This window comes from Drosophila biarmipes, unplaced genomic scaffold, assembly GCF_025231255.1.
Source record: "Drosophila biarmipes strain raj3 unplaced genomic scaffold, RU_DBia_V1.1 ptg000004l, whole genome shotgun sequence".
Lineage (NCBI taxonomy): Eukaryota > Metazoa > Arthropoda > Insecta > Diptera > Drosophilidae > Drosophila > Drosophila biarmipes.
This window is the reverse complement of record NW_026114526.1, coordinates 60795-132883: the sequence shown is the minus strand read 5'-3', so window position 1 is coordinate 132883 and position 72089 is coordinate 60795. Positions and strand designations below refer to the sequence as shown.

The 72089-nt window shown below is 37.0% G+C and overlaps 2 protein-coding genes and 4 long non-coding RNA genes across 20 annotated transcripts in view; 4 read left to right on the top strand and 2 right to left on the bottom strand.

The window, feature by feature from the left end:
* The window catches only part of LOC108035284 (uncharacterized), an 11722-nt gene extending 4747 nt beyond the window's left edge, over nt 1-6975 (top strand). The window contains exons 2-4 of one of the 6 annotated variants that reach the window (XR_007764810.1): nt 5444-5742; nt 5793-5958; nt 6038-6975. This is a non-coding gene — a long non-coding RNA (uncharacterized LOC108035284). Of the gene's footprint in view, nt 1-5220; nt 5326-5391; nt 5959-6037 lie in introns of those variants that run through there. The other 5 variants (XR_001768807.3, XR_007764808.1, XR_007764809.1 and 2 more) reach the window with 5 other exon arrangements.
* An 11448-nt stretch (nt 6976-18423) lies between these two features.
* LOC108035983 (presequence protease, mitochondrial) lies at nt 18424-21954 on the bottom strand. Of its 2 annotated transcripts, none has more exons than XM_017111963.3 (3): nt 21796-21954; nt 21092-21644; nt 18424-21031 (listed from the first exon to the last, which is right to left on the bottom strand). In XM_017111963.3, exons 2-3 carry the CDS (start codon nt 21619-21621, stop codon nt 18505-18507), a joined length of 3057 nt encoding a protein of 1018 aa, XP_016967452.1. In that variant the 5' UTR covers nt 21622-21644; nt 21796-21954; the 3' UTR covers nt 18424-18504. The 2 variants fall into 2 exon arrangements, with proteins under 2 accessions (XP_016967452.1, XP_016967358.1); XM_017111869.2 differs by having other exon boundaries at nt 21092-21717; nt 21796-21942.
* A 43-nt stretch (nt 21955-21997) lies between these two features.
* On the top strand, nt 21998-26725 carry LOC108036091 (uncharacterized). Of its 6 annotated transcripts, none has more exons than XR_007764814.1 (4): nt 21998-22057; nt 23759-23940; nt 24681-24747; nt 25265-26725. It is a non-coding gene; the product is annotated as an uncharacterized LOC108036091 (long non-coding RNA). The 6 variants fall into 6 exon arrangements; XR_007764812.1 differs by having other exon boundaries at nt 21998-22125; XR_007764815.1 differs by lacking the exon at nt 21998-22057 and adding an exon at nt 23204-23246.
* Nucleotides 26726-35595: 8870 nt separating this feature from the next.
* On the bottom strand, nt 35596-68500 carry LOC127011645 (uncharacterized). Its single transcript, XR_007764818.1, has 3 exons — nt 68468-68500; nt 65046-65182; nt 35596-35865 (listed from the first exon to the last, which is right to left on the bottom strand). It is a non-coding gene; the product is annotated as an uncharacterized LOC127011645 (long non-coding RNA).
* On the top strand, nt 37346-54037 carry LOC127011642 (uncharacterized). Of its 4 annotated transcripts, none has more exons than XR_007764805.1 (3): nt 37346-37596; nt 37652-38007; nt 53471-54037. XR_007764805.1 is itself a non-coding variant. In XM_050889568.1 (3 exons), exons 1-3 carry the CDS (start codon nt 37956-37958, stop codon nt 53779-53781), a joined length of 363 nt encoding a protein of 120 aa, XP_050745525.1. In that variant the 5' UTR covers nt 37625-37955; the 3' UTR covers nt 53782-54037. The 4 variants fall into 4 exon arrangements, 1 of the variants encoding a protein (XP_050745525.1); XR_007764806.1 differs by lacking the exon at nt 53471-54037 and adding an exon at nt 38067-38660; XM_050889568.1 differs by lacking the exon at nt 37346-37596 and adding an exon at nt 41796-42034 and having other exon boundaries at nt 37625-38007; nt 53710-54037.
* On the top strand, nt 54561-65548 carry LOC127011643 (uncharacterized). Its single transcript, XR_007764816.1, has 3 exons — nt 54561-54807; nt 54863-55218; nt 65379-65548. It is a non-coding gene; the product is annotated as an uncharacterized LOC127011643 (long non-coding RNA).
* Nucleotides 68501-72089: the final 3589 nt, after the last annotated feature.

The following is a 72089-nucleotide window of genomic DNA, read 5'->3' as shown; positions in this document are numbered from 1 at the left end:
AAAAAATTTCGCCCCACAATTCAAATCACAACTCTCAAACTTTTGTAAAAAATATAATGACATATTCGCATTAGAAACAAAACCAATTAGCACGAATAATTTCTACATACAAAAACTAACATTAAAAGATGATGAACCCGTATACATAAAAAACTATAGAAGCAGAACAAGTCCGAATTAATCACCGACGGGATTGTCGAACCCCCTGTATCTGAATACAATAGTCCATTATTACTTGTCCCAAAAAACCAACTCCAGATTCCGAAGAAAATAAGTAATTGACTATCGTCAGATTAATAAAAATTTCTGTCCGATAAATTTCCACTCCCTAGAATTGAAGAATGATTCAGATCAACTAGGTAGAGCAAAATACTTTTCATATCTTGATTTAATGTCAGGATTTCACCAAATAGAACTTGAAAAAAGCTTAAGAGATATAACTTCCTTCTCAAAGAGCAATGGCTCGTATCGCTTCACGCCATTACTTTTCGGTTTAAAAATAGCGCCATTGAATTCTCCGGACATGAACCTTCACAAGCTTTCCTTTATATGGATGACTTAATAGTTTTAGGCTCCGAAAAACATATGCTTAAAAACTTACCAGAAGTTTTTGAGAAAGTTAGGAAATACAACCTGAAGTTACATCCAGAAAAATGTTAATTCTTTATGCATGAGGTGACTATTCTAGGTCATAAGTGCACGAATAAAGAAATTCTACCTTCCAACGGGGCGGCCAAATAATTCTTCCCTCTTCACGGAAGGAAGTAACTTAATATTAAAAAAAAAAAAGAAATACTACCAGAGGGCAAGCAATATGACGTCACACTGAATTATCCAGCCCCACACGATGCAGACAGCGCAAGACTTTTTGTAACATTTTGCAATTACTACAGACGATTCATAAAAAATTTCGCCGATTATTCACGGCACATAACACGATAATGTAAAAAGAAATTTCTTTTTGAATGGACAGCTGAATGCCAAAACTCATTCGAATATTTAAAAACAAAACTTATGGAACCTACCTTGCTACAATATCCCGATTTCCGTAAAGAATTTTGCATAATTACTGATGCAATTAACCAAGCATGTGGAGCGGTTTTAACTCAAGACCATAACGGACTCCAATTCCCCATTGCATCTGCATCAAGAGCCTTTACTAAGGGAGAAAGTAATAAGTGTACTACCGAGCAGGAACTAGCGACCATACATTTATGTCAAACATTTCAATATCAAAACAGATCACAGACCTTTAACATACTTTCTCTCAATGACTAACCCAAGTTCCAAACTGACACGTATGAGGCTAGAATTAGAAGAATACAACTTCACAGTTGAATATTTGAAGGGGAAAGACAAACTTAACCAGAAACAGAAATAAAGTCACTACAAAATACCAAAGTAGACAGAAATCCTGCGCAGCAGCAAATGAAATAGACTTGCCCAGGCAATCTATAGAAAAAGCTTAAAAGCCCAAGGTATACGGAGTCATAAACAATGACAAAGTAAGTAGTGATCTTGCACGTAAAACATGGACAAAAAATTATTGCAAGATATAATGTTAGCGATTTATAACGAATGGAGTCCTTGACTTAGGTCAGTTTTTCCAAAGGCTTGAGACACAAGCCGGTATACATTTCAATTTTTAAGAAAATGGGCAATAAAACATTAAAAGCATTGAGAGTAGCGCTACTCAACCCGGTGACCCTAATAAATTCTGAATAAGAAAAATAAGCTATTTTGTCTACATACCATGATGAACCAATTCAAGGAGGTCATACTGGCATTACCAAAACCTTCGCCAAGGTCAAAAGACATAACTTTTGGAAAGGTATGACTCGATATCTTAAAGAGTACATACGAAAATGTCTAAAATGTCCATTAACCATTACTGAAACACCGCAAACAGCTTTCGTCAGGATAATCGTGGATACGGTCGTTTTACTACCTAAGTCTGAACAAGGGAATGAATACGCAGTTACTTTAATCTGTGATTTAACAAAATACCTTGTAGCAATACGAATTCCAAATAAAAGTGCAAAAACAAAGGCCAAAGCTATATTTGAAGATTTTATTCTAAAGTACGGTTCAATGAAGATGTTCGATGACATCATAAGTCAATATTAATTCTGATTTAATTATTATTATTTTTATAAAGAACTTTGTTTAAGCTGCTTAATAATTTGAATTCTTGCCAACTTATTCTACTTAATTACCCCCCACTGTAATCATATGTTTATATTTTCAATTATTTTTACGCTCTTTTATACATGCAGCTCAAACATGTACATACATACATATTTCTCTTTTGTAATCTTAAATCGAACATTAAAAATCAGTGCATATTAGAAACCGAAACAAGTCGAACGTTTTTTTCTAATAACTCTGCATTCTCCAGAGTCCGCACAAAAGACGTTCAATACGGATATGGGAACAGAATGTACGAATTCAATAATTGATGATTTATGTAAAAATTTAAATATCAAAAGCATAAATTCTACTGCACACCATCACTAGACTGTCGGAACTATGGAGCGAAGCCACAGAACACTTGGCGAGTTCACACGCTCATACATCTCAGTTGATAAAACAGATTGGAATGTATGGCTACAATACTTCGTATACTGTTTTAACACACTTCCCTCTATGGCTCATGATTATTCACTATATTAACTACAAAAAAAATTATTAATATTTTCTATTTTTCCAATTTTTATAAACATACATATATGTATTACACATACAACATAATAATTAACAAAATATCTCCATAGATTACATTAAAGGGACGGAGATGTAGTGTGCTCACATATCGGGTACACACTGTACCCTTTATATCACTGCAACATTATGGCATTTGTTTATGTCCTAACACAACGATGTTATGAGTCGTAAATGATGAGCCGGCATGTCTGCATGCGCGGCCGACCATTCGGTTACCGTGTGAGCATAACACCCTCTCTCTCTTGCGCAGCCGCTACTTGCGCCGCTTATATACACTTATGCATAAGCATTGACCGCTGCTTTGCAGCGACACGCAAACATTAATATACATATTTAGATAAATAAGCGTTAGCCGCGGCGCTGCTTGCGCAGCTATGTGAAGTGGGACGAACGATGTTGCAAAAAGACATATATCGTTATTACAATTTGAAAACTATTGCTTGTACTCACAGTGCCCAGTACTGCCATCAAACCCCTGTTTTCCAAATAATGTTAAAGCGTTCTCCGTATCATCAAGATAATTTTCAATTACAATTTTTTGGAGCTGTAAATTGTCAATAGCTGTATTGTCTAGTAGACTCTGCAGCTCCCCTTATGCATATGTTTCATCTACTGTTATGTCCTTTGGATATCTTGAAGTCTTATATCTGAGAATTTTTTCTTGGCAAGAAGCAAGAAGCTTCACTTTTTATAAATTCACGAATATGCAAGTATTGGTGTTTCTTTATTCCAGTGTCCATTAGAAGCGATAAAACCTTTTCAATATCAGCTTCGGATGACTTCAAGATTGGTGGAAAATCGGATGAGTGCAAAACAGAAACCCCAGACTCATTATGTTTTCGTCCTTTCTGATGACTCAGCAAAATCAACTTTTGGTCGTCCACGTTCAGCACTTGAAACTTTTTTTCAGAGGCTGGTGGGATGGTGTCGATAGCGTTCAGCCAATTGGATTGATATTGAACAATTGAACTTGAATTGAATTTTGATTCGACCCAATAGGCAATAATTTTTTTGCAAATGTAAATAATACAATTGTCAAGATAATGTATATGTACTTATAATGAATATTCATTTTTTTTTATACCAATCAATTCACGAGTTTTTCCTGCATTTGTCCCCTTTTGAGTCCACCAAAGATCAAAAATGTACATCGAAAATTCACAGTTACATGGAGCACCTAAAGAAAGCAATAACATAAAAATTGAAAAAATAATAAGAAAAAATTTCGGTAAACAGAAATGACAACACGAATGACGAACGCAAAAGAAACATCACAACAGGTCACAACGACGAACAGCAGTCTGCGTCGAAAAGTTAACCTTGAAAACGGTAAGAGAGCTTGAGATTATTAATAATTATAGACAAATCAGCAAATATCAGCAGCTACACTTAACATTTTTATTACCTTAAAACATTGACAAATACCCTGATAACACTTATAAAGGGGGGATCGGGGGGCAACATAACTAAAAAGCTCCTTAAACAGACAAGATGACGATTACAATACACTGAAAATTAGTATTAATTAACAATAAACAATAACAAATATTAAAATAATTAATTTCAGTAAAAGAACATATTACAGTAAATACCTTCAACTTCAAAATTCATTATAAATAAATGAAATCGGAGTTAATTTGCGTACGTTTGTCCAATTTAAAGTGCTAATTTGATGTGACGCAAAACCACTTTAACGTCACTGTGCTGTTGAGTTGAACACGTGTTAACGCATTCTATTTTATTTTTAGAAAGTCCTGTTAGAACTCCGGGAAAACCCGGTTTGCCAATGCAAAATTTTGACAATTTAGAGCTGATTTGCTTACATTTTGAATTAATATTTTTAGATCGATTTTTTCATTTTTGGCCAATGGACGCAAACACAGTGCGGCGTATGCTTGGGATCGACCCAGATTTGACGGTACATTTTTATAATTTCTGCAATGAACGCGTATTGGAAATAACGCCACTTTAAGATCTGAATGGTTAAATCAGATTGTAGGACTGGACCAGCATGAAGAACATCGGTCAAGCTTGTTCCATTTGGGCATTGCATACCACGCGAGGTTTGGTGGTGGTACTCTCAGGTTTGATTACCGCGTGGTGTGGAAGATAATAGTTTGCAGAATCGTAAGACGGGGGGACTTCTCTCATGTGACCAAGATACAAATATTCGTTTCCGCGAGTGCACCAATTTGGATCCGAAATTCTCGGATTCGCGATGCGGTAAAGTTACCACGTATCTCCCGCTTGCGTCTCTAGTGGTGGTTTGGAGAAAATTCGTCTCGCAATAGTAATCAGATTCTTTTAACCGTTAGTTGGTAGAATTTTTTTCAAGACCATGTCACTCGGTCCAGTTATCTGGACCGCTGAAAGCTGTTATCCGATTTAGACTAGATGTACTAGAAACTGGGCCGTTAAGCACCCACCCGAAAATAGTTTCCTGACCTAGGAGAGAACCAGAAATGTTTGTGCGCGTGCAACTCAGCAACACGGACGGTAAAATGTCAAGTCCGATCAGAACATATATCTGGAACTCTCTAAGAATGTTGGATCTGCCAGGGGAATAGCAGGTAAATCAAAAAGCGCATCTCGTGGAATTGGGTAAGTCGGTAGTTGCTCGTGGCATCTCGCAAAACAATTTAGGCAAAGCTGCTTTCTTTGATGTAGTTTGTTCGCGCATCCCCAGACATCTGGGTTTCATATCCTCAATCACCTCTAGCGTTCGATATCGGTCGCTAAGAAACGTGTATTTTATCCCAAGTCGGAATGAGACAGCGCTATCAAACACCTTTGGATTGTGCTCTGTAGGTCTTTCAGAGCCTGGCCAGATTAAGAACTTACGAAACCCAAATTAAACAGGAGTGTGAGTTGGCTTTTTACTAGCAGTCTCGACATTACGGACTTAGTCTGGATTTGTGGCCTTACTTTTGCCGTGAGCAGACTCAGAGACGGTCGTTTCTGATTGCTCGTAGAAACAGACGTCTCCTTGATCGCGTTTTAATTGCAGGCGGAAAAATTGTATGGAATAAATATAGTTTAATTTTAAAAACCAAACAAAAATTTTATAGTGGCTACACCGTTTTCCCGTTACGACAATTGCAAGCGGTCCGGTCAGGCTATTAGCGTTGCAGCTCCGGTCTAATTTTGGAATATGTGGAAACGGAACTGTCGCACATCAACTACTTGATGTGTGCAAGTATGGATATGTGTGTTTGTGGGAACTTGGAAAAATATGTAAGTTTTACTTTTTATATGTGAAAATTTGGAAATAATGTGGTCTGTATTGTAAATCTCCCTTTCGAAATGTTTGTAGGGTGTACCGCGAAAGAAGGTACGTGGGCTACCACGATTACTTTGCCTTACGTTACGCTACGTGACTTTCCCTTATGTACGTATGTTCAGATGGCCGGGCATATGTACATATGTACATAAGCATATGTATGGAGATGGCAAATACGAAAAACAAGCCGGAATATGACGATCGAATGCACAATGGCCGATCAAACAGATATAAGAATATTGCGTTCTTGGGAAATATCTAATTGGTCGGCCATGGAAATATGGAACATTCGTACTTATCTTGGAAGAAGAAGAACTTGTAAAACCGCTGCTGAACGCTGAAACTTGTAAACCTTGCAACTGCTGGAAATATCCGGTCGATAGGTCGTGGACCTGGAGGGTGGCAGCTTTCCTGGGCTCTGGTTGTCGTCTGGTTCCCGTATCGAAATTAGAAGTCACTTTTTAAACGTTTAAAGAAAACTAATATATTCCCTGTAAAGAATTATTTAGTTAGATTATAGATTCATAACCTTTACTACTCAAATGGCAAGCAATTTGGTTGATCAATGCACGACACGAGTGTAGTGCTGTTCCTCGACGATGCACGCACTGTGTGTGATATAAGCCACGATAATTGAGTTGACTCTTTAGAATAAGCAGAGTCGATCTGATCGGTCCAATCCGATTGTCGCTTGCAGTACATGGCTGGGCAGCTCTTAAAGATGTGAACAAATTAATCGGAAAGATCAACAAAGAAAAATTTAATTATCAATCACAGGTGACATCGCTAATAATTTACTCACATCGAGTCGGAAAGCAGCGATCATATTAAAAACACTACAAATCACTATAAACTAGAAATACTATATTCTATAAAATACTGGAATAATAGTGCTTTAAAATACCTGTTGGACGAACACTAATAAAGTCTAAGATTTTTTGGACTCCGTTCACGACATATGTCGCAATGTATGTAAATACTTACTTACTTATACTTAACAAGAAAGCAACTTGAAATGCAGTAATTGGAGGCCACGCAAAATATTCGTGCGGCTAGCTCATTATATTGTCTATTCGTCCCACCAAATTTACATAAACGTAACTGCCCAGTAGCTCAGTAAGCACAGAATTCACGGGTTCGTAATGGGTTTATTTTTGGTATAATATTACAGAAGGCTTCGTAGCTCGGATGGATTTGATATCGCCACTTTTGGGCCTCGAGATCCTTGCTTGCTGCTCGTTCCTGACTGCTTGACGACGACTCGGACTCTAGACTAGGGTGAAAAGATTGCCGCGCTCTTGCCCTTGCTCTTTCCCGGATAAACCCCCTGGGGTTTCTGCTCAGATCGCGAGGACAGTCAGGGCGCCAGGAATCGGCCTCGCGATTCACTTCTCGGTCTAGTTTAAACGAACGTTCCACCGTAGTCTCACACTTCTGTTTACTGTCCGCGTGGCTCGATCTATCTTTAGTCGTGCTGACAATGTCCTGCGCCCTGCTCCTGGATGTGCTGGCAGCGCGGCTGGACGTAGTGCGGCTTCTGGTACTTGGGGTTTCGGGCATACGCCGATTCGGGACTTCACGAGTCGGAACCGTAGGCTCTCTTGGAAAATTCCACTCGAGACCGTACTGATCGACCGCTCTCCCTGCTGGCGCGCCAGGACCTGCTCAATTCCACTTGACGCACGGGGCTCACGACGGGACACGCCAAAGTAGTTCTTGGGCGAGGTACACTGGGTTTAGATCGAGCTCACGATTTCTTGTCGCAGGCCTTCAGAGCTCAAACTCTCAAACTCTTGGACGTTAATGCACTATGGTAAGCACAAACATGTGGCCTTAACGACACCACCATGTTTGTTACGCGCGGAGGCCACTTACCGTTTAGAGCAAATAAACGAAATCGTCCACAAAGAAAAAGACAATATAAAGATAGACAATTCAAATTGACAAAAGAAGTTAAAATACGCGTAGGCAAGATACATAAAGAACAACTAATTAGTTTACGGATAGGCAAGTAAGTCTGTAGTAGATATTCGGTGGTATAGTCTATTATCATCCATTGCATAATTGGAAATACAATTATTTAATACTAGCGGAATATAGTTTCCAGTGAATCTATTTGGCACGTTAAAATGCAGACGATCCAATAACTCGGGACTCCCAAATTACCATAAATAAGATTTCTAATAAACGTTATACCAAGCATAGTTCTACGGTTAGGTAATCATGGTAAGTTAATAAGAAGTAGTCTGCAATGGTATACACAAAGTCTTAGCGCAATATCTAAGCACAGGGACATCCGTCAGATGGTTTCACCCTTTGCAAATCTAAAAGAAGTGAGCTTTCACTTCTAAAAGGACCCGTTGTTCAAAACGTGGTTTGAAAAAACTGTGCAAAAAGATGTCTTTTATGCGCAGTTTCCAACCGAAGGCCTGCCTAATGCTGCTGTCCCGCTGGTTCCCGCGATGCGTGTGGCACGCCTGTGTACCGCTCCGCTGCCGAGATGTGGCACTTTCTCTCGTGGTCCAAAGTTCAAGGCGGAGTTATTCCCTTTTGCACACGGCACTATCTCTCTGCCCGCCAAGTCTTTACTTTCTCTTTCTTCATCTTCGGTCTCCCACCTCTCTCATTCTCCATCACCCGTCTCCAAACTCTCTTCTTCTCCACACATGGTCTCCAAACTCCCTTGTTCTCCAACTTTGTCTCAAAACTCCCTTTTTCATAAACCTTGATCTCCAAATTCTCTTCATCGTTCTTTGCCGCGCTGTTACTATGTGAATTCACCGCTTATCTGGTAAGCGGCCGGCCATATGGTGTTACTGCTGCTGCCTGTCAGACTCCTCAAAATGTTCGCTTTGCAAAAAATCAAACAAAAAACATAAAAAGGAAATATTTGTATGACGTCAATTTTTCAACGTTTTACAGTATTGATAGACAGCGGTTCACAAAGCACAATAAATTCTGGACAATAAACGCAAACAAATCTTAAATAAATATTAGTGGAGTATCTTCTATAGAAAAGCGGATTTTAGAGCAGAAAATAAATATTTTAAAAAGAAATAGTAATCCGATAAATATTAAAAGTGGAAGAACTAAAATTTTCCGAATAACTGAAAGCTCTACCAGTCAGCAAAGTAAAAAAACTACAAATTAGCGGGCCCTAACTTTTATAATTTTAATTTTGGAGCTCACTTAACCCTGACATACTACAGAATGTAGTTATTTAAATAAATAATCTCAAAGGGAAAAAATCCGATTTCGCGTGGATTTATCTGGCGCGAAGAGTCTAAAGAAGATAAGGCAATAGTAGTAAGAATTTTCGAGCTAAAAAATTTGGATCGGTAAATTTCTGTAGAGAAAGAAGACAAAAAGTTATCGAATCTGAAATATGAAAAAAAAAATCACAGAATCTATAAAAAATATTGAGACGATACATTGTGCCAATTCCTGCCACCTTTCGACTTTCTTATTGTGAATATTTAGAAAAAATATAAAAGGAATAAAAAATAAGAATAAATTCATGGAGCTTATATGGTCGAAATGCGAATTAAGTATTTTTTAGCGCACCAGGCTGTAATTAGAAATGCAAGGAGATAAGAACCAAATTAAGGGTAGTTTTGATGCTTCAGCAAAAACTACCAATAATAAAAGATTGAACGATTTAATGTGGGTTGGCCCACGATCTTTAAAATATATTTTTGCCATTATCATAAAGTGAAGAAAAAGCGAATTGGCGGTATCTGTGGATATTGAAAAAATTTATCGGCAATAAAAATCAATGACAATGACAAAAATAAATAAAATAACAAACTGACAACGGTCGCATATGGCACTGCATCAGCACTATATTTAGAAATGGATTCCGTGACTATTTCAGAGAAAGTTTTCATTTATCAACTCTGGATAAATTAGACCGAAAGGGATCAAGGAAGACAAAGATTATCGGGAAAATTACAAAAAAATTTGTTGTACTTTGAAGAAATTAGAATCCCAAGATGGTTTTCTTCCAAGACTTGTTCGATAATTCAGCTTCATAACGCTTCCTAACAGAGGAGTTTGCAGCAGTACTTTATGACAAGGAAGGGGGCTCAACAAACATAAAAAAGAACAAGGCAAAACATTATAGTCGAGTGCCTCGACTATCAGATACTCGTTACTCGGATTGAGGAAGCAAAATGAAAATCGAGATATATAAGCAATGAAATATTGTAAAGCGCCACCTAATGGCTATTTCAGTATATGCTATGTGGGCGTCAGACAGTGTTATGTTCAGCCGTTTGGGGCGTTAGAGCTAGGGGTGGCAAACATTTTTTTAGGTCAATTGAAAGGTTTTAATGAAACAAATACGTTTTAGCAAAAAGAAAATGTATAGCATAACAACTGTGGCCACCACAGTTTTGGGCGGTTTGTGGGCGTAAGAGTGGGCGTGGCACCGTTCTGAAACAAACATGCGCTGTGCAGAAAGCCCAGAAATCTGCATGCTACTGAATATTTTATCTCTTATAGTTTCCGAGATCTCAGCGTTTAAACGAACGGACGGATACGGCTACAAAGATTCGGCTAGTGATCCTCATCAAGAGTACACATACTTTATGCGTTCGGAAACGCTTATTTTACCTGTTTCATACATTCTGAGTAACTGGTATAAACCAGAGTCAATCCCATAAAAATATTAAGTTGTCAGTATTTTTGCTAGTTGTCGCCGCAGGCGCGTAGGTATAATTTTCGTCACATCCGGTCATGTTATACCGTTTTGGAATGATCTTAACACGCTTAAACGAGTTTGATTTATTGTTGTTTCTTTATAGACGTTCGTGAGTTATAGCGTCGCAAGAATGGAGCAGTACTACTACGATAAAGGCAAAATTATATTTAAAGCCGCCAATAAAATTTGTCTTCCTTATGAACCCAATACAGTTTCCATTTCCACCGCATTATTCGCTGAATTGTTCGAAAGAGATCGGCATAGTAGCATTGCTTAATAAACCATTTTAGGAAGTTTGGAGTCAGTAAAAAAAAATAATTGACCATATCAACGCATGCGATCGCTTCTGAATTGCAACAAAATAGAACAGATTTTTATGCGTACGGTGACTAGTAATGGAAACATCCACTATGAAATGGTCCCCTATGGTCAAACGATCAATTCGGACGTGTTCTGCCAAAATCTGGACCCCTGGCTTTGAGGATCCAGTGTCTTTTAGTTCTGAATAACACAGAACGTCAGATCTCAGACCTAGAAGAAAATAAGAAACTTTCTATGCCTTTGGGTAATTTAAGCACGCCGTTTGGATTCATTGCATCCGTTTATCACATTTTATTTGGAATATTGGATGAGGACGACAGGATAGAGATGGAAAATATTATAAAGCCCTTTTTTTAAATGATCATAGCCTAAGCAGTCATTTCAACGACTAATACATTGAAAAAAAAACACCTAATGGGTTAACATCAAATTCAAATGATTTATCAAAACAAGAAAGGAAGTTAACTTCGGCAAGCCGAAGTTTGTATACCCTTGCAGCTATAAAAAATAATCAATCATTTTATTAAATTGAATTCGAAATTCTTAAAAGTATAAAAATGTATATTCCCAATATACATTTACATACATAATATGTCAAAAAGCATCAAAGCTTTAATTTGTTTCACATTATTTCCCACCAATTATCCGATCGTTGCTATGACAGCTATATGATATAGTCGTCCGATTTTAATAAAATTTAATTCGAAATTCAGAGCTTATTAAAAAATGTTATATTCAAGCTTATAAGGTTATATGTTAAAAAACACGAAAGATATAATTTTTATTTCATGTTTTTCTATTAATTTTCCGATCGTTCCTATGGCAGCTATTGGATATAGTCGTGCGATTTTAATAAAATTTAATTCAAAATTCAAAGCCAAATAAAAAGTCTTATTTCCAAGCGTTATAAGTTAAAAAACACCGAAGATATAATTTTTAATATTATTTTACCACTAATTTTTCGATTGTTCCTATGGGAGCTATATGATATAATCGTCCGATTTTGATAAAATTTAATTCGCAATTCAGAACTAATTTAAAAATGTTATATCCAATCTTAGATCTTTATGGGGTTGGAAACGTCTCCTTCACTGCGTTGCAAACATCTGACTGAAATCATTATACCCTCTGCAAGGGTATAAAAACTGAGAATATGACGATTGCACTACAATAACCTTGTTATCTGCGCAAGGAGTCTATCAACTTTTTCATGATAACCATGAATTTAAGTAACATTGTAGATAAACAGCAGAATATTCGAAATGAAATAATAATCCTATTAACAGATATCAACCATGGTCGACTTAATACTAATATTTTAATGAAAAGTCTGTTAAAAGGTGAAATTTCCAAAATAAAAAACAGTTTATCTGAAAATCAAATTTGCCATCCCAGATCTCAACATCGTAGATGCATGTTGCGGTGATTCGGTCTTACTTAAGCTGCTTGACATCGTGTTTGGGCGATCTTTGGTTGTGTCGCACTTTGAACACCCTTGTTTCAATCGCATATCGCGCATAGCGTAGCAGATTTCTTCAATACGGTGGGTCACTTCAGCAATTTTATCGCTACTAGCAGCATTGCAGTGGCATTTACTTGTGAGGAATAGCGCTTAGAAAGGGTTGCGTGTCACAGCGGAAATAGTGGAACAGTGATACAAGTGGAATTAAGACCTTAATTTTTAGTCCAGAAGCATTCACTTATGCTTGCATAACTGAAAAATCGATAAATGCAATCGTTTGGTCTTTTTATTATACTGCCTGACTATTGACGTAGCACGGCTGATCGAGTCGGCGAGCAACAATCATATTAAATAGTCACCACGAAGGAACAGGGAAATGCTTGCTGGTCGTTGGAACTGCTCATCTCCAAACGGTAGCTCTTGAAGCTTCTCGATCACGCTATCACTCACGGCGGATCCGTACGTTTGGCTGGATGTTAAGAACCACCAACAGCTTGATCGCCATGTTGGACTTCGAGTGAATTGCCGCCGTGCAGAATCTTTCATCTCCCCTGTTGATTGTTGGCAAACAGAGCTCGCGGGATGCATAGGGCGATGAGGCCGTCCTCCCAACGGTTGACACTGTGACGTTGGATAAGTGCCGTGGGGAACGGAGCTGCTATCGTGGTTACTGAGGGTGGTCGAAGGGCAAGTTGTACATATTGATGAAGATATTGTCGTCCTTAACGAACATGTCACTGACGCGCATATTTTCTGTGTGAACTTGCGCTTGTAGAGCTCTTTAATGTACTCATCCTTTATCGCCACAAGTGGCGATATCAAGGCCATCCGAGTTACTAAGCCGCTTGTAATATTATACCCGCAATAAAACCTCTACGAACCCGTTTTGTGCTTTCTCTCGAAGCTACTGGGCGGTCATGTTTATGTTAGTTTAGTTGAACGAACACACACAACCTACCTACAACCAACTACCTACAGCTAGCCGCACGAATCTCGTAGCAAGCAGACAGTACAAACACAGTTCGTTACATCAGGCGCCCAATATTGTCTTAGCAATGAAAGCAACTTATACAGAATGGAAAAGAAGTGGATCTACCGCCTTAAGAAGGAGGACTTCGCACAGATGCTTTTTTACGCCCTTAGAAGACATGAAAAAGGCATTGTCGGAGTATTACTCCAGAGAATGACCCACAACTCGGCGACATCTGGGCCGAGCTAGAAGCTGCATACCACGACAGAGCCGGCCCAAGCATCACGCTAAAGAACGCTGAAGGGGACAACCTAGTGCTAGCAAAGGGAGGTCCATAAAGCCAACAGTGAAAAACAGCAGCGTTGAGTGGTCGTTTAAGTTCGACGGGGCGGAAAATCAGTTCAAGTTCCCGGAACAAGTAAAATGGTCCGCCAACACATGCTGTTTGCATTTGGACCGATCGATGCCAGAATTGCTTAAAGGAAGAGCTTTGAAATGCTTCATCGCCAACAACGAGCAATGGAAAACCTGGGCAGAGTTTATTGAGAGCTTCCACGCCGAGAAATTTTTTCACCAGGCTGGCGAATAAGGTTAGGCATCGGAAGCAGGGCTTTAGAGAGTCGTTCAAAATGTAGTGTTTGAATCGACATGCATACGATTGAGGCCACACAATTATTCTTCGAAAGACATAAAGTTTAAAAGGGCGTACAAATTGCCGTCTCTGGATACGCTAATGATATTAGCCGATGAGTTCGAAGAACTAGAAAAAAAATGGAAAACGTTCGCACAGAAAAAAAGGTCTCGAAGATCAAGTCAGAAGATGCAAAGAGGCTGGTACCCAGAAGACACCGGGAAATGACCAATGGTCACCGCTACAACGAGTCCCACGGCAGCAAGCAACAGGAGCACCACGAGGAGGCCAATGGACACCAACACAACAAGCATCCTGGTATAAGCTGGTGGAAATTATGCTTGAATCAGAAGTAAATTGGTCCGCTGTATGAAAAATGGCCACAGTAGTTCTCAATAAACTGCGCATCAGAAAGACTTTGAAATTCCATTAGAATAGCCTCCTAGAGAGCCCTAAGGTCATTCCCCGCAGGCGAAATAATAACTAACGGCAATACCGCCAGGAAAGCCGAGAGGGGTGTAGTTTTTACTGGGTTAGAGTTTCAGACTTCGGTAAGTTAGCAATCACACACAAAAAAAAAAAAAGAAACACCAACACAACAGCAACAGATGCAGCCAACGAACACTGTGTGGAGGCCACCAAGCACAAAACAGTGGCCAGGGGAGAAGAAAATAAAATCAAATGGTTTAGAAGAAGTGTAAAAGTGAAAGCATAGAACATTTGACCCATTGCTCCGTTGGGGATAATGCCAAAGTTAATTAGTTTAGTAGTTTTATTTTAAAATGATGATGTATATCCTGGGAAGTTTATAGGATATTAAACATTAATAGTAAGGCGGCTTACTAAATCTACGGAACCAATGTAGCCTCCAATAAGATTATGCATAAAATTAGTACTAAGCATAATTTTCCGATTCACTGAAGATTATGATTAAAAATAGTACTAAGCATAATTATACGATTCAGTAAAGAAGGCATATTAAATAATATAAATTCAGTCTAGTAAAATATATTTTCGCAGAGTAAAAAACACCAAATGCCCTAAATGACTGCCTTAAAACAGTGTTTTTAAATATAATTATCTGAGATCTACGATTTAAGTAACTTGAAATACAAGTTAACAACTTATTCGGAAACCCGAGCTGATCTAATTTGAATAAAACAAAAGAGTGGATAACAGAGGCTTTTCTAACATCGGTATTTAGACCGCCTCTCTGCCATTTTTTGTTAAGTCCATCCATTACAAAAGATGTCAATTTGAGTAGGGTTTGGTGGTCGATCTTAGCTTAACAAAACCTTGTTGACAGGCACGCACGCAATACATTTATAACCTTTACCCCTCTAAAAACGAAACAAAAAATGATATACATTTGAAACTTGGTAAAGATTTTCGGGAAGAGTGTACCAACATATCAAAGCAACAAAAATCGATAATCGAAAATACACAGTCCACGAAATTTGAAGTCACCTTACTTTTTGAACACACCTCGTACATTAAATCGTTTTAAGATTCACTGTTTACAAAATTATTGGTCTGTGTGAGACTTACCTGGCAATCATAAATATTTTTAAAACGACACTCTTAACGCTTAAAGTGGAACTCAGAGCCAACTCCTTTAAATGTGCAGACGTAATTGACAAAATCGATACAAATAAATCCTCAACTCTTTTCGACATTCTAATTCAATAACAATGACCTTTTTTGTTGTAGCAAATCGAACGCCCTTTCAATGTACTTGTAAATACCTAAGCGACACTCCGTTTTGCACGTATAAAAGGGAGTTTCTTGACTACGAACTAAAGACTCGAATCTACTTATGTGAGTCTTATTATGCTCTCGTTATGCTCATTAAACAAAAACATTGAGAGAGCGACCCGCTTATAAGTCAGAAAGTCAGAAGATGAGCGAAAAAACGAAAGGCTCAACGAAAAGTGTCTTTTCTTTTTTTGCTTACTTAGTTTATTCTTCAGTGCCTTTTTAACAATGCTTATCAACAACTACAAGAAAATTATCAGGTCTAAACAGTACATTTATTGTTTATTCAGTATTAAGGTTTACAACCAAAAACGAATTTAAGGTCTTTGCACTTAAAGAGCTTCGTCGCTTGCTTAAGATAATATGAAGCGCTGAAAAGGCTTTCTCAGCGGACACCTGAGACGCCGATGTAGCCAGTATAACGTATGTGAGCGCACTGGCATGATGTCGCATTTTGTGTTGCGGCATGCACCTTAAATTAAATCTAAATAATGACTTTAATATGTAAATTTAGTTTAGTACGAGTGTGAGTTTTTGACATGTTTTTTCCATATTACCTTGTTAATTTTTTTTTTTAATTCTAAAACAATTAGAAAGAATACAACAGGACTGAACTTCAAACATAAGTGATTCTACTTGCTTCAGCTCAAATATTTTTAAGTATGCGTTTTTTATATCCTTGCAGAGGGTATGATTTCAGTCTGAAGTTTGCAACGCAGTGAAGGAGACGTTTCCAACCATCATTAGACGAGTCGATCTAGTCATGTCCGTCTGTCAGTCCGTCTCTACGGGAACTAGTCTCTTAGCTATAAAGCAATCGGGCTGATATTTTCCCAAAAGTCTTTTGTCCTTTGCAGGTAGAAAATAAGTCGGATCCAGCCGGATCGGACAAATATATCTCATAGCTCCCATAGGAACAATCGGAACAAAAAATTTAAAAAAATATCTTGGATGCTTTTTAAACAAAACGCTTGTAAATAATATTTTTAAATTAGTTCTGAATTTCGAATTAAAATTTATCAAAATAGGATGACTATATTATATAGTCGCCAAACGAACGATCGAAAAATTGTGAAATAATATGAAAAAAATTTTATCTTCCTTTTTTTTTTAACATAACCTCCTACGATTGGAAATACCATTTTTTAATTGGTCATGAATTTCGAATTAAATTTGCCATAAAAACTATCGGAAAATTAGTCGGAAAATATAACAAAATTATATCTTTGGTGTGTTTTAACATATAACCTTCCAAGCTTGGAAGAATCATTTTTTAATTAGTTCTGAATTTCGAATTCAATTTTATCAAAATCGGGTTACTATATCATGGGAAAATAATATGAAAAAAATTATAGCTTTGGGGCTCTTTGACATATGGTCTTATAATGTCTATTTTTATATTTTTAAGAATTTCGAATTCAATTTAATAAAAATTGGACTACTCTAACATATAGATGTCAACAAAAATAATCTGAAAAAAAATTAAATAATTTTTTTAATCTACATCTCCAGCGCTGAGATCTTGGAAACTATAAAAGCTAGAACAGCCAAACTTGGCATGCAGATTCCTGGGCTTCCTGCGCAGCGCAAGTTTGTTTTAGCGGTGTGCCACGCCCACTCTGACACCCAAAATTCGCCAAAATCTGTACCGCCTACAGTTTTTATTACAGAAACAAAATTTTAACTGAAATGTATTTGTCTCATCAATTTGCCATGACCACTCTAACGCCCACAAACTGATTAAACGCTTAAATCTGTCTGCCGCCCGCATAACATCCACTGAAATAGCCGGTAGGTCCCCAAACGGCTAAAATGCTTAAAACTGTCTTCCGTGCTTTACAATATTCTATTTTAATTTCCCTCAAGTTGAGTACCGGGTATCTGATAGTGGAGGCACTCAACTATAGCGTTCTTCCTTGTTTAACGAAGTAAATTTCTAAATACTAAAAAATTATATTTAAATAATATTGTATAAAATATAAACACAACATTATAAGTTAATTTAGTTTACTTCATTTTGCTTTGTTTAAATAATTTACTTTAATAAACGCTTTTGTCGGCACTCTGCTGCCAGCAGCCTGCTCCGCTCAAGAACAAAAAAAAAACCAAAAAGCTCTTTGGCGTCTGACTTATCAATAAGAGCCCACTGCAAAACTATAGGGTATTTATTGATTACGATTACGACTGTATTTGGAGTAGGAATAAGCAAGAACTCTATAGACGATGCTATCGACTAAAGCGATGGAGATATAGTTGTACTCATAGCAAATGGGGTGAGTTTCAAAGATTGCACACTTTATTTGGGAACAACAATGTTTCCATTAAGGTATGGTATTTTAATTCTTTATGTCAATCGTACAAAAATTGTAAAGGATATGACTATTTGAACGAGGGGCGGTCACTGCCGGTCTTCTAGCGTCCAAAACTTTAAATACTACTCCTGAAAAATATATTCTTTTAAGTCGGTGGACATTGTCCTTAGAAATATAATGTACCCGATCATCTCAAAAATTGGCACAATATTTTTGTACCTAAAACGCTGGTACTAAATATTACAAAAAATAAAGAATTTAGTTAATTTGAGTATTTTTTGGAGAGACCATTTTTTTTATTGATTCCAATAAAGTTTAATAATATTTGTATTAAGAAGTCTAACGATCTATTTAACTATTTTCCATTTTTGACCGGATTTCAATTCTAAATGTTTATCGGCTGGACCCAAAAGGCATTTCCCATAATAATTTGGAGGATTTCTAAAGTATTTCTCTATAGTATCCTGCAAGTCATTAATAGTTACCGCTAGCATTCGAGACCTATACTTCTTCAAAGATTCCTGCGACATTTTATATAGAAAGTAATCAATGCCAATATTTCCTGGTGCTATGGGCGAGTCTAACTGCTGCAGCACACCAAGCTTTGCCTCAAAAAGAGATTGTTGATCAATCAAATTCTTTTCCGATCGTAGCCATTCATATGTTTTGTCGAACACTTTAAAGGTTTTGATCGAATGTGGGTCTCGATAACTATATAAGCTAAAATAACCGTCAAAACTCATTTTTGCACCAGCTCCATAGGCGCCATTCTGCTCCCGAACCACAGGCAGTAGATATTTGGCTGATAATACTTTTGCCAAAATTTGCAGTATGGGATGGTCTTGGTGAAGATATGGAACTGCGAAAAATGTCTTGGCGCAATAATTAACTGGTATGTTCATTAAGTATTGTTGACAGCTTGGGTCGAAATAATGGATATCACTAGAAATTCTGTTTATTTCAAAGTCTGGCAATTTTTTTAAAAAATCTTTGTAATGTGTAATAGCCGATGACAAATGAGAAGGTGCGCTGTTAATTGCCACACGCATATTACTCTTGTTAAATACCTTCCTTCCAATCGATGCTAACTTATCACGCATTTCAAGCACTTCAGTTACTTGTGCGAAATTTTTTATGAAATTTATATGATCTACTCCGAATAAAAGGCACTTAAGTTTACCAACATCACTAACTAATGAAGTCGCTCCTAACATAGCATACAAATGTCCAGAGCTTGACACTCCTACAGATATATTTGATATATAATTTTCAATAAGCATTTTAAGACGACCCAAGTCGTTAAACCTAAAATTTTGGAGCAACTCTTGGCACAAATCAAACATGTCTAAAACATTTTTTTCTAGTGCGTGCGTGGCCATCATTATACTGACACTGTAACTCTTTGCATAATTTACATCTTCAATAAAGTTTACAGTAAAATCGATGCCCCCGGTTTTTAAAAAAACTTGCTTGTCGAACTCTTGATGCTTATACGTCGCGGTGCCTAGGGCACTAATAACATTGCAAAACAGGGGCACAAGCTGTGTTTCTTCAATGTTCAAATCCGTTATATTGAACAAGCACTTAAAATATGTAATATTATTTGTCGAGACTTCGCATACTTGGGTCTGTACATTTTGGATATTTCGATTAAAAACTTTAGGTATTTTTGGTGGCTCGCTGACATCAGTCATTGACAGACACGGTAATAATTCAGTATTTGATTTTGCCTTTTGAAATGCATCTAGTAATAATCCGTTCTTATATATTTGGTTTACTTCTTCTGTACCAAGGTTTTTTATTTTTTGTCTTACTAACTCCAATTCAGCTTTTGTAAAGTTCTCTTCATATAACTCATCAGCCGACATGGTCAAAGTTAGTCTATGATTGTTGTTGGCAAAGTATTGTTCCATTTTTTGTTGGAAATGGTTATTGTCCTGACTTAGGCTTGCTCGCAGCCGTGATATCATGTCTGATACACGAAGGTTGTTAACAACGTCGCCTTCATGGTTCCACAAAGCTGTAGAATTAAGTAACAACGTTATTCCAAAGTTGGGATTTTGGTGCTTAAGTGACAACTCAAAATTGTGCAAAACGCTTTCAACATGCTGTGCTTCAAATCCATAACCTAAAGCGTTGAAAATGGTTTTATCAAAAAGTTCGATGAATTTCGTAAAGTCTTTAACTAGAAGATCTTGTAATCCCACAACGAAAAAAGTGTCCTTAGAGTTTGATGAATATCCCGTACATTGGTTGTAACCGCCGGAAAAGTTTGGTTCTATTAGGTTCTTGAAAAATAACGAGTTGGGTCCACGAGTTAGTACCTCAGACAACACATTTAACTCAAAACTCTCTTGAATGTTGGTCGAATCACACATTAGCAGCGCTATGGCAATTTGATTCTGCCTATCAATTGTCGCACCCATACTGTCTAGTCTACTCGAAATATGAACATTTCGCGGTTTTATCCATCGCTTTTGATGAGGTATTCGACTGTAAGAGTTGTCAATCGAAGTATGCTTTGATAAATACTCTTTATCAAGAAGTGCTAATGTTTTGTTTGGATCAAATAAACCGTAGGAGTATATACGACAGTTACTTGGATGATAGTATTTTTTGTGAAAATCAACTAAATTAGAATGAGTTAAATTAGGTATATCTAACGGATTCCCTCCAGACACATAACCATAGGTGTGGTCAGGAATAACATTATTAAGTAGACTCTGACTAAAAACGTGTGCATTTTCAGAAAATGCTCCCTTCATTTCGTTGTAAACCACTCCTTTAATCACAAGCTGGGAATTTTGATCGTGTATATCTTTATACTCAAGTCTCCAGCCCTCTTGGAGAAAATCCAAATACGCCAGATTCGGTCTAATAAAATATAAAAAGAAAGTATTAAAATGTACATTTGTTCATTTTTTTTTATTCTACCTAAACACGGCATCCAAGTAAATCCGCTGCAAGTTCCTAAAGTCCACCTCATTCATGGTCGAAAATGGGTAAATAGTATAATCTGGTCCAGTCATTGCATTCATAAACGTCGCTACCGAGCGATTAAGCATTTTAAAGAACGGATCCCGGACAGGATATTTTTTAGAACCGCATAACGATAAGTGCTCTAATATATGTGGAAGGCCAGTGGAATCAAAAGGTGTTGTTCGAAAATTTATGGAAAATGCGTTGGTAGCATCATTTCGCTCGATATGCCATAATTCCGTACCAGTGCACTCATGGCGAAACGTATAGGACGTAAGCTGAAATTCAGAAATGTGCTCCACACGTTCGCATCGGAAGCCATAATATACTTTTCCTTCTGCATATATGTATTCCCGTTTATTTATTATACTTGGCATATTAACTTGATTCATAGATGATAATTTGGCTCTAGACATCTCAGATAACGACTTGAAACTTGATTTTTTGATGTGAGCCCGCACCAAATGGGGTTGAAACCTCAGCATTTTTAATCCGGATAATATTATGTCTATAAATGATAATGAAACCGTTAACATCAATTTAACAGTGTGAGTATTTAAGATTTCACGGCTTAAAAGCACCTATGAATATCACAAGTAGTTAATAAGATTTTCAAGTAAATAGAGCGGAACAACACAAAATAATAAATGTCAACTCACTTTAATCAAACAATGACAAAAAAGAACGACACATATATATTTGGAGCTGTATTGTAATTATTTAACCAATGTCTCGAATGCTGGCTATAAAATTACATGTTCGTCAAAACAGCATCGGCGAGTTAGCAACAAAAATGAAACGGTGGAACTCGAACACTGATAAACATGAAAAAAATAAAATTGAGAGTTACGGTTAGTATCAGAGAAATTTTATTAGCATATTAAAAAACAACAGTCTTCTACAACTTTCATCGAAAAAAAGGTAGTGTCGTCGGCCCATAACTAGATAATCAGAAAAACAAAGAAGAACTTTGTTTATTATTTCCAAAGGTAGGCGCTTTTTTTCGATTTTTGTAAACCTTATAAGTCAAATTATAAATAATCCATAAGATTGAAAACTCAACGTCAGTATCTGCGGATTTAGAATTTCAGAACGGACCTTGCATAAGTTTTTGAAGGAGAGTTTAAACCGACTAAAAAACACACTTTTGAAGAGAACGATTTAAGGGAGGGGTAAGGTCAAATCCTACGAAAAATTCCATGACTTGTGATTTTTTCGTGACGACACAATTAAAATGTATTTATTTAACGAATGGTACATTAAAGTATGACATTCGAGGAATGTCTTATCCAATTTTTACAACGAAATATTCAAAAACATGGCAATGGTAGCAATTGTCCGGACTTGTCTAAAAAAGTGGAATTATAGTGCCCCTCATAACTCGGCGTTGGATCATTAGAAATCCAAAAATCTAACTTCAAGTTCTTTCTAAAATTCCAATTTTTACTTTTTTTTGGAAGACTTTGAAGTGAAAAACATAATCTTTTAACGAAAAAAATTGGATAATTTTGTATTGTTAAATTAAAATTATGAACAAAAAAAACTTCACAGCAATTCCTTTTAAAATCCGAACATAAATAGAGTTTAAAATTTCAAAAGGATCGGTGCAGTAGTTTTGAAGTTATGATAGACACCTACTTTAAAAATGTGAGTTGTGGGGAAAACTCTTTAAAGCTTTTAAAACAAAAAAAATTAAGTGTAAAACAAAAATCCAGCAGATATAAAAATACTAATAACTTCGAAAATTTTGACACAATATTTTTCAGATACTATGCATTCAATTTAAAAAATTAAAAAAAAAAATTGTATTACCTTGCCTAATTAAAGTGACTAGACTTTCGTACACCCTTGCATTTTAAACAATGGCACATTTTTAGTAAATATAAATACAAATATTTAAATAATTCTGTTGGGGAGTTTATAATAAATTTTTTCTTTTTTGGTTAATTAGTTTATGGTGAATAATTTATAAACAGGTGAATTTTCAAAATTATATTTTTATATAGCGATTTGCATATTTGAACATGTCCATTAATACCCTGCTTCCATGTGCAAAGAAACATGCATAGACAAACGGGATATGCCAATAAAACAGAATAACAGCGGATAAGTGAAGTAGTTAGAGTTACCCAACCTAACATTGATTAATAAACAAAGCCAGTGATTTAAAAAAATATATTTAGTATTCCCTGGTAAAACTCCCGCAGACCAATCTTTTTATGAATATATGAAAATATTATGGTGCATATTAATAAACAAATGAATAGTATTATAAAACTGTGAAAAATAAGACATATTTTTTTTTAACTAATGCTTGTTTTACAAATTCCAAACGTGGCTACCTGAAGTTCCACGTCGGCAGAGCAGCCAAATGAGGAATTTGAAAGAAAAAGGAATTTTAACCTTTGCCTCTCACGACATGGCTTCCCTGAAAATGCAGGTGAAGGCAAATAGGCCTAGCGATTAAAGTGACTAGACTTTTGTAAACCCTTTCATTTGAAATAATGCAAAATGTTTAGTAAATGTAAATACAAATAATTTAAATTATTTGTGTGAAAGTTAAAAAGTTTACAGATAATAATTTATTAATAAGTGCATTTTCAAAATTATATTTTCATATAGTGAACATGTCCATAAATACCTTACGTTCATGTGCAAAGGAACATGCATAGACAAAGGGGACATGTCATGTTGTTTTTCTGAAATGCACGCGATTTTTTTCACTTGCGCTTACCTAGTTGAAGGAGTTAGACTGAAGTTTACCAAGCAAGTGGTTTTTTATAAAACGAAAAAAACAATAACCGGTAAGTCTCTCACGTCATTTATTTATTAAAGTGCAAATAACAACAAGTTAATTTATATTAACATTAATACAATACAAGTTTCCCAAGAAACACAGTGCCGGAATAAAATAGCAGTGAAAAAGATTATTATTTTTTAAGGAAACACAATAAATACAAATCTGTGAACGAATATTCAAATCGTATTGACTGCAAACTTGCTAGTGACCAAAATTAAGAGGAGATTGTTCGTAAAACCTAATGACTTTTCAGACCCTGAAAAAAAAAATAACTGATTTGTGAAAAACTAAATTTTTAAAAGTAATTTTACAACTTTTAAGCTTAAGAAAAATACATATTTTTTGTTTCTACATCCCAAATATATCTATTTGCATATTGGCAAGGAAGTCTACGTAAGTTTCGTCAATAGATTTCTTTATTTTTTTTTTAATTTTTTGATATATTTTTAAATCAAGGGTATGGCAAACCGTACAATAAGAAATGTTATTACGGAGCAAATTGTTTTGACCCACAATTTGGCGGGGGGTTAAGCTAAAATAAGCTGAAGGCCTACCCAAATTTTGTCGCGGCCTTACTTAGTAAGTTGTTAGGAGCTGAAAATAACTATTATTTGTAAGTTTAATTTTTAAAAGACTTATGGAAGTTGCATTCTTAATGCCAAAAACTACATTTCTTGTATTAAAGAATATAACTTACAAATTTATTCGTATCTCGTTCTATTGTGAAAACAAATTTTTTCCTAGTTCTAGATGCAATCTCTCAGATAGAGCCATCTGAGCCTCCGGAGAAAGCGCTGCATAAGGCAATGAGGTGGGTTAAGAACTTGAACAGCCTTAAGCGAAAGGCTACTCAGACCCTTAATACAGAAGTACACAGGACCCCAAATTGAAATAAAAATAATTTCAAATCAATACACGAAAACAACAGTTATATTTTATTTATATGTATCTGCTCAGCCTGTACCGAATATGTGCTTCTTCGTCTGCTTAAAAAAGATCTCAAAGCACTTAATGAACACCGAATCACTACAAAGTGTTCATTACTGAGCGCTGATTCAGTGCTCAATTTGTTTGAAAATGACAGCTTAAATAAACATAGGCGTGCCCTAGAATTCAGCAGTGGTTAACAATGAGCACTGATTCAGTGCTTTTTAAAGCACTCTTTTGAACGCTTTTTTAGGCAGAAGAAACAGCACAGATTGAGCGCTTATTAAAGCAAAGAATAAGCACAAGCTCAGCACAGGTTGAGCGCTTAGCAGATATATAAATATAAAATATACTTTTAGTTTTATTTTAATGATTTAATTTTTTTCCTTTTTATTTTACAGACACCACGTCTGGGGCTCCCGATGTTATTGGGTTCCTAAGCCGCCTCGCCAACGCCTAAGGTCTGCGTAGCTTTCCTCTTTGAGCAACTCAGGTTTCTCACTCAACACATTGCCTTCTGCAGCACCTTTCCCGGAGCCACCTGAGCGACTGCATCTGGCATTAGAAAAAAAATAGGGTTTTAATGAGTTATCAGCTTAGGAATTTGCAAATATTTGTTTTTTGCCTCTTGATTTATTTAATTTTGTTGTAAAGAATAATTAATATAAGTGTTTGGGAGTTTTATTTTATTAGCCACGTTAGGAATTTGAATATGTTCACAAAAGTAAAAATGAACAAATTTGAACAACAAGCTTTAGTTTTAAAAACAAATATCTCTTATTTTAGATTCCTAGGAACTTAGCAATCAATAAGATTTTAAGAATCTTTTTCAGTTTTAAAAAGTAAACATTAGGTAAGAAAAAAAAAAGAGAAAAATAACTCTACAAAGGAAGAATGGTCAAGAAATAGATGCGGTCGACATTTGCCGGATATTTTAGAAATCTGAGAAGACCGCTATGTCGCCTTAGAAAAAGCTTCTGGGTGCTACCTAGGTGCAGCTGATTCAATCTCGAGCTGGCATCACCTGTCTGGCTCCTCTCGCTCTAATCGATATATAATCCAGATTGATAAATGCCGTGTTAATAAAATCAAAGCAAAAATAATTTTTTGAATTAAAAACATTAAATATATTACAAAACTTTTTCTATGGGTCTTAAACTAGACAAATAGACAAATACTTCGCACAAATTGAAGCGAAGATCGGCACTGTTTGTTTTAACGTATAATAACTTGATTTTACTTTCACTGTTTAAAAAAATAATGGTCTGCGAAAGACTTATCTAGAAAGCATATATATATATTTTTTTAAATCACTGTTTTTGTTTAACACTCAAATTTCTTCAAATAATTAAACGCAAGTGAAAAAGTAGAAAAGAGATGCATTTTTTACATGTCCCGTTTTTCGATGCATTATTCGTGCCCATGAAATCAGAGTATTAATGGACATGTTCGACTATGCAAGTTGTTATGTAAAAATATTTATATGATGGACGTTGATGCACTTCGTACAAACAAGTGTCCCAAGGACACCAAGCAAGTGCTTTTTACGCTAGTGGACTTATTTTCAATTTGGTCAAAATATACGAGTTCGCGGGAAAGATACATTAAACAAATAGAGATGGGACACAAATAAAAATAAAAGGCACGACTAAGAATTAAGACAATAAGTTAAAATATTAGTGTAGGATCGCCGGTGAATAGTCCAATTACAACACGAAATAAAGTTTAATGACTTTTATTCGGTCGGAAAAACAACAGATTTTTGTGGTTTTACATCTACTCTTCTTCAAGCACAGAAAGCAAAAGAGAGTACTTAATGCGACGATTCTTTCTGCAGTATCGATACTAATATTTTGTAGAGTTGCAAGCGATATGTTCATGTTAATAGATAGTGAAGTAAATGTCTAATATGTCTAAGCAAAACTATTGTAGACCTGACCACTCCTTGTTTTCCTTTTTTTTCCCACAATCGGCCTTCCTGAATGGTTCTTCTGCAGTCCCTGATTGAGGATTCCACTTCTTTATATATTTTGCAACCGTTGTTTTGCCAGTACCTTCATGGTCTCCAACCTTTTCTACGTCATATCGGCCGTGGGGTAAAGTCCTTATTATTTTATATGGTCCAAAAAATGTCGGCTTCAACTTTAAGCCGGAGCCGTACTGTGTGCGCTTTATGGCCACAAGTTCGTTGATTTTGTAGGTCATCTCCTTCTTGCGACCCTTGTTAAAGGATCTACGATATTCTAGTTGAATTTTGGCAATGCTATCCTGCGCTTCCATACGAACGGTCTCTCTTTCTTGGTCCAATCCTTCTATAGCGACGTCTTCCAGGAATGTGTTCAGCTCTGCTACTTTGTTTGTTCTCATTTCCATGCCCGTCAATATCCTGAAAGGTGAGAATTTCGTGCTTCTTGGGGGTGTGCTGTTCATCACTTGCTGTACGACCTTTATTTGTTTATACCAGCTACAGGGTTTTTCTTGACAAAGTTTTGCTAACATTGGGATCACGATCTTATGGATGCGCTCCACTTGACCATTTCCTCGGGCAAGTAACCTTCCTTTTTACATGCCTTGACCTCGGAAATAATACATTCAACGTAACTCTTGACCACTCTTATTACTTTCTTCGAAAAATCCGGTATGAAAAATGTCTTCTCAACTGCCTCTTGAGTTCTTTTCACAGAGAAATGTCCTTGCTTATGGGCCATGCGAATGGTTTCTTCCTCCATCAGAGACGGCACCACGATCAACTCTTTGATGGGATCCTTGTAAAGTATACCATGCTTAACGAAGAAGTCATCATACGTGCTGTTCTCAAGTGCCGCCATTACTGCCCGAGCCCATTCGACTGCGATTGTGCTTCCTGCAGTTTGTGATGCAAAGTGTCTTCCAGCATTAGACATGAAACTCGACTCAAGGGGTCCACGTGCCTAATTTTACTGCCACTTCGATGTTTAATAACATAGTCGTAATCCTGAAGAAACAATGCCCAACGTGAAACTCTTAAAGGTATTTCACCGCGTTTTTTCATCGTTAAAAAAAATGCATTGCAGTCGGTAATAATTTTGAATTTTATGCCAAGTAAATAGACACGCCATTTTTTTAAAGCTTCGACTATAGCCCACACTTTGGGTTCGTAAGAGTGGTATTTCTCTTCAACTGGCTTCGACTTTCGGCTTAAGTATTGTGTAGGATGCAACGGTTTATCGTCCGGATCTTCTTGCAGGAGAACTCCTCCATAGCCGTGCATAGAAGCGTATGTGTGTATCTCCGTCTGAGCTTTTGGATTATATAAACGTAACACCGGTGCAGATATCAGAGCTATTTTTAGTTGCTCGAATGCTGCGAGTTGTTCCACGGCGAATCGGAATGGGATATCCTTACGAAGCAAATCAGAAAGTGGTTTGACCTTCACCGCGTAATCTGCAATGAATCGCCTAAAGTAGGATGTTAATCCGAGGAAACGCTAAAGACTCTTTCGATCATGAGGAAGTGAAAAGTTCTTGACTGCTTGCGTTTTGGCTTCTGACAGTCTTATAGTTCCTCCCTCGACAATATAACCTAAAAAGTCAAATTTTTCCTTGAGAAACTGACAATTGCTCCACTTTATTTTCAAATTGAACTTCGAAGCTCGGTTGAGGACACGCTCTAGCTTGTGGATTCCTTCGCCTAGATCCTTAGAGGGAATAATGAGATCATCCATATATGTTGCGACTGTACCGTCTTGAACCATATTCAGTAGAATTGCATAGGTGAATCTTGAAAATACGGCTGGTGAGTTGATATTTCAAACGGGACATATAAGAACTCAAATTGCCCTGCATGTGTCACGAAAGATGTATATTTTCTCGAATTCTGTTCAACCGGTACATGGAAAAATCCATTCGCTAAGTAAAGTGTTGTGAAAAAGCTGTTTCCTTGCAGTCTTTCGATGACATCATCTATAAGCGGCATCGGAAAATGATCCTTGGCAATCTTCGCGTTTAGCCGTCTATAGTCGCAACAAAGCCGCTTGCTGCCATCCTTTTTCGGCACCAAGACAACAGGTGAGGCATACTCGGACGAACTTGGCTGAATAGTCTTCTCTGATAGCCATTTCTCAACCTGGTTATCTACGATAGACTTGTCTGTATGTGAAAATAGCAAAATTTTTATTTGTATGGGACTGTCCTTTTTCTTCTTTGGCTTGTAGTTGTTGATCAAATCTTTCATAGTTTTTGCAATTGGTCTCTCCAGATGAGCGATGTCGATCTCGGGCTCCTTCCTTTCAGCAAAAAGACACACTTGAGGGTATTCCTGGAATATCTGTAGCTCTGACACAACTGCTTTATCTGCAGTCAAGGACTCCTGGCTTTTCTGGTTCTCTTTTGCTTGAAATTTTTCTTCTCTGAGAATGTCAAGTCCACTTGCTTTAAAATGCTATTTCCGATGACTGCTCAATACTTGATATCATTTCTGCTGGCAACATGAAAGTTTACGTCCAAATAAGTGTTGTCTACCGCAACTTGGATTATAAAACTGCCAAGCGTATTTAACTCGCTGTTACAAATTCCGACCAGACAGTGCTTTTCGTTAACAAGCTCGATTGGCATTTTTTCCGTCCTTCGTTTCAGTTACCCTAGTACCTGGGCAATTCGATGGGCTTCTTACACTCTTTTGCGAAATGTGAAGGATCTCCACATTTGAAACATTTTTTGAAATGCTGTTTGGTCACATCTGGTTTTTTGTCTTCGTTGGTAATATGAGATTTAGCCGTATAAGGTACTTAAGGGCGACTGCTTTGAATTTTCTCATACATCTTTATTTGCTCCTTAAGTTTCTGCAGAGTCCTGGCCTGATACAAGTTGCTTCTACCCCTCGAGTCGGGTATACCTTCGATGAAGTACTCTATAAGACTAGCATTATCCAAATTAACAGGCTTTCCTATTTCCATGAGCGAATATAGGTACTCCTTGTAATCCTCATTTGGGCCTTTTCGTCGATTTTTCAGCATGCGGTGAACTTCAATTGCCGATACGTCTGACCCGAACTCAGCTTCTAGTGCTCGCTTAAGTGACGACCAATTGGAAATGCCTGGCTGACTTCGAACGAATATTTTAGCTGCGCCTTTTAACAATTGCTTCGAATAGATAAACATTTTAAGATTATTCCACTGGACTGCTGACGCATTATCTTCAAACTCCTGGATCCAGCTGTGTACAGACGGCTGGCTCGAACCATTGAACTGAGAAAGGGAGTCTTCGATATCGCGCAAAGTAAATGAACTGCGACCTTCGCCTAGTGTAGATCTTGAGTCATGCATTGAAGCTGCATCTCCGTAATCGGATTCCTCGTCCTCAATTACCTCAGCTGACAAGTTATAGTGGTCGAGAAGTCTGTCCAGCAGTGTCTGCTTCCTACCGCTTATAGCTAAATTAAGCAGTGATAAATCGCCAAAATTTCTTCCCACTGCACTCTGTACTCGTTATTACTCTCTGCTTACAATGGTTACAAATTAACAAATTATATTGAATTCTTAAACTTAACTTTGTGATTAGGTAATACAAAGAACTTTTGGGTAATATTATAGGTTTGAAAATACAAAATAAGTGATTCAGTTCACTCACTCTCCATTTCTGTAAACAATGCACACCCTGTGCCGACGATGACGTTGACGTTGACTCTCAGGCTATTTAACCAGACTTGCACTATTTTTTCAGGCTATTTCACCAGACTTGCGCTTTCCCAAAGCCAAGTTTTCGATGTCTCCTTCCTCCTTGCAGGACCTTGCGTAGGTTGCGCACCTTGCTACACCTCTCCGGTGTACACGATCTGCCAGATAGCTGCTTTTCCTCCTTGGTTTAATGCCTCCTCGAAGCGTGAAACGCTTTCTAATTGCTGATGCGCAATTGATGCCACACTCTGATTTAAACGAATCTTTGTGCCACGGTCGCTTCTCTGCTGTTTCTCCAAGCAAACCCCACTTCTGACACCAAATTTGTAGGATCGCCAGTGAATAGTCCAATTACAAAACGAAATAAAGTCAAGCGATATGTTCATGTTAAAAGATAGTGAAGGTAATGTTAACGAATAATACTGAAGTAAATGTCTAATATGTCTAGCAGAACTATTGTAGACCTGACCACTCCTTGTTTTCCTTTCTTTTCCCACATAAGTTTTTAATACCGGGATAGAAGTTGAATATCAAATTAAATGATAAAGGTTGTTGTAGGTATTACATAGAACGCGAAAGGGCTCGTGCAGACAAACATTTTATGTACATTGTGGCAAATTTAGAGGATAATAATTTTGTGTTAGTCTAACAGGAACATTGAATGTTAACAAGTTTACAGGTTCTGCAATATCAATATCATCTCTTAAAAGATTAGATAGATAGATAGATTAGAAAAGATAGTACCAAGCATTGTTTTACGATTTACAAGTGTAGGTAAATTAAGCAATTGTAACCTACTCTGGTAGGAAGTAGCCTTACGTTTTGATCCCAGTTCAAACTACGAAAGGCATATAAATAAAATTTTTTTGTACAGACTCAATACGGTCCATTTGCACTTGATATTGTGGACTCCAAACCGACGAACAATATTCCAAAATAGGACGGACAAGTGATAAATAATAAAATCCCAAATACCTTTATAAAAAGTCATAACGTTGCATTTGAGGCAATTTAAATTAAAAAGGTTGTACTCAAACCATCCATGAAAAGAATCGTAGATGACTGTAAGGTAAATCCCGACGCTATATGATAAACAAAGCTTAACATCATCAACATATACAAGAGAATGTAAAATGATATAGGAAAGATCGTTTAAAAAAACAGTAAATAGCAAAGGGCATTAATAACTATCCTAAGGATGTGACATCCTGAGATGTTTTGATCAATTTTGAAACAGCATTCTTGAATGTAACCCTCCGAGTCCTACTATTCAAGTAACATGAAATCTAAGATAATAGATTACCAGGAAACCCAAGCTGATTAAATTAAAATAAAAGAAGAGAGTCGTTAACGGAGTCAAAGGCCTTACTATAGTCTGTATATAAAACGTCAGTCTGCATTTTTCCTTAAATTCATTTATTCAAGAAGGTTGGTGGTTCGCTTAACAAAACCATGCTGACAAGGTGATATAAGCGAGGAACATAAATGTTATAAATGACAAATGATAATACGTTCAAATGCTTTAGGAATTGGCGACAATTTAGAAATACCTCTATAATTTGGGGCATCCGCCTTCGCACCCTTTTTCTCAAGTGGAATAATAAAAGAGTCCTTCCAGTTAGAAGGAAAAACTGATGATGAAATAGACAAAGTAAAAAATTAAAGAATCGGTTTACAAAACTTAAGCACACATCCAGAAAGTCCATCTGGACCGGGAGAATAAGTTGGCGTTGTTGTTGCTAAATTTCTTAAGAGAGAGCTTTCGGTGATTACAGGGGAAAAAATACAATTTGCCCTATTTAAAGGATTAGTGTAGTTAGAATTTGACCAAGTTGTCAAACTATAAGTAGTTAAAAAAAACTCAGCAAATAAATTCGTATCGATGAAGGCAATGCCGATGACTCACGCTTGGCATTAAGAAATTTGTAAAACTGTTTCTGGTCGTTCGAAAATTCAAATGAAATTCAATTGAAGCGCATTGGTAAACCAAGGAGGTCTGTTTAGCTTTGAAAGAAACCTATCAGGTACGCATTCATTAAAAAACATATTTAACACTGTATAGAATAGTTCAGTGGCACTTTCAATGTCTGTACAATTGTACAAGTCTGTCCAATTATAATGACAAATCATATCGTTATGTTTATTATAGTCACACGAAAACATCTCATGGACTTCACTCGAGCTAGATGTATTTATAGGCACAGTTGGTTAATTTTCCCCTGTGTCAACAGAAACTGCTGCTACCAAGTTCGGATTTGGTGGATTCCTTAATCGTATTAACGACGGTTAAGCTGGCTTTTTTTGCGTTTACGCTACTCGGTTAATAATTTTTTAATTATTGAACTGAGCACAGACGGTATTGAAGACGGTCTCGAGTGTGCTTCATAAAGCTGCTCATCTCAACCACCATTTCCTTGCAGAACCCATACGACCACAAAAGTCCAGAATTAAGATCAATTAAATCTTTAACTCTGCCGGTAAATTATGCACATTTGGCGTGCATCTTCGAATCGCAGAGCCAGCAAAAAACGCAAGAGTGCAAACGTTTTTTTAAAGAAAATGAAATGAAATAAAATATAAAAAATACCTTAAATTAAATTTGGCACTGTGATCAAATTCAAAAACCACAAAGGCACAAAACATAAACAAAAATTAGAGCGCGAGATCGCGAAAGTTAATCAAACGTAAAAGAGCACGAGAGAAAAAATATTCTATTGACTAAGGGTGGCTTCTGCGACACCAACAACTTTAGGCACGATTAAATACAATGTAAAGCAAGCACCGAAAAAATCTACCAGAAATTAAGCATGTGCGTAGAGAGTGTAAATTACAGTTATAAAATAGAGCGGGAGAGATTGAGGAGGAATAAAAGAGTTCTAGCAAGTTTAGAGAGAGTAAATTACACTTACAATGCTAAGAGATTAAAAAATCTAATGTTAAAAAATCTAACGCAATTGTTGGTCTAAGATTTGTACATAAATGAACACAAAACACTCGCACAAAATTACTGAAAAGACAAAAAATCAGAGAACAAAAGTAAACACCGCTGTTTACAAGCGAAATTAAAGTATATATAATAATGAATAAATTATTTATGACAAACTTATTAACTAAAAAAAACAAATATATTAAACCCGCACAAAAATTATTTAAATTATTGCCATTTACATCAATGCAACAATTTTGCGTTATTAGAAATAAAAGGATGTACAAAAGTGTACTTACTTTAATTTCTCGGCCTATTTGCCTGCACCCGCATTTTTTAGGGAGACATGTCGTGAGAGAGAGGAACAACTCCTTTTTGTGCGTCAGTATTGCCAGATGAAAATTTTGCTTTCACCCTAAAAAATCTCAAACAGGCGATAAATTAAACCATTAGTTAGTTTCGAACTTATTCAATAAAATAAAAAATATCCCAATATGACGTTGTTGCCCTTGACACTATCAATATTTCCAGACTCTTGGTCCTGGTCCAAAAGTCTTCCAACGACTAATGGCTGGTCAGATGACAAATTATTTAACAAGTAACAATATTCTAACCGATAGGCAGGGTAAAAATGGATACTGACAACATAATATTTGTGACTCTTTTAGATTATAGGAAAGCATTTGACACGGTAAATAAAAAAATTCTTTGTATTATGTTAAAACGTCTATGTAATTTTTCGCGTGCATCAGTGCAGCTAATTTATCTTTATTTGTGCAATCGTGGGCAGTCGGTTTTCATAAATAATGAGTCCTAGGTTCATTACTGTTCTCAGTGTATGTAAGTGATTTACCAAGTATTACGTCAAACTGTGAAGTACACATGTGAGCAGTTGATCTATATATAGTGTATGCCAAACTGAATAGCAAATTGTTAGGCAGTGGGCGAAAATAAGTATTCAGTGACATTCCGTAGGTCAGCGCAAGCTGCAGGTAGCGTTCAATATTGGGGCAAAATATATTTAGAATAGACAAAGAGCTGACCATATAAGTGACGTTACAATTAAAATCCTTAACTTGCCACTAAAATCCTGGACACACATTACGGCCCTATTACTAGTCTATAAAATTATAAGCAGACAAGAGTCGTCGTATCTGTATGAAAAACTTATTTTTATTTCGTCTAGAAGAACCAGAACCTAAGCACACGGAGGCAGGTTCTTGTATATACTGTTCACACTTGGAACCGATTGCCATACACTATCAAGGCAATAAATAACGTAGCTCAATTTAAAAACGTACTGCAAGACTATTTGAGAGCACCATCTGACTATTAAACTACACAATTTAGCATATTGCAATTTAAATTTAGACAGAAAGCGAGAACTTATAAAAATGGAAAATTAAAAATTTTAATTTTAAGTTACAAGTACAAACTAGCAAATTAAAAATTAAAATAAAAATAAGAAAATTAATAATTAAAAACTAAAAATTTAAAATTTAAACACAAAACAAAAAAAATATGAATAATAATAATAACGAAACGACTTATATATTTAAATTGTATTTATTAAGATTTGTAATTATTTGTTTTCATACCATCTGAGTCTACCCAAAGCATATAAGTTCAACTATCAAATTTTACAATTGTGACTAGCGCCTTAATTTATAAGTATGCTACATGGTTGTAGCGCTGGGATAAAGCAACAAAAACAAAATTACTGCATCATTGCATTGGCATTTACTTTTAAGAAAGTATCTAAAAAATAAAAGTTGCTGGTCACAATGTTGTCTGGAATCTCGTACTATACAACTCTGGACATGACTTTTAGGGCTCAACGTAGTGCCATTGGCTTGCCTAACGCAGCAATGGTATTTCAAGAGGACTTTATGGATTTGTTACGACAGCTAAAGCACCAACGCAACATAGTAAATTATGAAGACAAAATCATTATATCATCAAACAACAATAGTCGGAAAAGGACTTGTCATCCTAAGAGACGAAGGACTCAGGCCCCTATTTTATTACAGCAGATTTTGCTCGGAAGCTGAGACCTTTGTCTTTGGAAATATTCGGCATTTATATCATTTATCATTGAATCCACTGCTTTACAACCTCCAATTGCATCTGGTGGCTAGGATTATAAGAGTTCCTCTTTAAATGCAAACATCGGCCTGGAGAGCAAATACCTCATGTAGACGGAATGAGTCGGACTCCAGTACATCTACCGGGGGACAAAACAATAACCGTAGCAGACAACATATTGATAGTTCTCATCGACGAATACTGGATTTACTCATAAAAATAAAAGACATCTTTGAGGTTTTTGAAAACTGGGACTCCAGTAACCAGTGGAGTTGAATTTAAACTCTATAAACGGCGATTGTACCGAAAACATGATGATGGAAAAATGTTAGTGGTACCTCAAGCAATCAGATGGCGCCAACCACGATAAAGCGGGACATTTTGGAACCAAAATGGGCGGCTATATCAAGTCCTACATTGCTTCTTGGTGCACTATACTTGCAAGAAGTGTTACACATACCGTTCCGAACAGTTAACATTGATCACATTGGGCAGTTCATATGAAGTAAAACCAACAGCAGCAATCAAAGCCCTGAAACGAATTTGTTGTGTTTTTGGGCAGCCTGTACGCCTAATTTCAGATAGAGCCAACTCGTTTACATCAATGCAGTTCGCCCATCTTATAAATGAAAATGGAAGATATGCTACGATGTCAGGTATACTTCCCCAAAGAAATTCGGTGTAGACGATCTGGTTATAATCGAATTTTTTCCAGCTGCGATAGGAATTACACATAAATTGGATCCAGTTTTTTAAAAAACCTTATTTGTTATCCAAGGTTCTTTCTAACGATCGATACTTGATAGAGGACTTTACAGATCATTCAGTTTCTCAACGACGATACAACAAATTAGTATCCATCGATCACAAAAAGCCTTGGTATGCTTTAATCCCAGACTTCGATACCAATAATGAAAGCTATGACTTCTCAACAGGAGACTAACTATCGCCAGGAAAGGCCGATATATCAAAAATAGGGCAGTATGGTTGGCAATGTCAAAGGAGTAAGACGTTTGCCGCATGCTCATAAGCCAACAAGATTTCTTTATACTTGGTGTTCTCATATATTTGATTAAATTCCTTGTCAATAAATACTTTATAACGATCCTGAACAAGCGCAGAGGTATTTTCGACAGGATGTTTTGAAAACACTCATTCAAAAGTGTGTTGAAGAAACAGGATCAGCGTAATGTTGACTCCATGGCTTAGCGAAGTATTAAGGAAAGAACAGATCGAAAAGTTTAAAGTCGAGGAAGGGAATATTGGCTGCTGCGCCTCAGTCTTTTTTTTAAGTTTTTCAAGAAGTTTAATAAGAATAACTAATATTTGTTTACAAAGACAAAGGCGGTTGCACAGTTGCATCAGCGCGCTAGTAAAAATTAATTAATTAATCCAGGGAAAGCTAGATCGACAAGTTCATATGAGTTAACCATGTCAGGACGACTAATTTCCCTTCAGTCCCGAAAAATAAATTTCACTTGTGAATCACCTTTTAAATAACGTGTGACGAGTCAGCTTGAACGAGTAAAGTACAAGTGACACTCCATAAAGAAAATTGTATGGAAGCTGTATAGTCAGATTTTTGACAAGTGAATGTTAAAATGCAAATTGTTCGAAGTTACTCGAGATTTCATTTGGTTTTTATACTCATTTGTCGTATGGGCTGGCACATGCAGGTGACACGACCTATGAGAAATCACTTGTGAAATTCCAAATTTTTACAATGAGTTTTAACCTGTGATCCTTAGCAGTCAACTTCGGATTTGCGGATTGTTACGAGTTCGCAAATCACCAAGAGTTATATAATAGGTGCAAGCGGCCAAATTTGCGTTGCGCAATACGCTCATCGGCATCGCATACTGAATGCATTGGACGTCATTTGAGCACGCAATTAAGCGCCCGTGCAACTTAATTTCACCGCGGATCGGCTACGTCCCTAAGCTTCATCTCGTCACAGGAGGGCATCAGCGGGCTTCGACCTAACCTCGTTGCGGGAACACCGAGAAGTACAACCCCTATCGTCATCTCACCGCGGGAGCGCGTACAGTGATACGGGTTCTATATCGATGGTAAAGTGGCTTACGTAAATATATGCAAACTTTATTTTCATCACAATAACCGTAGCAGACGTAAACTCTATAAACGGCGATTGTACCGAAAACCTGATCATGGAAAAATGTTAGTGGTACCTCAAGCAATCAGATGGCGCCTAACCAAGTGCAACCACGATAAAGCGGGAACCAAAAAAGGCGACTATGTCAAGTCCTACATTGCTTCTTGGTGAACTATACTTGCAAGAAGTGTTACACATACCGTTCCGAACAGTTATCATTCATCACATTGGGCAGTTCATATAAAGTAAAACCAACAGCTGCAATAAAAGCCCTGAAACGAATTTGCTGTGTTTAGAGCCAACTCTTTTACATCAATGCAGTTCGCCCATCTTATAAATGAAAATGGAAGATATGCTACGATGGCAGGTATACTTCCCCAAAGAAATTCGGTGTAGACGATCTGGTTATAATCGAATTTTTTCCAGCTGCGATAGGAATTACACATAAATTGGATCCAGTTTTTAAAAGGACCTTTTTTGTTATCCAAGGTCCTTCTAACGATCGATACTTAATAGAGGACCTTACAGATCATTCAGTTTCTCAACGACGATACAACGTAGTATCCATCGATCACAAAAAGCCTTGGTGTGCTTTAATCCCAGACTTCGATACCAATAATGAAAGCTATGACTTCTCAACAGAAGACAAACTATCGCCAGGAAAGGTCGATATGTCAAAAATAGAGCAGTATGGTTGGCAATGTCAAAGGAGTACGACGTTTGCCGCATGCTCATAAGCCAACAAGATTTCTTTATACTTTGTGTTCTCATATATTAGATTAAATTCCTTGTCAATAAATACTTTATAACCATCCTGAACAAGCGCAGAGGTATTTTCGACAGGATATTTTGAAAACACTCACTCAAAAGTGTGTTGAAGAAACAGGATCAGCGTAATGTTAGCGAAGTATTAAGGAAAGAACAGATCGAAAAGTTTAAAGTCGAGGAAGGGAGTATTGGCTGCTGCGCCTCAGTCTTTTTTTTAAGTTTTTCAAGAAGTTTAATAAGAATAACTAATATTTGTTTACAAAGACAAAGGCGGTTGCACAGTTGCATCAGCGCGCTAGTAAAAATTAATTAATTAATCCAGGGAAAGCTAGATCGACAAGTTCATATGAGTTAACCATGTCAGGACGACTAATTTCCCTTCAGTCCCGAAAAATAAATTTCACTTGTGAATCACCTTTTAAATAACGTGTGACGAGTCAGCTTGAACGAGTAAAGTACAAGTGACACTCCATAAAGAAAATTGTATGGAAGCTGTATAGTCAGATTTTTGACAAGTGAAAGTTAAAATGCAAATTGTTTGAAGTTCCTCGAGATTTCATTTGGTTTTTATACTCATTTGTCGTATGGGCTGGCACATGCAGGTGACACGACCCATGAGAAATCACTTGTGAAATTCCAAATTTTTACAATGATTTTTATCTTATGGTTCTTAGCAGTCAACTTCGGATTTGCGGATTTTTACGTGTTCGCAAATCACCAAGAGTTATATAATAGGTGCAAGCGGCCAAATTTGCGTTGGGCAATACGCTCATCGGCATCGCATACTGAATGCTTTCACCGTGCATCGGCTACGTCCCTAAGCTCCATCTCGTCACAGGAGGGCATCAGCGGGCTTCGACCTAACCTCGTTGCGGAAACACCGAGAAGTACAACCCCAAACGTTATCTCATCGCGGGAGCGCGTACAGTGATACGGATTCTATATCGATAGTAAAGTGGCTTAGGTAAATATATGCAAACTTTATTTCCATCACTTGCACAAACACATAGCATAATTCACTTGACTTTCAGTCATCAACCGCATAAAGGTCTTGCTTAAGCCGCCGTGCATCGTTCCTCGCGCGCTCCTTGGATGTGTTGTCGTTTTGGCCTTCCTTGTTTCAATCGCGCATAGTGCAGTCATATTACCATTCATTACTTTTATATATAATACTGCCTTGACACTATCGATATTTCCCGACTCTTGGTCTTGGTCCTGGTCCAAAAGGCTTTGAACGACTAATGGCTGGTCAGATGACAAATTATTTAACAAGTAACAATATTCTAACCGATAGGCAGGGTAAAAATGGATACTGACAACATAATATTTGTGACTTTTTTAGATAATAGAAAAGCATTAGACACGGTAAATCAAAAAATTCTTTGTATTATGTTAAAACGTCTATGTAATTTTTCGCGTGCATCACTGCAACTAATTTATTTTTATTTGTGCAATCGTGGGCAGTCGGTTTTCATAAATAATGAGTCCTAGGTTCATTAATGTTCTCAGTGTATGTAAGTGATTTACCAAGTATTACGTCAAACTGTGAAGTACACATGTAAGCAGTTGATCTATATATAGTCTATGCCAAACTGAATAGCAAATTGTTAGGCAGTGGGCGAAAAGAGGTATTTAGTGACATCAGCTCCGTAGGTTAGCGCAAGCTGCAGGTAGCGTGCAATATTGGGGCAAAATATATTTAGAATAGACAAAGAGCTGACCATGTAAGTGACGTTACAATTAAAATCCTTAACTTGCCCTATTACTAGTCTATAAAATTATAAGCAGACAAGAGTCGTCGTATCTGTATGAAAAACGTATATTTATTTCGTCTAGAAGAACCAGAACCTAAGCACACGGAGGCAGTTTCTTGTATATACTGTTCACACTTGGAACCAATTGCCATACACTATCAAGGCAATCAGTAACGTAGCTCAATTTAAAAACGTACTGCAAGACTATTTGAGAGCACCATCTGACTATTAAACTACACAATTTAGCATATTAGAATTAAAATTTAGACAGAAAGCAAAAACTTATGAAAATGGAAAATTAAAAATTTTAATTTTAAGTTACAAGTGAAAACTAGCAAATTAAAAATTAAAATAAAAATAAGAAAATTAATAATTAAAAATTTAAAATTTAAACATAAAAAAAATAAAAATATGAATAATAATGAAACTATTTATATATTTAAATTTTATTTATTAAGATTTGTAATTATTTGTTTTCATACCATCTGAGTCTACCCAAAGCATATAAGTTCAACTATCAAATTTTACAATTGTGACTAGCGCCTTAATTTATAAGTATGCTACATGCTTGTAGCGCTGGGATAAAGCAACAAAAGAAAATACCAGCATCATTGCATTGGCATTTACTTTTAAGAAAGTATCTAAAAATGAAAGTTGCTGGTCACTATGTTGTCTGGAATCTCGTACTATACAACTCTGGACATGACTTTTAGAGCTCAACGTAATGCCATTTGGCTTGCCTAACGCACCAATGGTATTTCAAGAGGACATCATGGATTTCTTACGACAGCTAAAGCACCAACGCAACATAGTAAATTATGAAGACATTATACCATCAAACAAAGAAAAAGGAAAAGGACTTGTCATCCTAATGAGACGAAGGACTCAGGCACCTACTTTATTACAACCGGGTTTGCCATGAAGCTGAGACCTTTGTCATTGGAAATATTTCGCATTTATATCATTTATCATTGAATCCTCCGCTTTACAACCTCCAATTGCATCTGGTGGCTACGATTAAGAGTTCCTCTTTAAATGCAAACATCGGCCTGGAGAGCAAATACCTCATGTAGACGGAATGAGTAGGAATCCAGTACATCTACCGGGGGACAAAACAATAACCGTAGCAGACAACATATTGATAGTTCTCATCGACGAATACTGGATTTACTCATAAAAATAAAAGACATCTTTGAGGTTTTTGAAAACTGGGACTCCAGTAACCAGTGGAGTTGAATTTAAACTCTATAAACGGCGATTGTACCGAAAACAAGTGCAACCACGATAAAGCGGGACATTTTGGAACGGAAAAGGGCAGCTATATCAAGTCCTACATTGCTTCTTGGTGAACTATACTTGCAAGAAGTGTTACACATACCGTTCCGAACAGTTATCATTGATCATATTGGGCAGTTCATATGAAGTAAAACAAACAGCTGCAAAAAAAGCCCTGAAACGAATTTGCTGTGCTTTTGGGCAACCTGTACGCCTAATTTCAGATAGAGCCAACTCGTTTACATCAATGCAGTTCGCCCATCTTATAAATGAAAATGGAAGATATGCTACGATGGCAGGTATACTTCCCCAAAGAAATTCGGTGTAGACGATCTGGTTATAATCGAATTTTTTCCAGCTGCGATAGGAATTACACATAAATTGGATCCAGTTTTTAAAAGGACCTTATTTGTTATCCAAGGTCCTTCTAACGATCGATACTTAATAGAGGACCTTACAGATCATTCAGTTTCTCAACGACGATACAACGTAGTATCCATCGATCACAAAAAGCCTTGGTGTGCTTTAATCCCAGACTTCGATACCAATAATGAAAGCTATGACTTCTCAACAGAAGACAAACTATCGCCAGGAAAGGTCGATATGTCAAAAATAGAGCAGTATGGTTGGCAATGTCAAAGGAGTAAGACGTTTGCCGCATGCTCATAAGCCAACAAGATTTCTTTATACTTTGTGTTCTCATATATTTGATTGAATTCCTTGTCAATAAATACTTTATAACCATCCTGAACAAGCGCAGAGAACAAGATGTTTTGAAAACACTCATTCAAAAGTGTATTGAAGAAACAGGATCAGCGTAATGTTGACTCCATGGTTTAGCGAAGAATTAAGGAAAGAACAGATCGAAAAGTTTAAAGTCGAGGAAGGGAGTATTGGCTGCTGCGCCAATTTTTTTTTTTAAGTTTTTCAAGAAGTTTAATAAGAATAACTAATATTTGTTTACAAAGACAAAGGCGGTTGCACAGTTGCATCAGCGCGCTAGTAAAAATTAATTAATTAATCCAGGGAAAGCTAGATCGACAAGTTCATATGAGTTAACCATGTCAGGACGACTAATTTCCCTTCAGTCCCGAAAAATAAATTTCACTTGTGAATCACCTTTTAAATAACGTGTGACGAGTCAGCTTGAACGAGTAAAGTACAAGTGACACTCCATAAAGAAAATTGTATGGAAGCTGTATAGTCAGATTTTTGACAAGTGAAAGTTAAAATGCAAATTGTTTGAAGTTCCTCGAGATTTCATTTGGTTTTTATACTCATTTGTCGTATGGGCTGGCACATGCAGGTGACACGACCTATGAGAAATCACTTGTGAAATTCCAAATTTTTACAATGAGTTTTAACTTATGGTTCGTAGCAGTCAACTTCGGATTTGCGGATTGTTACGAGTTCGCAAATCACCAACTCGTTTACATCAATGCAGTTCGCCCATCTTATAAATGAAAATGGAAGATATGCTACGATGGCAGGTATACTTCCCCAAAGAAATTCGGTGTAGACGATCTGGTTATAATCGAATTTTTTCCAGCTGCGATAGGAATTACACATAAATTGGATCCAGTTTTTAAAAGGACCTTATTTGTTATCCAAGGTCCTTCTAACGATCGATACTTAATAGAGGACCTTACAGATCATTCAGTTTCTCAACGACGATACAACGTAGTATCCATCGATCACAAAAAGCCTTGGTGTGCTTTAATCCCAGACTTCGATACCAATAATGAAAGCTATGACTTCTCAACAGAAGACTAACTATCGCCAGGGAAGGCCGATATGTCAAAAATAGAGCAGTATGGTTGGCAATGTCAAAGGAGTAAGACGTTTGCCGCATGCTCATAAGCCAACAAGATTTCTTTATACTTTGTGTTCTCATATATTTGATTAAATTCCTTGTCAATAAATACTTTATAACCATCCTGAACAAGCGCAGAGGTATTTTCGACAGGATATTTTGAAAACACTCACTCAAAAGTGTGTTGAAGAAACAGGATCAGCGTAATGTTAGCGAAGTATTAAGGAAAGAACAGATCGAAAAGTTTAAAGTCGAGGAAGGGAGTATTGGATGCTGCGCCTCAGTCTTTTTTTTAAGATTTTCAAGAAGTTTAATAAGAATAACTATTATTTGTTTACAAAGACGAAGGCGGTTGCACAGTTGCATCAGCGCGCTAGTAAAAATTAATTAATTAATCCAGGGAAAGCTAGATCGATAAGTTCATAAGAGTTAACCATGTCAGGACGACTGATTTCCCTTCAGTCCCGAAAAATAAATTTCACTTGTGAATCACCTTTTAAATAACGAATCAGCTTGAACGAGTAAAGTACAAGTGACACTCCATATAGAAAATTGTATGGAAGCTGTATAGTCAGATTTTTGACAAGTGAATGTTAAAATGCAAATTGTTCGAAGTTACTCGAGATTTCATTTGGTTTTTATACTCATTTGTCGTATGGGCTGGCACATGCAGGTGACACGACTTATGAGAAATCACTTGTGAAATACCAAATTTTTACAATAAGTTTTAACCTATGGTTCTTAGCAGTCAACTTCGGATTTGCGGATTGTTACGAATACTGAGTGAATTGGCAGTCATTTGAGCACGCAATTAGGCGCCCGTGCAACTTAATTTCACCGCGCATCGGCTACGTCCCTAAGCTTCATCTCGTCACAGGAGGGCATCAGCGGGCTTCGACCTAACCTCGTTGCGGGAACACCGAGAAGTACAACCCCTATCGTCATCTCACCGCGGGAGCGCGTACAGTGATACGGGTTCTATATCGATGGTAAAGTGGCATATCATAATTCACTTGACTTTCAGTCATCAACCGCATAAAGGCCGCGCTCCTTGGATGTGTTGTAGTTTTGGCCTACCTTGTTTCAATAGCGCATAGTGCAGTCATATTACCATTCATTACTTTTATATATAATACTGCCTTGACATTATCAATATTTCCCTACTCTTGGTCTTGATCCTGGTCCTACCATATTTGCCAAAAGTCTTTGAACGACTAATGGCAGGTGAGATGACAAATTATTTAACAAGTAACAATATTCTAACCGATAGGCAGGGTAAAAATGGATACTGGCAACATAATATTTGTGACTCTTTTAGATTATAGAAAAGCATTAGACACGGTAAATCAAAAAATTCTTTGTTTTATGCTAAAACGTCTATATAATTTTTCGCGTGCAGCTAATTTATTTTTATTTGTGCAATCGTGGGCAGTCGGTTTTCATAAATAATGGGTCCTAGGTTCATTAATGTTCTCAGTGTATGTAAGTGATTTACCAAGTATTATGTCAAACTGTGAAGTACACATGTAAGCAGTTGATCTATATATAGTGTATGCCAAACTGAATAGCAAATTGTTGGGCAGTGGGCGAAAAGAGGTATTTAGTGACATCAGCTCCGTAGGTCAGCGCAAGCTGCAGGTAGCGTGCAATATTGGGGCAAAATATATTTAGAATAGACAAAGAGCTGACCATATAAGTGACGTTACAATTAAAATCCTTAACTTGCCACTAAAATCCTAGACACACATTACGGCCCTATTACTATTCTATAAAATTATAAGCAGACAAGAGTTGTGGTATCTGTATGAAAAACTTATTTTTATTTCGTCTAGAAGAACCAGAACCTAAGCACACGGAGGCAGTTTCTTGTATATACTGTTCACACTTGGAACCGATTGCCATACACTATCAAGGCAATCAGTAACGTAGCTCAATTTAAAAACGTACTGCAAGACTATTTGAGAGCACCATCTGACTATTAAACTACACAATTTAGCATATTGGAATTTAAATTTAGACAGAAAGCGAGAACTTATAAAAATGGAAAATTAAAAATTAAAATTTAAAATTACAAGTAAAAGCTAACAAATTAAAAATTAAAATTAAAATAAGAAAATTAGTAATTAAAAACTAAAAATATAAAATTTGAACATAAAAAAAATAAAAATATGAATAATAATAATAATGAAACTATATATTTAAATTGTATTTATTAAGATTTGTAATTATTTGTTTTCATACCATCTGAGTCTACCCAAAGCATATAAGTTCAACTATCAAATTTTACAATTGTGACTAGCGCCTTAATTTATAAGTATGCTACAGGCTTGTAGCGCTGGGATAAAGCAACAAAAGAAAATACCTGCATCATTGCATTGGCATTTACTTTTAAGAAAGTATCTAAAAAATGAAAGTTGCTGGTCACAATGTTGTCTGGAATCTCGTACAATACAACTCTGGACATGACTTTTAGAGCTCAACGTAGTGCCATTGGCTTGCCTAACGCACCAATGGTATTTCAAGAGGACTTTATGGATTTGTTACGACAGCTAAAGCACCAACGCAACATAGTAAATTATGAAGACAAAATCATTATACCATCAAACAACAATAGTCGGAAAAGGAGTTGTCACCCTAATGAGACGAAGGACTCAGGCACCTATTTTATTACAGCAGGTTTTGCTCGGAAGCTGAGACCTTTGTCTTTGGAAATATTCCGCATTTATATCATTTATCATTAAATCCTCTGCTTTACAACCTCCAATTGCATCTGGTGGCTACGATTAAAAGAGTTCCTCTTTCATCGGCCTGGAGAGCAAATACCTCATGTAGACGGAATGAGTAGGAATCCAGTACATCTACCGGGTGATAAAACAATAACCGTAGCAGACAACATATTGATAGTTCTCATCGACGAATACTGGATTTACATATTTGAGGTTTTTGAAAACTGGGACTCCAGTAACCAGTGGAGTTGAATTTAAACTCTATAAACGGCGATTGTACCGAAAACCTGATCATGGAAAAATGTTAGTGGTACCTCAAGCAATCAGATGGCGCCTAACCAAGTGCAACCACGATAAAGCGGGAACCGAAAAGGGCGACTATATCAAGTCCTACATTGCTTCTTGGTGAACTATACTTGCAAGAAGTGTTACACATACCGTTCCGAACAGTTATAATTGATCATATTGGGCAGTTCATATGAAGTAAAACCAACAGCAGCAATAAAAGCCCTGAAACGAATTTGCTGTGCTTTTGGGCAACCTGTACGCCTAATTTCAGATAGAGCCAACTCGTTTACATCAATGCAGTTCGCCCATCTTATAAATGAAAATGGAAGATATGCTACGATGGCAGGTATACTTCCCCAAAGAAATTCGGTGTAGACGATCTGGTTATAATCGAATTTTTTCCAGCTGCGATAGGAATTACACATAAATTGGATCCAGTTTTTAAAAGGACCATATTTGTTATCCAAGGTCCTTCTAACGATCGATACTTAATAGAGGACCTTACAGATCATTCAGTTTCTCAACGACGATACAACGTAGTATCCATCGATCACAAAAAGCCTTGGTGTGCTTTAATCCCAGACTTCGATACCAATAATGAAAGCTATGACTTCTCAACAGAAGACAAACTATCGCCAGGAAAGGTCGATATGTCAAAAATAGAGCAGTATGGTTGGCAATGTCAAAGGAGTAAGACGTTTGCCGCATGCTCATAAGCCAACAAGATTTCTTTATACTTTGTGTTCTCATATATTTGATTAAATTCCTTGTCAATAAATACTTTATAACCATCCTGAACAAGCGCAGAGGTATTTTCGACAGGATATTTTGAAAACACTCACTCAAAAGTGTGTTGAAGAAACAGGATCAGCGTAATGTTAGTGAAGTATTAAGGAAAGAACAGATCGAAAAGTTTAAAGTCGAGGAAGGGAGTATTGGCTGCTGCGCCTCAGTCTTTTTTTTAAGTTTTTGAAGAAGTTTAATAAGAATAACTATTATTTGTTTACAAAGGCAAAGGCGGTTGCACAGTTGCATCAGCGCGCTAGTAAAAATTAATTAATTAATCCAGGGAAAGCTAGATCGACAAGTTCATAAGAGTTAACCATGTCAGGACGACTGATTTCCCTTCAGTCCCGAAAAATAAATTTCACTTGTGAATCACCTTTTAAATAACGAGTCAGCTTGAACGAGTAAAGTACAAGTGACACTCCATATAGAAAATTGTATGGAAGCTGTTAAGTCAGCTTTTTGACAAGTGAAAGTTAAAATGCAAATTGTTCGAAGTCACTCGAGATTTCATTTGGTTTTTATACTCATTTGTCGTATGGGCTGGCACATGCAGGTGACACGACCTATGAGAAATCACTTGTGAAATTCCAAATTTTTACAATGAGTTTTAACATATGGTTCTTGGCAGTCAACTTCGGATTTGCGGATTGTTACGAGTTCGCAAATCACCAAGAGTTATATAATAGGTGCAAGCGGCCAAATTTGCGTTGCGGAATACGCTCATCGGCAGCGCAAACTGGGTGCAATGGCAGTCATTTGAGCACGCAATTAAGCGCCCATGCAACTTAATTTCACCGCGCATCGGCTACGTCCCTAAGCTCCAGTTCGTCACAGGAGGGCATCAGCGGGCTGCGACCTAACCTCGTTGCGGGAACACCAAGAAGTACAACCCAAACCGTCGATCGGATTCTATAACGATGGTAAAGTAGCTTACGTAAATATATGCAAACTTTATATTCATTACTTGCACAAACACATAGTATAATTCACTTGGCTTTCAGTCATCAACCGCATAAAGGTTTTGCTTAAGCCGCCGTGCATCGTTCCTCGCGCGCTCCTTGGATGTGTTGTCGTTTTGGCCTTCCTTGTTTCAATCGCGCATAGTACAGACATATTACCATTCATTACTTTTATATATAATACTGCCTTGACACTATCGATATTTCCCGACTCTTGGTCTTGGTCCTGGTCCAAAAGTCTTTGAACGACTAATGGCTGGTCAGATGACAAATTATTTAACAAGTAACAATATTCTAACCGATAGGCAGGGTAAAAATGGATACTGACAACATAATATTTGTGACTTTTTTAGATAATAGAAAAGCATTAGACACGGTAAATCAAAAAATTCTTTGTATTATGTTAAAACGTCTATGTAATTTTTCGCGTGCATCACTGCAACTAATTTATTTTTATTTGTGCAATCGTGGGCAGTCGGTTTTCATAAATAATGAGTCCTAGGTTCATTAATGTTCTCAGTGTATGTAAGTGATTTACCAAGTATTACGTCAAACTGTGAAGTACACATGTAAGCAGTTGATCTATATATAGTCTATGCCAAACTGAATAGCAAATTGTTAGGCAGTGGGCGAAAAGAGGTATTTAGTGACATCAGCTCCGTAGGTTAGCGCAAGCTGCAGGTAGCGTGCAATATTGGGGCAAAATATATTTAGAATAGACAAAGAGCTGACCATATAAGTGACGTTACAATTAAAATCCTTAACTTGCCACTAAAATCCTGGACACACATTACGGCCCTATAAATCTAGTCTATAAAATTATAAGCAGACAAGAGTTGTGGTATCTGTATGAAAAACTTATGTTTATTTCGTCTAGAAGAACCAGAACCTAAGCACACGGAGGCAGTTTCTTGTATATACTGTTCACACTTGGAACCAATTGCCATACACTATCAAGGCAATCAGTAACGTAGCTCAATTTAAAAACGTACTGCAAGACTATTTGAGAGCACCATCTGACTATTAAACTACACAATTTAGCATATTGGAATTTAAATTTAGACAGAAAGCGAGAACTTATAAAAATGGAAAATTAAAAATTAAAATTTAAAATTACAAGTAAAAGCTAACAAATTAAAAATTAAAATTAAAATAAGAAAATTAGTAATTAAAAACTAAAAATATAAAATTTGAACATAAAAAAAATAAAAATATGAATAATAATAATAATGAAACTATATATTTAAATTGTATTTATTAAGATTTGTAATTATTTGTTTTCATACCATCTGAGTCTACCCAAAGCATATAAGTTCAACTATCAAATTTTACAATTGTGACTAGCGCCTTAATTTATAAGTATGCTACAGGCTTGTAGCGCTGGGATAAAGCAACAAAAGAAAATACCTGCATCATTGCATTGGCATTTACTTTTAAGAAAGTATCTAAAAAATGAAAGTTGCTGGTCACAATGTTGTCTGGAATCTCGTACAATACAACTCTGGACATGACTTTTAGAGCTCAACGTAGTGCCACTGGCTTGCCTAACGCACCAATGGTATTTCAAGAGGACTTTATGGATTTGTTACGACAGCTAAAGCACCAACGCAACATAGTAAATTATGAAGACAAAATCATTATACCATCAAACAACAATAGTCGGAAAAGGAGTTGTCACCCTAATGAGACGAAGGACTCAGGCACCTATTTTATTACAGCAGGTTTTGCTCGGAAGCTGAGACCTTTGTCTTTGGAAATATTCCGCATTTATATCATTTATCATTAAATCCTCTGCTTTACAACCTCCAATTGCATCTGGTGGCTACGATTAAAAGAGTTCCTCTTTCATCGGCCTGGAGAGCAAATACCTCATGTAGACGGAATGAGTAGGAATCCAGTACATCTACCGGGTGATAAAACAATAACCGTAGCAGACAACATATTGATAGTTCTCATCGACGAGTACTGGATTTACATATTTGAGGTTTTTGAAAACTGGGACTCCAGTAACCAGTGGAGTTGAATTTAAACTCTATAAACGGCGATTGTACCGAAAACCTGATCATGGAAAAATGTTAGTGGTACCTCAAGCAATCAGATGGCGCCTAACCAAGTGCAACCACGATAAAGCGGGAACCGAAAAGGGCGACTATATCAAGTCCTACATTGCTTCTTGGTGAACTATACTTGCAAGAAGTGTTACACATACCGTTCCGAACAGTTATAATTGATCATATTGGGCAGTTCATATGAAGTAAAACCAACAGCAGCAATAAAAGCCCTGAAACGAATTTGCTGTGCTTTTGGGCAACCTGTACGCCTAATTTCAGATAGAGCCAACTCGTTTACATCAATGCAGTTCGCCCATCTTATAAATGAAAATGGAAGATATGCTACGATGGCAAGTATACTTCCCCAAAGAAATTCGGTGTAGACGATCTGGTTATAATCGAATTTTTTCCAGCTGCGATAGGAATTACACATAAATTGGATCCAGTTTTTAAAAGGACCTTATTTGTTATCCAAGGTCCTTCTAACGATCGATACTTAATAGAGGACCTTTCAGATCATTCAGTTTCTCAACGACGATACAACGTAGTATCCATCGATCACAAAAACCCTTGGTGTGCTTTAATCCCAGACTTCGATACCAATAATGAAAGCTATGACTTCTCAACAGAAGACAAACTATCGCCAGGAAAGGTCGATATGTCAAAAATAGAGCAGTATGGTTGGCAATGTCAAAGGAGTACGACGTTTGCCGCATGCTCATAAGCCAACAAGATTTCTTTATACTTTGTGTTCTCATATATTTGATTAAATTCCTTGTCAATAAATACTTTATAACCATCCTGAACAAGCGCAGAGGTATTTTCGACAGGATATTTTGAAAACACTCACTCAAAAGTGTGTTGAAGAAACAGGATCAGCGTAATGTTAGCGAAGTATTAAGGAAAGAACAGATCGAAAAGTTTAAAGTCGAGGAAGGGAGTATTGGCTGCTGCGCCTCAGTCTTTTTTTTAAGTTTTTCAAGAAGTTTAATAAGAATAACTAATATTTGTTTACAAAGACAAAGGCGGTTGCACAGTTGCATCAGCGCGCTAGTAAAAATTAATTAATTAATCCAGGGAAAGCTAGATCGACAAGTTCATATGAGTTAACCATGTCAGGACGACTAATTTCCCTTCAGTCCCGAAAAATAAATTTCACTTGTGAATCACCTTTTAAATAACGTGTGACGAGTCAGCTTGAACGAGTAAAGTACAAGTGACACTCCATAAAGAAAATTGTATGGAAGCTGTATAGTCAGATTTTTGACAAGTGAAAGTTAAAATGCAAATTGTTTGAAGTTCCTCGAGATTTCATTTGGTTTTTATACTCATTTGTCGTATGGGCTGGCACATGCAGGTGACACGACCTATGAGAAATCACTTGTGAAATTCCAAATTTTTACAATGAGTTTTAACCTGTGATCCTTAGCAGTCAACTTCGGATTTGCGGATTGTTACGAGTTCGCAAATCACCAAGAGTTATATAATAGGTGCAAGCGGCCAAATTTGCGTTGCGCAATACGCTCATCGGCATCGCATACTGAATGCATTGGACGTCATTTGAGCACGCAATTAAGCGCCCGTGCAACTTAATTTCACCGCGGATCGGCTACGTCCCTAAGCTTCATCTCGTCACAGGAGGGCATCAGCGGGCTTCGACCTAACCTCGTTGCGGGAACACCGAGAAGTACAACCCCTATCGTCATCTCACCGCGGGAGCGCGTACAGTGATACGGGTTCTATATCGATGGTAAAGTGGCTTACGTAAATATATGCAAACTTTATTTTCATCACAATAACCGTAGCAGACGTAAACTCTATAAACGGCGATTGTACCGAAAACCTGATCATGGAAAAATGTTAGTGGTACCTCAAGCAATCAGATGGCGCCTAACCAAGTGCAACCACGATAAAGCGGGAACCAAAAAAGGCGACTATGTCAAGTCCTACATTGCTTCTTGGTGAACTATACTTGCAAGAAGTGTTACACATACCGTTCCGAACAGTTATCATTCATCACATTGGGCAGTTCATATAAAGTAAAACCAACAGCTGCAATAAAAGCCCTGAAACGAATTTGCTGTGTTTAGAGCCAACTCTTTTACATCAATGCAGTTCGCCCATCTTATAAATGAAAATGGAAGATATGCTACGATGGCAGGTATACTTCCCCAAAGAAATTCGGTGTAGACGATCTGGTTATAATCGAATTTTTTCCAGCTGCGATAGGAATTACACATAAATTGGATCCAGTTTTTAAAAGGACCTTTTTTGTTATCCAAGGTCCTTCTAACGATCGATACTTAATAGAGGACCTTACAGATCATTCAGTTTCTCAACGACGATACAACGTAGTATCCATCGATCACAAAAAGCCTTGGTGTGCTTTAATCCCAGACTTCGATACCAATAATGAAAGCTATGACTTCTCAACAGAAGACAAACTATCGCCAGGAAAGGTCGATATGTCAAAAATAGAGCAGTATGGTTGGCAATGTCAAAGGAGTACGACGTTTGCCGCATGCTCATAAGCCAACAAGATTTCTTTATACTTTGTGTTCTCATATATTAGATTAAATTCCTTGTCAATAAATACTTTATAACCATCCTGAACAAGCGCAGAGGTATTTTCGACAGGATATTTTGAAAACACTCACTCAAAAGTGTGTTGAAGAAACAGGATCAGCGTAATGTTAGCGAAGTATTAAGGAAAGAACAGATCGAAAAGTTTAAAGTCGAGGAAGGGAGTATTGGCTGCTGCGCCTCAGTCTTTTTTTTAAGTTTTTCAAGAAGTTTAATAAGAATAACTAATATTTGTTTACAAAGACAAAGGCGGTTGCACAGTTGCATCAGCGCGCTAGTAAAAATTAATTAATTAATCCAGGGAAAGCTAGATCGACAAGTTCATATGAGTTAACCATGTCAGGACGACTAATTTCCCTTCAGTCCCGAAAAATAAATTTCACTTGTGAATCACCTTTTAAATAACGTGTGACGAGTCAGCTTGAACGAGTAAAGTACAAGTGACACTCCATAAAGAAAATTGTATGGAAGCTGTATAGTCAGATTTTTGACAAGTGAAAGTTAAAATGCAAATTGTTTGAAGTTCCTCGAGATTTCATTTGGTTTTTATACTCATTTGTCGTATGGGCTGGCACATGCAGGTGACACGACCTATGAGAAATCACTTGTGAAATTCCAAATTTTTACAATGAGTTTTAACTTATGGTTCGTAGCAGTCAACTTCGGATTTGCGGATTGTTACGAGTTCGCAAATCACCAACTCGTTTACATCAATGCAGTTCGCCCATCTTATAAATGAAAATGGAAGATATGCTACGATGGCAGGTATACTTCCCCAAAGAAATTCGGTGTAGACGATCTGGTTATAATCGAATTTTTTCCAGCTGCGATAGGAATTACACATAAATTGGATCCAGTTTTTAAAAGGACCTTATTTGTTATCCAAGGTCCTTCTAACGATCGATACTTAATAGAGGACCTTACAGATCATTCAGTTTCTCAACGACGATACAACGTAGTATCCATCGATCACAAAAAGCCTTGGTGTGCTTAAATCCCAGACTTCGATACCAATAATGAAAGCTATGACTTCTCAACAGAAGACAAACTATCACCAGGAAAGGTCGATATGTCAAAAATAGAGCAGTATGGTTGGCAATGTCAAAGGAGTACGACGTTTGCCGCATGCTCATAAGCCAACAAGATTTCTTTATACTTTGTGTTCTCATATATTTGATTAAATTCCTTGTCAATAAATACTTTATAACCATCCTGAACAAGCGCAGAGGTATTTTCGACAGGATATTTTGAAAACACTCACTCAAAAGTGTGTTGAAGAAACAGGATCAGCGTAATGTTAGCGAAGTATTAAGGAAAGAACAGATCGAAAAGTTTAAAGTCGAGGAAGGGAGTATTGGCTGCTGCGCCTCAGTCTTTTTTTTAAGTTTTTCAAGAAGTTTAATAAGAATAACTAATATTTGTTTACAAAGACAAAGGCGGTTGCATAGTTGCATCAGCGCGCTAGTAAAAATTAATTAATTAATCCAGGGAAAGCTAGCTCGACAAGTTCATATGAGTTAACCATGTCAGGACGACTAATTTCCCTTCAGTCTCGAAAAATAAATTTCACTTGTGAATCACCTTTTAAATAACGTGTGACGAGTCAGCTTGAACGAGTAAAGTACAAGTGACACTCCATAAAGAAAATTGTATGGAAGCTGTATAGTCAGATTTTTGACAAGTGAAAGTTAAAATGCAAATTGTTTGAAGTTACTCGAGATTTCATTTGGTTTTTATACTCATTTGTCGTATGGGCTGGCACATGCAGGTGACACGACCTATGAGAAATCACTTGTGAAATTCCAAATTTTTACAATGAGTTTTAACTTATGGTTCGTAGCAGTCAACTTCGGATTTGCGGATTGTTACGAGTTCGCAAATCACCAAGAGTTATATAATAGGTGCAAGCGGCCAAATTTGCGTTGCGCAATACGCTCATCGGCATCGCATACTGAATGCATTGGACGTCATTTGAGCACGCAATTAAGCGCCCGTGCAACTTAATTTCACCGCGGATCGGCTACGTCCCTAAGCTTCATCTCGTCACAGGAGGGCATCAGCGGGCTTCGACCTAACCTCGTTGCGGGAACACCGAGAAGTACAACCCCTATCGTCATCTCACCGCGGGAGCGCGTACAGTGATACGGGTTCTATATCGATGGTAAAGTGGCTTACGTAAATATATGCAAACTTTATTTTCATCACAATAACCGTAGCAGACGTAAACTCTATAAACGGCGATTGTACCAAAAACCTGATCATGGAAAAATGTTAGTGGTACCTCAAGCAATCAGATGGCGCCTAACCAAGTGCAACCACGATAAAGCGGGAACCGAAAAGGGCGACTATGTCAAGTCCTACATTGCTTCTTGGTGAACTATACTTGCAAGAAGTGTTACACATACCGTTCCGAACAGTTATCATTCATCACATTGGGCAGTTCATATAAAGTAAAACCAACAGCTGCAATAAAAGCCCTGAAACGAATTTGCTGTGTTTAGAGCCAACTCTTTTACATCAATGCAGTTCGCCCATCTTATAAATGAAAATGGAAGATATGCTACGATGGCAGGTATATCCCCAAAGAAATTCGGTGTAGACGATCTGGTTATAATCGAATTTTTTCCAGCTGCGATAGGAATTACACATAAATTGGATCCAGTTTTTAAAAGGACCTTATTTGTTATCCAAGGTTCTTTCTAACGATCGATACTTAATAGAGGACCTTACAGATCATTCAGTTTCTCAACGACGATACAACGTAGTATCCATCGATCACAAAAAGCCTTGGTGTGCTTTAATCCCAGACTTCGATACCAATAATGAAAGCTATGACTTCTCAATAGAAGACTAACTATCGCCAGGAAAGGCCGATATGTCAAAAATAGAGCAGTATGGTTGGCAATGTCAAAGGAGTAAGACGTTTGCCGCATGCTCATAAGCCAACAAGATTTCTTTATACTTTGTGTTCTCATATATTTGATTAAATTCCTTGTCAATAAATACTTTATAACCATCCTGAACAAGCGCAGAGGTATTTTCGACAGGATATTTTGAAAACACTCACTCAAAAGTGTGTTGAAGAAACAGGATCAGCGTAATGTTAGCGAAGTATTAAGGAAAGAACAGATCGAAAAGTTTAAAGTCGAGGAAGGGAGTATTGGCTGCTGCGCCTCAGTCTTTTTTTTAAGTTTTTCAAGAAGTTTAATAAGAATAACTATTATTTGTTTACAAAGACAAAGGCGGTTGCACAGTTGCATCAGCGCGCTAGTAAAAATTAATTAATTAATCCAGGGAAAGCTATATCGACAAGTTCATAAGAGTTAACCATGTCAGGACGACTGATTTCCCTTCAGTCCCGAAAAATAAATTTCACTTGTGAATCACCTTTTAAATAACGTGTGACGAGTCAGCTTGAACGAGTAAAGTACAAGTGACACTCCATATAGAAAATTGTATGGAAGCTATATAGTCAGCTTTTTGACAAGTGAAAGTTAAAATGCAAATTGTTCGAAGTCACTCGAGATTTCATTTGGTTTTTATACTCATTTGTCGTATGGGCATGCAGGTGACACGACCTATGAGAAATCACTTGTGAAATTCCAAATTTTTACAATGAGTTTTAACCTATGATCCTTAGCAGTCAACTTCGGATTTGCGGATTGTTACGAGTTCGCAAATCACCAAGAGTTATATAATAGGTGCCAGCGGCCAAATTTGCGTTGCGAAATACGCTCATCGGCATCGCATACTGAATGCATTGGACGTCATTTGAGCGCGCAATTAAGCGCCCGTGCAACTTAATTTCACCGCGGATCGGCTACGTCCCTAAGCTCCATCTCGTCACAGGAGGGCATCAGCGGGCTGCGACCTAACCTCGTTGCGGGAACACCGAGAAGTACAACCCCAATCGTCATCTCATCGCGGGAGCGCGTACAGTGATACGGATGGTAAAGTGGTCTATGTAATTTTTCGCGTGCATCAGTGCAACTAATTTATTTTTATTTGTGCACTCGTGGGCAGTCGGTTTTCATAAATAATGAGTCCTAGGTTCATTAATGTTCTCAGTGTATGTAAGTGATTTACCAAGTATTACGTCAAACTGTGAAGTACACATGTAAGCAGTTGATCTATATATAGTCTATGCCAAACTGAATAGCAAATTGTTAGGCAGTGGGCGAAAAGATGTATTTAGTGACATCAGCTCCGTAGGTCAGCGCAAGCTGCAGGTAGCGTTCAATATTGGGGCAAAATATATTTAGAATAGACAAAGAGCTGACCATATAAGTGACGTTACAATTAAAATCCTTAACTTGCCACTAAAATCCTGGACACACATTACGGCCCTATTACTAGTCTATAAAATTATAAGCAGACAAGAGTCGTCGTATCTGTATGAAAAACTTATTTTTATTTCGTCTAGAAGAACCAGAACCTAAGCACACGGAGGCAGGTTCTTGTATATACTGTTCACACTTGGAACCGATTGCCATACACTATCAAGGCAATCAATAACGTAGCTCAATTTAAAAACGTACTGCAAGACTATTTGAGAGCACCATCTGACTATTAAACTACACAATTTAGCATATTGCAATTTAAATTTAGACAGAAAGCGAGAACTTATAAAAATGGAAAATTAAAAATTTTAATTTTAAGTTACAAGTACAAACTAGCAAATTAAAAATTAAAATAAAAATAAGAAAATTAATAATTAAAAACTAAAAATTTAAAATTTAAACACAAAACAAAAAAAATATGAATAATAATAATAACGAAACGACTTATATATTTAAATTGTATTTATTAAGATTTGTAATTATTTGTTTTCATACCATCTGAGTCTACCCAAAGCATATAAGTTCAACTATCAAATTTTACAATTGTGACTAGCGCCTTAATTTATAAGTATGCTACATGGTTGTAGCGCTGGGATAAAGCAACAAAAACAAAATTACTGCATCATTGCATTGGCATTTACTTTTAAGAAAGTATCTAAAAAATAAAAGTTGCTGGTCACAATGTTGTCTGGAATCTCGTACTATACAACTCTGGACATGACTTTTAGGGCTCAACGTAGTGCCATTGGCTTGCCTAACGCAGCAATGGTATTTCAAGAGGACTTTATGGATTTGTTACGACAGCTAAAGCACCAACGCAACATAGTAAATTATGAAGACAAAATCATTATATCATCAAACAACAATAGTCGGAAAAGGACTTGTCATCCTAAGAGACGAAGGACTCAGGCCCCTATTTTATTACAGCAGATTTTGCTCGGAAGCTGAGACCTTTGTCTTTGGAAATATTCGGCATTTATATCATTTATCATTAAATCCTCTGCTTTACAACCTCCAATTGCATCTGGTGGCTACGATTATAAGAGTTCCTCTTTAAATGCAAACATCGGCCTGGAGAGCAAATACCTCATGTAGACGGAATGAGTAGGAATCCAGTACATCTACCGGGTGACAAAACAATAACCGTAGCAGACAACATATTGATAGTTCTCATCGACGAATACTGGATTTACTCATAAAAATAAAAGACATCTTTGAGGTTTTTGAAAACTGGGACTCCAGTAACCAGTGGAGTTGAATTTAAACTCTATAAACGGCGATTGTACCGAAAACCTGATCATGGAAAAATGTTAGTGGTACCTCAAGCAATCAGATGGCGCCTAACTAAGTGCAACCACGATAAAGCGGGAACCGAAAGGGGCGACTATATCAAGTCCTACATTGCTTCTTGGTGAACTATACTTGCAAGAAGTGTTACACATACCGTTCCGAACAGTTATCATTGATCATATTGGGCAGTTCATATGAAGTAAAACCAACAGCAGCAATAAAAGCCCTGAAACGAATTTGCTGTGCTTTTGGGCAGCCTGTACGCCTAATTTCAGATAGAGCCAACTCGTTTACATCAATGCAGTTCGCCCATCTTATAAATGAAAATGGAAGATATGCTACGATGGCAGGTATACTTCCCCAAAGAAATTCGGTGTAGACGATCTGGTTATAATCGAATTTTTTTCCAGCTGCGATAGGAATTACACATAAATTGGATCCAGTTTTTAAAAGGACCTTATTTGTTATCCAAGGTTCTTTCAAACGATCGATACTTAATAGAGGACTTTGCAGATCATTCAGTTTCTCAACGACGATACAACAACGTAGTATCCATCGATCACAAAAAGCCTTGGTGTGCTTTAATCCCAGACTTCGATACAAATAATGAAAGCTATGGCTTCTCAACAGAAGACTAACTATCGCCAGGAAAGGCCGATATGTCAAAAATAGGGCAGTATGGTTGGCAATGTCAAAGGAGTAAGACGTTTGCCGCATGCTCATAAGCCAACAAGATTTCTTTATACTTGGTGTTCTCATTTATTTCATTAAATTCCTTGTCAATAAATACTTTATATCCATCTTGAACAAGCGCAGAGGTATTTTCGACAAGATATTTTGAAAACACTCACTCAAAAGTGTGTTGAAGAAACAGGATCAGCGTAATGTTAGCGAAGTATTAAGGAAAGAACAGATCGAAAAGCTTAAAGTCGAGGAAGGGAGTATTGGCTGCTGCGCCTCAGTCTTTTTTTTTTAAGTTTTTCAAGAAGTTTAAAAAGAATAACTATTATTTGTTTGCAAAGACAAAGGCGGTTGCACAGTTGCATCAGCGCGCTAGTGAAAATTAATTAATTAATCCAGGGAAAGCTAGATCGATAAATTCATAAGAGTTAACCATGTCAGGACGACTGATTTCCCTTCAGTCCCGAAAAATAAATTTCACTTGTGAATCATCTTTTAAATAAGGTGTGACTAGTCAGCTTGAACGAGTAAAGTACAACTGACACTCCATATAGAAAATTGTATGGGAGCTGTAAAGTCAGCTTTTTGACAAGTGAAAGTTAAAATGCAAATTGTTCGAAGTCACTCGATATTTCATTTGGTTTTTATACTCATTTGTCGTATGGGCTGACACGACCCATGAGAAATCACTTGTGAAATTCCAAATTTTTACAATGAGTTTTAACTTATGGTTCGTAGCAGTCAACTTCGGATTTGCGGATTGTTACGAGTTCGCAAATCACCAAGAGTTATATAATAGGTGCAAGCAGCCAAATTTGCGTTGCGCAATACGCTCATCGGCATCGCATACTGAATGCATTGGACGTCATTTGAGCACGCAATTAAGCGCCCGTGCAACTTAATTTCACCGCGGATCGGCTACGTCCCTAAGCTCCATCTCGTCACAGGAGGGCATCAGCGGGCTGCGACCTAACCTCGTTGCGGGAACACCGAGAAGTACAACCCCGATCGTCATCTCATCTCGGGAGCGCGTACAGTGATACGGATTCTATATCGATGGTAAAGTGGTCTATGTAATTTTTCGCGTGCATCAGTGCAACTAATTTATTTTTTATTTGTGCAATCGTGGGCAGTCGGTTTTCATAAATAATGAGTCCTAGGTTCATTAATGTTCTCAGTGTATGTAAGTGATTTACCAAGTATTACGTCAAACTGTAAAGTACACAAGTAAGCAGTTGATCTATATATAGTCTATGCCAAACTGAATAGCAAATTGTTAGGCAGTGGGCGAAAAGAGGTATTTAGTGACATCAGCTCCGTAGGTTAGCGCAAGCTGCAGGTAGCGTTCAATATTGGGGCAAAATATATTTAGAATAGACAAAGAGCTGACCATATAAGTGACGTTACAATTAAAATCCTTAACTTGCCACTAAAATCCTGGACACACATTACGGCCCTATTACTAGTCTATAAAATTATAAGCAGACAAGAGTCGTCGTATCTGTATGAAAAACTTATTTTTATTTCGTCTAGAAGAACCAGAACCTAAGCACACGGAGGCAGGTTCTTGTATATACTGTTCACACTTGGAACCGATTGCCATACACTATCAAGGCAATCAGTAACGTAGCTCAATTTAAAAACTTACTGCAAGACTATTTGAGAGCACCATCTGACTATTAAACTACACAATTTAGCATATTGCAATTTAAATTTAGACAGAAAGCGAGAACTTATAAAAATGGAAAATTAAAAATTTTAATTTTAAGTTACAAGTACAAACTAGCAAATTAAAAATTAAAATAAAAATAAGAAAATTAATAATTAAAAACTAAAAATTTAAAATTTAAACACAAAACAAAAAAAAATATGAATAATAATAATAACGAAACGACTTATATATTTAAATTGTATTTATTAAGATTTGTAATTATTTGTTTTCATACCATCTGAGTCTACCCAAAGCATATAAGTTCAACTATCAAATTTTACAATTATGACTAGCGCCTTAATTTATAAGTATGCTACATGGTTGTAGCGCTGGGATAAAGCAACAAAACAAAATACCTGCATCATTGCATTGGCATTTACTTTTAAGAAAGTATCTAAAAAATAAAAGTTGCTGGTCACAATGTTGTCTGGAATCTCGTACTATACAACTCTGGACATGACTTTTAGGGCTCAACGTAGTGCCATTGGCTTGCCTAACGCAGCAATGGTATTTCAAGAGGACTTTATGGATTTGTTACGACAGCTAAAGCACCAACGCAACATAGTAAATTATGAAGACAAAATCATTATACCATCAAACAACAATAGTCGGAAAAGGACTTGTCATCCTAAGAGACGAAGGACTCAGGCCCCTATTTTATTACAGCAGGTTTTGCTCGGAAGCTGAGACCTTTGTCTTTGGAAATATTCGGCATTTATATCATTTATCATTAAATCCTCTGCTTTACAACCTCCAATTGCATCTGGTGGCTACGATTATAAGAGTTCCTCTTTAAATGCAAACATCGGCCTGGAGAGCAAATACCTCATGTAGACGGAATGAGTAGGAATCCAGTACATCTACCGGGTGACAAAACAATAACCGTAGCAGACAACATATTGATAGTTCTCATCGACGAATACCGGATTTACTCATAAAAATAAAAGACATCTTTGAGGTTTTTGAAAACTGGGACTCCAGTAACCAGTGGAGTTGAATTTAAACTCTATAAACGGCGATTGTACCGAAAACCTGATCATGGAAAAATGTTAGTGGTACCTCAAGCAATCAGATGGCGCCTAACCAAGTGCAACCACGATAAAGCGGGAACCGAAAAGGGCGACTATGTCAAGTCCTACATTGCTTCTTGGTGAACTATACTTGCAAGAAGTGTTACACATACCGTTCCGAACAGTTATCATTCATCACATTGGGCAGTTCATATAAAGTAAAACCAACAGCTGCAATAAAAGCCCTGAAACGAATTTGCTGTGTTTAGAGCCAACTCTTTTACATCAATGCAGTTCGCCCATCTTATAAATGAAAATGGAAGATATGCTACGATGGCAGGTATACTTCCCCAAAGAAATTCGGTGTAGACGATCTGGTTATAATCGAATTTTTTCCAGCTGCGATAGGAATTACACATAAATTGGATCCAGTTTTTAAAAGGACCTTATTTGTTATCCAAGGTTCTTTCTAACGATCGATACTTAATAGAGGACCTTACAGATCATTCAGTTTCTAAACGACGATACAACAAAGTAGTATCCATCGATCACAAAAAGCCTTTGTGTGCTTTAATCCCAGACTTCGATACCAATAATGAAAGCTATGACTTCTCAACAGAAGACAAACTATCGCCAGGAAAGGTCGATATGTCAAAAATAGAGCAGTATGGTTGGCAATGTCAAAGGAGTACGACGTTTGCCGCATGCTCATAAGCCAACAAGATTTCTTTATACTTTGTGTTCTCGTATATTTGATTAAATTCCTTGTCAATAAATACTTTTTAACCATCCTGAACAAGCGCAGAGGTATTTTCGACAGGATGTTTTGAAAACACTCATTCAAAAGTGTATTGAAGAAACAGGATCAGCGTAATGTTGACTCCATGGTTTAGCGAAGAATTAAGGAAAGAACAGATCGAAAAGTTTAAAGTCGAGGAAGGGAGTATTGGCTGCTGCGCCAATTTTTTTTTTTAAATTTTTCAAGAAGTTTAATAAGAATAACTATTATTTGTTTGCAAAGACAAAGGCGGTTGCACAGTTGCATCAGCGCGCTAGTGAAAATTTATTAATTAATCCAGGGAAAGCTAGATCGATAAATTCATAAGAGTTAACCATGTCAGGACGACTGATTTCCCTTCAGTCCCGAAAAATAAATTTCACTTGTGAATCATCTTTTAAATAAGGTGTGACTAGTCAGCTTGAACGAGTAAAGTACAACTGACACTCCATATAGAAAATTGTATGGAAGCTGTAAAGTCAGCTTTTTGACAAGTGAAATTTAAAATGCAAATTGTTCGAAGTCACTCGATATTTCGTTTGGTTTTTATACTCATTTGTCGTATGGGCTGTCACATGCAGGTGACACGACCCATGAGAAATCACTTGTGAAATTCCAAATTTTTACAATGAGTTTTAACTTATGGTTCGTAGCAGTCAACTTCGGATTTGCGGATTGTTACGAGTTCGCAAATCACCAAGAGTTATATAATAGGTGCAAGCGGCCAAATTTGCGTTGCGCAATACGCTCATCGGCATCGCATACTGAATGCATTGGACGTCATTTGAGCACGCAATTAAGCGCCCGTGCAACTTAATTTCACCGCGGATCGGCTACGTCCCTAAGCTCCATCTCGTCACAGGAGGGCATCAGCGGGCTGCGACCTAACCTCGTTGCGGGAACACCGAGAAGTACAACCCCAATCGTCATCTCATCTCGGGAGCGCGTACAGTGATACGGATTCTATATCGATGGTAAAGTGGTCTATGTAATTTTTCGCGTGCATCAGTGCAACTAATTTATTTTTTATTTGTGCAATCGTGGGCAGTCGGTTTTCATAAATAATGAGTCCTAGGTTCATTAATGTTCTCAGTGTATGTAAGTGATTTACCAAGTATTACGTCAAACTGTGAAGTACACAAGTAAGCAGTTGATCTATATATAGTCTATGCCAAACTGAATAGCAAATTGTTAGGCAGTGGGCGAAAAGAGGTATTTAGTGACATCAGCTCCGTAGGTTAGCGCAAGCTGCAGGTAGCGTTCAATAGCGTTGGGGCAAAATATATTTAGAATAGACAAAGAGCTGACCATATAAGTGACGTTACAATTAAAATCCTTAACTTGCCACTAAAATCCTGGACACACATTACGGCCCTATTACTAGTCTATAAAATTATAAGCAGACAAGAGTCGTCGTATCTGTATGAAAAACTTATTTTTTTTTCGTCTAGAAGAACCAGAACCTAAGCACACGGAGGCAGTTTCTTGTATATACTGTTCACACTTGGAACCGATTGCCGTACACTATCAAGGCAATCAGTAACGTAGCTCAATTTAAAAACGTACTGCAAGACTATTTGAGAGCACCATCTGACTATTAAACTACACAATTTAGCATATTGCAATTTAAATTTAGACAGAAAGCGAGAACTTATAAAAATGGAAAATTAAAAATTTTAATTTTAAGTTACAAGTACAAACTAGCAAATTAAAAATTAAAATAAAAATAAGAAAATTGGTAATTAAAAACTAAAAATTTAAAATTTAAACACAAAACAAAAAAAATATGAATAATAATAATAACGAAACGACTTATATATTTAAATTGTATTTATTAAGATTTGTAATTATTTGTTTTCATACCATCTGAGTCTACCCAAAGCATATAAGTTCAACTATCAAATTTTACAATTGTGACTAGCGCCTTAATTTATAAGTATGCTACATGGTTGTAGCGCTGGGATAAAGCAACAAAAACAAAATAACTGCATCATTGCATTGGCATTTACTTTTAAGAAAGTATCTAAAAAATAAAAGTTGCTGGTCACAATGTTGTCTGGAATCTCGTACTATACAACTCTGGACATGACTTTTAGGGCTCAACGTAGTGCCATTGGCTTGCCTAACGCAGCAATGGTATTTCAAGAGGACTTTATGGATTTGTTACGACAGCTAATGCACCAACGCAACATAGTAAATTATGAAGACAAAATCATTATACCATCAAACAACAATAGTCGGAAATGGACTTGTCATCCTAATGAGACGAAGGACTCAGGCCCCTATTTTATTACAGCAGGTTTTGCTCGGAAGCTGAGACCTTTGTCTTTGGAAATATTCCGCATTTATATCATTTATCATTAAATCCTCTGCTTTACAACCTCCAATTGCATCTGGTGGCTAGGATTATAAGAGTTCCTCTTTAAATGCAAACATCGGCCTGGAGAGAAAATACCTCATGTAGACGGAATGAGTAGGACTCCAGTACATCTACCGGGGGACAAAACAATAACCGTAACAGACAACATATTGATAGTTCTCATCGACGAATACTGGATTTACCTGATCATGGAAAAATGTTAGTGGTACCTCAAGCAATCAGATGGCGCCTAACCAAGTGCAACCACGATAAAGCGGGACATTTTGGAACCGAAATGGGCGGCTATATACATACATTGCTACATTGCTTCTTGGTGAACTATACTTGCAAGAAGTGTTACACATACCTTTCCGAACAGTTAACATTGATCACATTGGGCAGTTCATATGAAGTAAAACCAACAGCAGCAATCAAAGCCCTGAAACGAATTTGTTGTGTTTTTGGGCAGCCTGTTCGCCTAATTTCAGATAGAGCCAACTCGTTTACATCTATGCAGTCCGCCCATCTTATAAATGAAAATGGAAGATATGCTACGATGGCAGGTATACTTCCCCAAAGAAATTCGGTGTAGACGATCTGGTTATAATCGAATTTTTTCCAGCTGCGATAGGAATTACACATAAATTGGATCCAGTTTTTAAAAGGACCTTATTTGTTATCCAAGGTTCTTTCTAACGATCGATACTTAATAGAGGACTTTACAGATCATTCAGTTTCTAAACGACGATACAACAAAGTAGTATCCATCGATCACAAAAAGCCTTTGTGTGCTTTAATCCCAGACTTCGATACCAATAATGAAAGCTATGACTTCTCAACAGGAGACTTACTATCGCCAGGAAAGGCCGATATATCAAAAATAGGGCAGTATGGTTGGCAATGTCAAAGGAGTAAGACATTTGCCGCATGCTCATAAGCCAACAAGATTTCTTTATACTTTGTGTTCTCGTATATTTGATTAAATTCCTTGTCAATAAATACTTTTAACCCATCCTGAACAAGCGCAGAGGTATTTTCGACAGGATGTTTTGAAAACACTCATTTAAAAGTGTGTTGAAGAAACAGGATCAGCGTAATGTTGACTCCATGGCTTAGCGAAGTATTAAAGAAAGAACAGATCGAAAAGTTTAAAGTCGAGGAAGGGAGTATTGGCTGCTGCGCCTTAGTCTTTTTTTTAAGTTTTTCAAGAAGTTTAATAAGAATAACTATTATTTGTTTACAAAGGCAAAGACGGTTGCACAAATTTCACTTGTGAATCACATTTTAAATAACGTGTGACGAGTAAGCTTGAACGAGTAATGTACAAGTGACACTCCATATAGAAAATTGTATGGAAGCTGTAAAGTCAGCTTTTTGACAAGTGAAAGTTAAAATGCAAATTGTTCGAAGTCACTCGAGATTTCATTTGGTTTTTATACTCATTTGTCGTATGGGCATGCAGGTGACACGACCTATGAGAAATCACTTGTGAAATTCCAAATTTTTACAATGAGTTTTAACCTATGATCCTTAGCAGTCAACTTCGGATTTGCGGATTGTTACGAGTTCGCAAATCACCAAGAGTTATATAATAGGTGCCAGCGGCCAAATTTGCGTTGCGCAATACGCTCATCGGCATCGCATACTGAATGCCTTGGACGTCATTTGAGCACGCAATTAAGCGCCCGTGCAACTTAATTTCACCGCGGATCGGCTAAGCTCCATCTCGTCACAGGAGGGCATCAGCGGGCTTCGACCTAACCTTGTTGCGGGAACACCGAGAAGTACAACCCCAATCGTCATCTCATCGCGGGAGCGCGTACAGTGATACGGATTCTATATCGATGGTAAAGTGGTCTATATAATTTTTGGCGTGCATCAGTGCAACTAATTTATTTTTATTTGTGCAATCGTGGGCAGTCGGTTTTCATAAATAATGAGTCCTAGGTTCATTACTCTTCTCAGTGTATGTAAGTGGTTTACTAAGTATTATGTCAAACTGTGAAGTACACATGTAAGCAGTTGATCTATATATAGTGTATGCCAAACTGAATAGCAAATTGTTAGGTTGTGGGCGAAAAGAGGTATTCAGTGACATCAGCTCCGTAAGTCAGCGCAAGCTGCAGGTAGCGTTCAATATTGTGGCAAAATATATTTAGAATAGACAAAGAGCTGACCATATAAGTGACGCTACAATTAAAATCCTTAACTTGCCACTAAAATCCTGGACACACATTACGGCCCTATTACTAGTCTATAAAATTATAAGCAGACAAGAGTCGTCGTATCTGTATGAAAAACTTATTTTTATTTCGTCTAGAAGAACCAGAACCTAAGCACACGGAGGCAGGTTCTTGTATATACTGGAACCGTTTGCCATACACTATCAAGGCAATCAGTAACGTAGCTCAAGTTAAAAACGTACTGCAAGACTATTTGAGAGCACCATCTGACTATTAAACTACAAAATTTAGCATATTGGAATTTAAATTTAGACAGAAAGCGAGAACTTATAAAAATGGAAAATTAAAAATTAAAATTTTAAGCTACAAGTAAAAACTAACAAACTACAAATTAAAATTAAAATAAGAAAATTCATAATTAAATTTAAACATAAAAAAAATAAAAATATGAATAATAATAATAATGAAACTATATATTTAAATTGTATTTGTTAAGATTTGTAATTATTTGTTTTCATACCATCTGAGTCTACCCTAAGCATATAAGTTCAACTATCAAATTTTACAATTGTGACTAGCGCCTTAATTTATAAGTATGCTACATACTTGTAGCGCTGGGATAAAGCAACAAAAAAAAGAGAATACCTGCATCGTTGCATTGGCGTTTACTTTTAATAAAGTATCTAAAAAATGAAAGTTGCTGGTCACAATGTTGTCTGGAATCTAGTACTATACAACTCTGGACATGACTTTTAGAGCTCAACGTAATGCCATTGGCTTGCCTAACGCACCAATGGTATTCAAGAGGACATCGTGGATTTGTTACGATAGCTAAAGCACCAACGCAACATAGTAAATTATGAAGACAAAATCATTATACCATCAAACAACAATAGTCGGAAAAGGACTTGTCATCCTAATGAGACGAAGGACTCAGACACCTATTTTATTACAGCAGGTTTTGCTCGGAGCTGAGACCTTTGTCTTTGGAAATATTTCGCATTTATATCATTTATCATTGAACCCACTGCTTTACAACCTCCAATTGCATCTGGTGGCTAGGATTATAAGAGTTCCTCTTTAAATGCAAACATCGGCCTGGAGAGCAAATACCTCATGTAGACGGAATGAGTCGGACTCCAGTACATCTACCGGGGGACAAAACAATAACCGTAGCAGACAACATATTGATAGTTCTCATCGACGAATACTGGATTTACTCATAAAAATAAAAGACATCTTTGAGGTTTTTGAAAACTGGGACTCCAGTAACCAGTGGAGTTGAATTTAAACTCTATAAACGGCGATTGTACCGAAAACATGATGATGGAAAAATGTTAGTGGTACCTCAAGCAATCAGATGGCGCCAACCACGATAAAGCGGGACATTTTGGAACCAAAATGGGCGGCTATATCAAGTCCTACATTGCTTCTTGGTGCACTATACTTGCAAGAAGTGTTACACATACCGTTCCGAACAGTTAACATTGATCACATTGGGCAGTTCATATGAAGTAAAACCAACAGCAGCAATCAAAGCCCTGAAACGAATTTGTTGTGTTTTTGGGCAGCCTGTACGCCTAATTTCAGATAGAGCCAACTCGTTTACATCAATGCAGTTCGCCCATCTTATAAATGAAAATGGAAGATATGCTACGATGTCAGGTATACTTCCCCAAAGAAATTCGGTGTAGACGATCTGGTTATAATCGAATTTTTTCCAGCTGCGATAGGAATTACACATAAATTGGATCCAGTTTTTTAAAAAACCTTATTTGTTATCCAAGGTTCTTTCTAACGATCGATACTTGATAGAGGACTTTACAGATCATTCAGTTTCTCAACGACGATACAACAAATTAGTATCCATCGATCACAAAAAGCCTTGGTATGCTTTAATCCCAGACTTCGATACCAATAATGAAAGCTATGACTTCTCAACAGGAGACTAACTATCGCCAGGAAAGGCCGATATATCAAAAATAGGGCAGTATGGTTGGCAATGTCAAAGGAGTAAGACGTTTGCCGCATGCTCATAAGCCAACAAGATTTCTTTATACTTGGTGTTCTCATATATTTGATTAAATTCCTTGTCAATAAATACTTTATAACGATCCTGAACAAGCGCAGAGGTATTTTCGACAGGATGTTTTGAAAACACTCATTCAAAAGTGTGTTGAAGAAACAGGATCAGCGTAATGTTGACTCCATGGCTTAGCGAAGTATTAAGGAAAGAACAGATCGAAAAGTTTAAAGTCGAGGAAGGGAATATTGGCTGCTGCGCCTCAGTCTTTTTTTTTAAGTTTTTCAAGAAGTTTAATAAGAATAACTATTATTTGTTTACAAAGACAAAGGCGGTTGCACAGTTGCATCAGCGCGCTAGTAAAAATTAATTAATTAATCCAGGGAAAGCTAGATCGATAAATTCATAAGAGTTAACCATGTCAGGACGGCTGATTTCCCTTCAGTCCCGAAAAATAAATTTCACTTCTGAATTACCTTTTAAATAACGTGTGACGAGTCGGCTTGAACGAGTAAAGTACAAGTGACACTCCATATAGACAATTGTATGGGAGCTGTAAAGTCATCTTTTTGACAAGAGCCAAAAAATTGTTCGAAGTCACTCGAGACTTCATTTGGTTTTTATACTCATTTGTCGTATGGGCTGTCACATGCAGGTGACACGACCCATGAGAAATCACTTGTGAAATTCCAAATTTTTACAATGATTTTTATCTTATGGTTCTTAGCAGTCAACTTCGGATTTGCGGATTTTTACGTGTTCGCAAATCACCAAGAGTTATATAATAGGTGCAAGCGGCCAAATTTGCGTTGGGCAATACGCTCATCGGCATCGCATACTGAATGCTTTCACCGTGCATCGGCTACGTCCCTAAGCTCCATCTCGTCACAGGAGGGCATCAGCGGGCTTCGACCTAACCTCGTTGCGGAAACACCGAGAAGTACAACCCCAAACGTTATCTCATCGCGGGAGCGCGTACAGTGATACGGATTCTATATCGATAGTAAAGTGGCTTAGGTAAATATATGCAAACTTTATTTCCATCACTTGCACAAACACATAGCATAATTCACTTGACTTTCAGTCATCAACCGCATAAAGGTCTTGCTTAAGCCGCCGTGCATCGTTCCTCGCGCGCTCCTTGGATGTGTTGTCGTTTTGGCCTTCCTTGTTTCAATCGCGCATAGTGCAGACATATTACCATTCATTACTTTTATATATAATACTGCCTTGACACTATCGATATTTCCCGACTCTTGGTCTTGGTCCTGGTCCAAAAGGCTTTGAACGACTAATGGCTGGTCAGATGACAAATTATTTAACAAGTAACAATATTCTAACCGATAGGCAGGGTAAAAATGGATACTGACAACATAATATTTGTGACTCTTTTAGATAATAGAAAAGCATTTGACACGGTAAATCAAAAAATTCTTTGTATTATGTTAAAACGTCTATGTAATTTTTCGCGTGCATCAGTGCAATTAATTTATTTTTATTTGTGCAATCGTGGGCAGTCGGTTTTGATAAATAATGAGTCGTAAGTTCATTACTGTTCTCAGTGTATGTAAGTGATTTACCAAGTATTATGTCAAACTGTGAAGTACACATGTAATGTATGCCAAACTGAATAGCAAATTGTTAGGCAGTGGGCGAAAAGAGGTATTCAGTGACATCAGCTCCGTAGGTCAGCGCAAGCTGCAGGTAGCGTTCAATATTGTGGCAAAATATATTTAGAATAGACAAAGAGATGACCATATAAGTGACGTTACAATTAAAATCTTTAACTTGCCACTAAAATCCTGGACACACATTAGGGCCCTATTACTAGACTATAAAATTATATGCAGACAAGAGTCGTCGTATCTGTATGAAAAACTTATTTTTAGTTCGTCTAGAAGAACCAGAACCTAAGCACACGGAGGCAGTTTTTGTATAATATAACAACCAACTCCCAGTGTAGGCTAAGCAGGCCAGTTCCTATGCCCCTCATTAATATTAATCATTTATTAATATTTATCATTTTTTATTATTAATCATTTTTTATTATTACTATTATTATTACAGTCTTGTATGGTCCACCCTAAATTGTTTCAACCCTAACGGGCCCGAGAGCTTAGCCAGCACATGGTACCATTATGGGCTGGGGCTTTGTCTCATTGGTCGACAGCGTTCGTATGACTTCTGTAAAATGTGCAAGGTCAACGGTCTGCCACGGGCATCCGGCCAGGCACTAACTTTTGTCAATTCTTAAGTTCGATTTTAATTTGGATTTGAAATAAAGAGCACTAGCTCGAATACGAAACTCCGGCTTTAGCCGTTACATTTATTCCATTTATTGAATTTGATTAGGGACCTTAAGGGCCGTAACAACGGAGAAGAGTATCTCCCATCGTAAACTTGGAAGAAGGAGGAAAGTCGAGGCGACCACCCGACTCTAACTTTGGTAGTTACCACGTCTCAACCCCTTGGGATCTACAGCGACGAGGGCCACCAGCGGCAGCAACCTACCGCCGACTCCCCGCCACAGATATCTAACCAGCTGGCTCTATCCCTGCCACGGAGGCACAGCCAGCCGGCCCTGCCAATTAAATAATTTATATACTGTTCACACTTAGAACCGATTGCCATACACTATCAAGGCAATCAGTAACGAAGCTCAATTTAAAAACGCACTGCAAGACACTTTAAGAGCACCATCTGACTATTAAACTACAAAATTTAGCATATTGGAAATTAAATTAAGAGAGAAAGCAAGAACTTATAAGAATGGAAAATTAAAAATGAAAATTTAAAGTAAAAACTGGCAAATTAAAAATTAAAATAAAAAAACTAATAATTGAAAACTAAAAATTTAAAAATAAAAAAATAAAAATATCAATAATAATAACAATGAAACTAATTAAATATTTCTTATATAGTTCTCATATCATCTAAGTTCAACTATATTTTACAATTGTGACTAGCGCCTAAATTTATAAGTATGCTACATGCTTGTAGCGCTGGGATAAAGCAATAAAAAAAGTACCAGCACCATTGCAATGGCATTTACTTTTTAGAAATAATCT

Bases quoted from the DNA above. Each gene is read 5' to 3' on its own strand.
- LOC108035983 (XM_017111869.2), bottom strand. From the start codon at position 21,672: ATGTTAACGGTTTCATTATCATTTATAGACATAATATTATCCGGATTA. The intron at 21,032-21,091 runs GTAGAATAAAAA...ATATTTTATTAG, and splicing joins TACTTGGATGCCGTGTTTAG to ACCGAATCTGGCGTATTTGG.
- LOC127011642 (XM_050889568.1), top strand. From the start codon at position 37,956: ATGCAGTTCGCCCATCTTATAAATGAAAATGGAAGATATGCTACGATG. The intron at 38,008-41,795 runs GTATACTTCCCC...AATTTTTTCCAG, and splicing joins AAGATATGCTACGATGGCAG to CTGCGATAGGAATTACACAT. The intron at 42,035-53,709 runs GTCGATATGTCA...TCACCAGGAAAG, and splicing joins ACAAACTATCGCCAGGAAAG to GTCGATATGTCAAAAATAGA.